Source organism: Physella acuta, unplaced genomic scaffold (assembly GCF_028476545.2).
Source record: "Physella acuta isolate Inbredline_101_S28 unplaced genomic scaffold, ASM2847654v3 ptg000155l, whole genome shotgun sequence".
Lineage (NCBI taxonomy): Eukaryota > Metazoa > Mollusca > Gastropoda > Physidae > Physella > Physella acuta.
The window spans coordinates 1,245,943-1,306,890 of record NW_026731674.1 but is presented as its reverse complement, the minus strand read 5'-3'; the positions used below and the strand labels follow the sequence as shown (position 1 = coordinate 1,306,890).

The 60,948-nt window shown below is 42.8% G+C and overlaps 2 protein-coding genes across 12 annotated transcripts in view; one reads left to right on the top strand and one right to left on the bottom strand.

Moving 5' to 3' along the window:
* Positions 1-332: 332 nt before the first annotated feature.
* LOC131935722 (DNA polymerase alpha subunit B) lies at positions 333-29,575 on the bottom strand. 7 transcript variants are annotated; one of them, XM_059292317.1, is made up of 19 exons: positions 29,510-29,575; positions 27,953-28,092; positions 26,240-26,361; positions 25,723-25,802; positions 25,583-25,637; positions 25,346-25,449; positions 24,414-24,640; positions 24,145-24,233; positions 18,894-19,049; positions 14,828-14,890; positions 13,719-13,761; positions 12,513-12,637; positions 12,279-12,317; positions 9,535-9,608; positions 9,265-9,364; positions 8,744-8,871; positions 6,093-6,155; positions 1,071-1,197; positions 333-984 (listed from the first exon to the last, which is right to left on the bottom strand). In XM_059292317.1, the coding sequence occupies exons 2-19, from the start codon at positions 28,044-28,046 to the stop codon at positions 841-843; spliced, it is 1,833 nt and encodes a 610-aa protein (XP_059148300.1). In that variant the 5' UTR covers positions 28,047-28,092; positions 29,510-29,575; the 3' UTR covers positions 333-840. The 7 variants fall into 7 exon arrangements, with proteins under 7 accessions (XP_059148300.1, XP_059148301.1, XP_059148298.1 ...); XM_059292318.1 differs by having other exon boundaries at positions 29,538-29,571; XM_059292315.1 differs by having other exon boundaries at positions 29,317-29,560.
* A 3,679-nt stretch (positions 29,576-33,254) lies between these two features.
* The window catches only part of LOC131935710 (kinesin-like protein KIF16B), a 69,577-nt gene continuing 41,883 nt past the window's right edge, over positions 33,255-60,948 (top strand). Inside the window, exons 1-14 of one of the 5 annotated variants that reach the window (XM_059292260.1) lie at positions 33,255-33,297; positions 33,829-33,993; positions 40,109-40,178; positions 42,118-42,234; positions 45,982-46,098; positions 46,204-46,236; positions 47,601-47,656; positions 48,446-48,555; positions 51,970-52,112; positions 53,317-53,384; positions 54,747-54,847; positions 55,537-55,656; positions 56,878-56,975; positions 58,450-58,524. In XM_059292260.1, the coding sequence (XP_059148243.1) occupies positions 33,947-33,993; positions 40,109-40,178; positions 42,118-42,234; positions 45,982-46,098; positions 46,204-46,236; positions 47,601-47,656; positions 48,446-48,555; positions 51,970-52,112; positions 53,317-53,384; positions 54,747-54,847; positions 55,537-55,656; positions 56,878-56,975; positions 58,450-58,524 (1,155 nt within the window). In that variant the 5' untranslated portion in view covers positions 33,255-33,297; positions 33,829-33,946. Of the gene's footprint in view, positions 33,510-33,828; positions 33,994-40,108; positions 40,179-42,117; positions 42,235-45,981; positions 46,099-46,203; positions 46,237-47,600; positions 47,657-48,445; positions 48,556-51,969; positions 52,113-53,316; positions 53,385-54,746; positions 54,848-55,536; positions 55,657-56,877; positions 56,976-58,449; positions 58,525-60,948 lie in introns of all 5 variants that reach the window. The other 4 variants (XM_059292259.1, XM_059292264.1, XM_059292262.1 and 1 more) reach the window with 4 other exon arrangements.

Below are 60,948 nucleotides of genomic sequence, written 5' to 3'. Positions count from 1 at the left end.
CATAATTCTTTGTTGGGAAAAATACATTTAAATTTTAAATATTTCAACTTTGGACAACATTTAAAAACAAGTGAAACAATCTACAGGCTTAAATTATTTATTTACAAATTATATATACTAAAAACGTATAATACAATAAAGTTAACAGATGGAGCCCCAGTATCAGACACTAACAGATGGAGCCCTCAGACACTAACAGATGGAGCCCCAGTATCAGACACTAACAGATGGAGCCCCAGTATCAGACACTAACAGATGGAGCCCTCAGACACTAACAGATGGAGCCCCAGTATCAGACACTAACAGATGGAGCCCTCAGACACTAACAGATGGAGCCCTCAGACACTAACAGATGGAGCCCCAGTATCAGACACTAACAGATGGAGCCCTCAGACACTAACAGATGGAGCCCTCAGACACTAACAGATGGAGCCCCAGTATCAGACACTAACAGATGGAGCCCTCAGACACTAACAGATGGAGCCCTCAGACACTAACAGATGGAGCCCCAGTATCAGACACTAACAGATGGAGCCCTCAGACACTAACAGATGGAGCCCTCAGACACTAACAGATGGAGCCCCAGTATCAGACACTAACAGATGGAGCCCCAGTATCAGACACTAACAGATGGAGCCCCAGTATCAGACTTTAACAGATGGAGCCCCAGTATCAGACACTAACAGATGGAGCCCCAGTATCAGACACTAACAGATGGAGCCCCAGTATCAGACTTTAACAGATGGAGCCCCAGTATCAGACACTAACAGATAGAGCCCCAGTATCAGACTTTAACAGATGGAGCCCCAGTATCAGACACTAACAGATGGAGCCCCAGTATCAGACTTTAACAATTCGACCAACACAGGCTGATGCTGGGGATCCCCTGATGTGGTGTGTATTGATGACCAGCTGAGCAAATGTTCCACCAACAGTTCCAGTGGTCAGTCGTCCAGGGTTTACACAGCAGCAGCCATCTATGTCCTGCAAACAGGCAAAGTTACAGGTCAAGCTGAGTAAAGGAAACTGGTAAATACAACTGTATGAAAGACAGGACTTTGAAAACAGACCTTTATGAAAGACTTAAGGTCAGAGGGCAGGATGATCACATGTGGTGTAACCTTGAACTTGGCATACAACTCCCAGAGATGGTGATCTAGGTTGACTTCTTCCACAGGTGGGTACAGAGGGTAATAGCTGGAGAAAAAGTGTAGCAATAACTTACATGTGGAGACACACCTGTCAGTGATATGAGCAGACACACCTGTTTGTGATGTGAGCAGACACACCTGTCAGTGATGTGAGCAGACACACCTGTCTGTGATGTGAGCAGACACACCTGTCAGTGATGTGAGCAGACACACCTGCCTGTGATGTGAGCAGACACACCTGTCTGTGATGTGAGCAGACACACCTGTCAGTGATGTGAGCAGACACACCTGTCAGTGATGTGAGCAGACACACCTGTCAGTGATGTGAGCAGACACACCTGTCAGTGATGTGAGCAGACACACCTGTCTGTGATGTGAGCAGACACACCTGTCTGTGATGTGAGCAGACACACCTGTCAGTGATGTGAGCAGACACACCTGTCAGTGATGTGAGCAGACACACCTGTCAGTGATGTGAGCAGACACACCTGTCACTGATGTGAGCAGACACACCTGTCAGTGATGTGAGCAGACACACCTGTCTGTGATGTGAGCAGACACACCTGTCAGTGATGTGAGCAGACACACCTGTCTGTGAGCAGACACACCTGTCAGTGATGTGAGCAGACACACCTGTCAGTGATGTGAGCAGACACACCTGTCAGTGATGTGAGCAGACACACCTGTCAGTGATGTGAGCAGACACACCTGTCTGTGAGCAGACACACCTGTCAGTGATGTGAGCAGACACACCTGTCAGTGATGTGAGCAGACACACCTGTCAGTGATGTGAGCAGACACACCTGTCAGTGATGTGAGCAGACACACCTGTCTGTGATGTGAGCAGACACACCTGTCAGTGATGTGAGCAGACACACCTGTCTGTGAGCAGACACACCTGTCAGTGATGTGAGCAGACACACCTGTCAGTGATGTGAGCAGACACACCTGTCAGTGATGTGAGCAGACACACCTGTCACTGATGTGAGCAGACACACCTGTCAGTGATGTGAGCAGACACACCTGTCTGTGATGTGAGCAGACACACCTGTCAGTGATGTGAGCAGACACACCTGTCTGTGAGCAGACACACCTGTCAGTGATGTGAGCAGACACACCTGTCAGTGATGTGAGCAGACACACCTGTCTGTGATGTGAGCAGACACACCTGTCAGTGATGTGAGCAGACACACCTGTCTGTGAGCAGACACACCTGTCAGTGATGTGAGCAGACACACCTGTCAGTGATGTGAGCAGACACACCTGTCAGTGATGTGAGCAGACACACCTGTCAGTGATGTGAGCTGACACACCTGCCTGTGATGTGAGCAGACACACCTGTCTGTGATGTGAGCTGACACACCTGCCTGTGATGTGAGCAGACACACCTGTCAGTGATGTGAGCAGACACACCTGTCAGTGATGTGAGCTGACACACCTGCCTGTGATGTGAGCAGACACACCTGTCTGTGATGTGAGCTGACACACCTGCCTGTGATGTGAGCAGACACACCTGTCAGTGATGTGAGCAGACACACCTGTCAGTGATGTGAGCAGACACACCTGTCAGTGATGTGAGCAGACACACCTGTCTGTGATGTGAGCTGACACACCTGCCTGTGATGTGAGCAGACACACCTGTCAGTGATGTGAGCAGACACACCTGTCTGTGATGTGAGCTGACACACCTGCCTGTGATGTGAGCAGACACACCTGCCTGTGATGTGAGCAGACACACCTGCCTTTGATGTGAGCAGACACACCTGTCAGTGATGTGAGCAGACACACCTGTCCGTGATGTGAGCTGACACACCTGCCTGTGATGTGAGCAGACACACCTGTCTGTGATGTGAGCAGACACACCTGTCAGTGATGTGAGCAGACACACCTGTCTGTGATGTGAGCTGACACACCTGCCTGTGATGTGAGCAGACACATACAAGAGACAATGCTAGTTGCTATCCTTCTAAGGTAACAATGGGGTGCGTACAAATAGGGATGATGTGAATTTACAAACGATAAACACATAGGTGATGTTACCACCCTATTTCGCACAGAAATGAAAAACAAAAAACAAACGAAGTTGACAGATCATGTGCCTTGTCCGGACTAAATTTGAATTATATTTCAGTTTTGTCTGTTGCGGATTGCGTAAAACAAATTGTATTTGTTGTATACACTATTTGTTGGATTGATTGATTCAGTTGTGGATGTGATACAAGTGTACCAAGAACAAGGAAGAGTGGAAGTTGAGATGGATGCAATATTATATTGCTTAGTGAGCCATCAGAAGAAGGGAAAAAAAAACCCCAAATATGTACAGAAAGAGGACAGGATAGCAAATATTTTGCAGAACGTGAAAAAAGAAGTAGACTTGAATTTCTACGTGCCATAGCATACAATATATCATACTAGACCCAATTTTTTTCTATGTTGTACTTTAATTTTATCATTATGTAACTGGTTTTTAATAAAAATGAAACATGTCTGTAGTAATTGTAGTTTATTGCTTTATAAAAGTTGTCGGCCTTTTGTCTTGTTGGCCTTTTAGCTGTCTGCCTTTTGTCCTGATCCAATTCTAGAGGGTGGATCTGGCTTTTTGTGACGTGTGACATTGGAGGAGGTAAAAAAATGGACTAAAAGGTAAAAAATCAATTTAGTTTAGTGTGACCTTACAAAAGCTTTATGACTAAAAATAAAAGCCTGGGTGCAGGATGAAAATTGAACATATCTATATTTTTATATACCCAGAGCCGCTATCTTAGCACTTGGCATCTGTTGATTGGGTGTCCTGCATAGCAGGTAAGAGGTACTACTATATTGAGCTATAAAACTGTAACAAGTGCAGCTGCCAGAGATAGTGTGATCCAAATGTTTGTTTAAAAGAGCCTCCTATACTATTGACACGGTGGCAATTGATGTTCTTTTATTAAACAGAGGCAGTATGCTGCACCCCTGCGGTAGCGCGCCCCCCCCCCCGCTACGTCCCTGACACCTGAGTGGTCACTGAAATGTGCTCTACCTCACTACTACGGAGAGTCATTAATCAATGAACACTCAAGGTGTGCTGGACGGTAGTTTGGGTAAACCCATGCCCCAACAAATATGATCCAAGAAATATAGAGTAGGCAAAGTTTACATTTAAATAACTCCGTTTTAGAAAACTGGTTACATGTCTAAGAATATAGGATGGTATCGCATTGATGAAACCCTCTTAAAATATTGCATTCGAATTTTTTCTAAAACCGCTGCAAATGAAAGGGAAAAATATTCTCCGTAAGTGGGCGCCCAGGTTTTATTTTTAATCATACCAGCATATAACTTTTTAATGCATTTTTTCATTTGAGATTGTTTTGTGATTTGTGAATGTAATAAAAGCAATTTTTCTTTAAAAAATCTTTTATATGAGAATCATTTACTACTTTTTAGACATTCGTTCAAAATAAAGTTTACATTACACATAGGCTAGGACTAAGAAGATTTTCTTTAAAATCCATCCAGTAGCTTGTGATCTCTCTATAATTGAGTTTAGCATCCATTACACATAGGCTAGGACTAAGAAGATTTTCTTTAAAATCCATCCAGTAGCTTGTGATCTCTCTATAATTGAGTTTATCATCCATTACACATAGGCTAGGACTAAAAGATTTTCTTTAAAATCCATCCAGTAGCTTGTGATCTCTCTATAATTGAGTTTAGCATCCATTACACATAGGCTAGGACTAAGAAGATTTTCTTTAAAATCCATCCAGTAGCTTGTGATCTCTCTATAATTGAGTTTATCATCCATTACACATAGGCTAGGACTAAGAAGATTTTCTTTAAAATCCATCCAGTAGCTTGTGATCTCTCTATAATTGAGTTTAGCATCCATTACACATAGGCTAGGACTAAGAAGATTTTCTTTAAAATCCATCCAGTAGCTTGTGATCTCTCTATAATTGAGTTTATCATCCATTACACATAGGCTAGGACTAAGTAGATTTTCTTTAAAATCTATCCAGTAGCTTGTGATCTCTCTATAATTGAGTTTATCATCCATTACACATAGGCTAGGACTAAGAAGATTTTCTTTAAAATCTATCCAGTAGCTTGTGATCTCTCTATAATTGAGTTTATTATCAGCAGCATTCCTGTGGACCCCATGTCTAGCAAGGGACACAACCCCACCTCTCCATCCTACTCAGTTCTGGGTGGTTCCTAAAAGTTGGGCCCACAACATTCCCACTGCTTCTGCTCACTGATCTCACAGGATTCGGATGATCCACGTCCCTAATCTGGTTTTTACTGGGGTTGTCAGAAGAATTGTCAGCACGCTAGCTTCCGGAAGGCTTTCACTTGCAGACTGCACAGGCTATACCTTAAAGTTTGTGGTTGACTATAGGGCACAAGAACAGCCAACCGTGAACTGAAAATAATTCACCCTCGATGTCCTCTGGTCAAACTATTGCTAATATTTTTAAGAATCTTGTTATCTCCCCTTTTATTATGGTATTTAGTAAATAAGTATAGTTAGGCCTATTTATAAATTAAATTTCTATCTAATTAGACTAAAAATTAGATGTTCTTGCTACATCAGCCAAGATCTACCTGTGTGCCAAATTTCACTTCAATTGGACAATGGGTTCAATTAATATTATAAGATATGCAGTCACAAACTAAGTGAAGTAAATAAAAGCCCCAGAAAGTGGATTTTTCGCAGACATACAATTTTCTTTTGAAGTGTAGGATTTCTGTAAAAAATTTTTTTTTAGAAGAAAAGTTACGCCTGCTGTTGATCAAATTGCATTCTTTCCAATCTTTTTTCGCTCCAATTGTTGTTTTTTCAATTTACCATCACCTTTTATACAGCTCAACAGCAAAGGTGGTTTAAGACTTTTTAAAACTTAGTGGAACAATACCGTGATGAACGACTGTCGCTCATGTAGACATCAGACTCACCTCTGTTGGTGCAGCACGTGTTGCACTAGACGTCCAAGTCTATCCAACTTGCCCTGAGAGCCCCTGGAAATACAAAAAATCGGTAATCTATCGTTTTAGCGTAATCAATTCGGCTGCAGTAGTAATGTGTGGTAGAGGTAACTGATGAATATATTTGTTTAACAGTATATTTAAGTCAAATTTTACAAAATATAACAGATAATTGATTTAAAATAACAATCAGTGACCAGAACAATTTAAAATATCATGCAACTAACTTTAAACAAGTTATTTGAGATAAATATTAGTAGATAAAAACAGCGGTCATATTTCCAAATAAAATTTAGAGTAGTTTCCCTTGATAAAAATGTCTATTCATATGTATATTGTGTTAACTTTGTAGTTTAATATACATAGATCTAGCTGTCTTGTTTACTATAAGTAGGAAAGAGGGCCGCCTTCTTATCTTTAACTAGCCAACCCGTACCCACTCGTTGCCGCGGGAATAGAAGAAAGTCCGACGAAATATATAAGAAGGGTTTCATCCATGCATTACCAATCCTATATTCTTAGACTCGTGACCTTGTTTTCTTAAAGTGAGTTATTTAAATGTAAACAATGCCTGCGTTTGGATGATAAATATCGGGACACAGGTTTACCTACAATACCGTTTCAAAATCATGAGTGTACATTAATAACTCACCGAAATAATATGGTAGAACAATTCGGTGACTGCCCATGTGTCAGGGACGTAGAGTGGCGCTCTCAGGAGCCCCCCCCCTCACCGATTACACTACCACGTACGGCCCCTGGCTCCCTAAAACTAACAGGCGACATCGTGCGAAATTGCATCCTGATAACAATGATGCAGATTTCGTCATTCACTAAAGTGACACAAATTAACAGGATTTGTTATTTAACACGTAAAAAAACTATTTTAAACATCAATGTGACTGATGCAATATGTTAGCGTTTCTAATGGTCTAATATTTGATGCTCGATCTCAATTTCTGATTGGATTGTCTAAAAATAGATGGCAATTGCATCTTGCGCAAAGTGACGAAACAGTTTGGATTTTTTTATGGACAAAAAGAAAGATCCCAGTTAATAGTTTAACCTTGGACAATTTTTCTGATTATTAAAATAAAACGTATTGCATGGCCACCAGCGGACACACCTGATTCAATTTAGTGAGCGTTTGTAACGCCCCATCCTATCCATTGTCTATCACACTGTTTAGACAGAACATAGTCGCCATAGCGCTCACCGGAAAAACAAGGGCGCCAAATCGCATCCTTCCAGGGGGGGGGGGGGGGGGGGGGGGCGGCGGCAGCCCATGCAAAGTCAAATCCCCCCTTTTCCCACCACCCCCACCCCAGAAACCTTCTTGGGAGTGTTCATCAACACCCTATAGTTTTATGGCACTCTGATAAACTGTGTCGAACCGCAATTGTTTTTATTTTTATATACCGTATATAGAGAAAAATCGCACCATCCCGTGGCGCCGCCCTTGCGAAATTAAAAAAAAAAGATTTTTTTTTACAGAAACCTCACCTGAAGTGTTCTTGTTAACTCCCAAAGTTTGATGGCGATCGGATGAACGATGTCAAACCGCAATCGACTTTTATTTTTTATACCGTATACAGAGAGAAAAAAAATCGCGCCCTGCCGCCCTGCAAATTTGAAATTTTTTTTCCGCTTTCATCAGTTTTTGATTTGTTCAGTAGTCGATGTTTACCCCTTGGTAATTAACAAATACTTTTTATCTATAAAAGCAATCACAATTCCCTCGTGACAAAAGTTGTATTTTTGCATTAACAACAATTACTGAAAATATGGCTGGCATTGTTTAATAAATAAAAAAGTAGTAGGCTTTTTAGTGTTAAAAACCTGCGAACTGAGAAAAACAGCCAAAAGTAACAAAAACTAGGTCAGGAAAGTACCATATCTGTGTAAACTGCAAAGCCGATTGTAAGCTTTGGGTGTTTCCGAGATGTAGGAAATTAAGTTTATTAAATACATGAGAAATCCAGCTTTCCAATGATGTCAAATACAATATAATGACGATTATAAAACTTTTCATAGAGAGCTTGTAAAATTGGGAAAAATTTATTATTTTTTAATTAATAGCGTCTTGAAAATCGTAATTCAAACACAAAAAATATTTTTTCTCTTTAGTTATTATTTCTTTATACAAAAATGGACAAATTATCCGAAAGTGTAAGAAACCCATCATGACGAAAAAAAATTTTGTGATTTTTTTCTGCGCATATACCCTTAATACAACCCACGACTTCTTATTTTTTCTCACATCAAATTCAAAAATTTATAAAATAATTTTTTATCAGAATAAAAAGTGGTACAAAGTACACATCACTATCTTACAAACATAAGTGAAAATTTTCAGTTCTTAAATGTTAATACTTTTTTCATAATGATGCACATAATTGTTACTAATTAGTATTATTTTCAAAGTCATAACAATTTTGAACAATATTTTCTTACTTGTATCCATATGCATAGTACTGATATAAAATATTAGCCTTTTAAGTTTATTAATAAAGAAATTTCACTTTTGGGGCGATACCTATACTGAAGAGACCAAGCCAAATTTCCTAGTGAAGTATCTGGCCACAGGGGGGCATTGAGAGTGTTTGATGCTAGCTACTCACAGAGATATTTCTGATTTTGAAAGGTGTAACAGGATGTCTGTTGAGGTCACACCAATCACAACACCACTGATTGAAAGAGTAACTGGGTCAGACGCAAAGCTCACATGGGAAGCTAGGGAACATTTCTGCTGATAGAAGAAACAACATTGGTGAGGTGCTGGAGTAATTGTGGGGAGAGGCAGGGGACATTTGTGTGGAGAGGCAAGGGACATTTGTGTGGAGGGGCAGGGGACATTTGTGTGGAGGGGCAGGGGACATTTGTGTGGAGAGGCAGGGGACATTTGTGTGGAGAGGCAGGGGACATTTGTGTGGAGAGGCAGGGGACATTTGTGTGGAGAGGCAGGGGACATTTGTGTGGAGAGGCAGGGGACATTTGTGTGGAGAGGCAGGGGACATTTGTGTGGAGAGGCAGGGGACATTTGTGTGGAGAGGCAGGGGACATTTGTGTGGAGGGGCAGGGGACATTTGTGTGGAGGGGCAGGGGACATAAGATGTAGCCCTCCAATTAGAGCCTGAAATACCTGAGTGGAATCAGGCATGTTGTAGGGAGGCTGTGGGTAAACACACCGGTAGTGGTGGACATCACGATAAGAAGATACAATCACAACCTGGCAGCCCAAACTGGGGAGAAATAAAAGTTGTCTAAATATGCATTGACATGTCAAAATATTTCCGTTAGCATATAGAAAGATATAGAATATATTTTAGTTTCAATTATCTTCAGTTTGTCCTTAGAGTCAAGTTGTTTATTTGTCAATGTTTAGAGTTATCTAGTGGGGTGATCAACTCACTTTTGAGTGGCTTGTCCTATCTGCTCCACCTGTTTCAGGAACATTTCCTCGTACGACTCGTGCAAGTCTCCACCCTAGAACAAGATAAAACAGTTGGCTATAAGAGCCACAGAATGAGGAGACATGAGCACATACAGCTGGATGGCAGGAGTAATGCTAGGAGATTTCAAACAAAAATGATTCCAGTTTTTAGAATACAATAATTTTCTTCACATATTTTCCTCACATACATACCCTTGCAGGTGGGGGTTGCTTCTCTGCCAACCCCCAACCAGCCCCCCCCCCCTCTTTTCGAATGGGACAGGTAGAGCTCTCACATCAAGATCTTTAACAAATACACCTGGCATATTGGGTTCATTACCTTTATACACCTGGCATATTGGGTTCATTACCTTAATACACCTGGCATATTGGGTTCATTACCTTAATACACCTGGCATGTTGGGTTCATTACCTTAATACACCTGGCATATTGGGTTCATTACCTTAATACACCTGGCATATTGGGTTCATTACCTTAATACACCTGGCATATTGGGTTCATTACCTTAATACACCTGGCATGTTGGGTTCATTACCTTAATACACCTGGCATATTGGGTTCATTACCTTAATACACCTGGCATATTGGGTTCATTACCTTAATACACCTGGCATATTGGATTCATTACCTTAATACACCTGGCACATTGGGTTTATTACCTTAATACACCTGGCATATTGGGTTCATTACCTTAATACACCTGGCATATTGGGTTCATTACCTTAATACACCTGGCATGTTGGGTTCATTACCTTAATACACCTGGCATATTGGATTCATTACCTTAATACACCTGGCACATTGGGTTTATTACCTTAATACACCTGGCTTATTGGGTTCATTACCTTAATCAGGGATGTGACCAGACCAGGAAAAAAATTTAGGAAATTTTCTTCGGATAATAACTCAATGTTTTATCTATTTTTTATCACAGTTAAGCAGCTTCATATTGTTACTGTACTAATTAATTGTTTAATGAAGTTAATATTTTAAATACAAGAAGTTTATGTTACTCTAAAATAACATTGAAAGTCTTGTCTAATTGCAATTTAATGTTTACCTTATAAACAACTTTTTAAAAATTACAATGTAACAAAAGTAGCAATTAAAGTTTTATTTTATCATTAAGCTAATTAAAACTGTACTAATCTAGTGTAGATTCTAGATGTACTCGTGTTTTCAATTTTTAAATAGGGGGCCTAATGCCTTATATTCTTTTAAAGATTGGATTGGTAAAAATATTTGTCTTCAACTGTAAAGAGCCTAGATTAAGATTAGTTATAATTTGAAAGTTTTAGGTTCATGTGATGGAATAATGAAATGGTCCAGGTTAGCTAAAATTAGAAAGGGTCTGACGTGTGAACCAAAGTTAATCATTATGATAACCAAGCCACATCGATATTTATGTTTTTTTTGGAATAGCTGTAAATTGTTAGGGGTCATCCACGTTTTTTTTTTGTTTGACGATATTTACCTCCCCTCTCTCCTACTAAAGCCAGACTCCCCACACAGTCTGAACATATTTTTTCTTCCACAAACAAGACACGGTCGTAGTCACGTTGAGTTAAGTTTTTTTTAATCTGTAGGCCAGGGGTCTCCAAACTTTTCAGTCCGAGGGCCGCATTAACTATCAAATTTCAGTTCGGGGGCCAGTTAATTCCAAACATGTCTTTGATTTTTCTGGGCAAAGTTCCTCAGCCATCACCAACAAACGTTTTTTCCGTGGACAAAAAGATCGCCGCGGGCCAGATGAGAGGACCTAGCGGGCCGTATCCGTCCCGCTGGCCGTAGTTTGGAGACCCCTGCTGTAGGCCTACGAAGCATACGTATTGCAGGAACAGCTATTTGAGATTGACTGTGACGTCATTTTTTTCCCCACAAGCAGTACCGAACACGTACTTGCGGTCAAGGTGAGGGCACAAGAGCCACAGTTGCTACAAGGTGGGGCGGGTTAGTCTCGTCCTCATAGTCACCTTTTGCAAGGATTTCAATATTAATTTGAGAATCAGAAAATAGAATCAGAAACTCTAGATTTAGGCGGGTTAAAATACTGAAAGGTAAATTAGGCTATATCGATAGCTAGATTACCAAGCTTAAGAGATGTAAGTTTTATTTGAATAACTGCATTATTTTAGATTAAATTTTCCCCATGTTTTTGATAAATAGTTAACTGAAAATATCAGCGGAAAATTTGGACTAAAAAAAGTATGCTTTGAAAAATTCAAAAGTCCGCCGAAATTCCGAATCTACATTTAATCTTGATCTAGCACCGTCAGACCTAGCGCAATCGACCAATCGAAAAGAAATGCGCATATTCGAGTGTCCATTTGTCGATTTAAATTTAAATACATAGAATACGTAGAAGACATTTCCGTTTTTTTTCCTAATTTTTAAAACTTCGTAAAAAATCGAAAAAATTGAAACTCGGTGGAAAAATTCGGCGAAAATTAAATCAGCGGAGAAAAATGCAACTGAAACGGAAAAATCGGATTTCCGCTAAAATTCGGAAAAGTCACATCCCTGCTTAATACACCTAGCATATTGGGTTCATTACCTTAATATACCTGGCATATTGGGTTCATTACCTTAATATACCTGGCATATTGGGTTCATTACCTTAATATACCTGGCATATTGGGTTCATTACCTTAATATACCAGACCCATATAGTATAAGGTGAGAAAGTAATTTATAGACTTACATTGACAATGAGATTTTTGCTGTCTATAAAAGGTCCCATCTGAAAGACAAAATATGTGAATTACATCACCATTAAAATACAACACAGGTTTCATACAAGATCACACATTCCACAAAACACCACATGTTTCATACAACACCACACATTTCAAGCAACACCCCATATTTCACACAATACCACATGTTTCATACAACACCACGTTTCATGTCAGGTGATATCCAATGGGTGACCTACCAGAATACAAACATCAGGTCGGTCTCGCTGAATATATTTTATCAGGTCATGAAGGGGAGAGAAATCTAAGGCATCACTTGGAGAGTACGGACCTACAGCTATGATCAGTCGTAATGTTTCAGCTGCTGAAATTAAACATCAGGTCCTACAGCTATGGTCAATGTCAGGTCCTACAGCTATGGTCAATGTCAGGTCCTACAGCTATGAACAATGTCAGGTCCTACAGCTATGGTCAATGTCAGGTCCTACAGCTATGGACAATGTCAGGTCCTACAGCTATGGTCAATGTCAGGTCCTACAGCTATGGTCAGTCAGGTCCTACAGCTATGGTCAATGTCAGGTCCTACAGCTATGGTCAATGTCAGGTCCTACAGCTATGGTCAGTCAGGTCCTACAGCTATGGTCAGTCAGGTCCTACAGCTATGGACAATGTCAGGTCCTACAGCTATGGTCAATGTCAGGTCCAACAGCTATGGACAATGTCAGGTCCTACAGCTATGGTCAGTCAGGTCCTACAGCTATGGTCAATGTCAAGTCCTACAGCTATGGACAATGTCAGGTCCTACAGCAATGGTCAATGTCAGGTCCTACAGCTATGGTCAGTCAGGTCCTACAGCTATGGTCAATGTCAGGTCCTACAGCTATGGTCAGTGAGGTCCTACAGCTATGGTCAATGTCAGGTCCTACAGCTATGGTCAGTCAGGTCCTACAGCTATGGTCAGTCAGGTCCTACAGCTATGGACAATGTCAGGTCCTACAGCTATGGACAATGTCAGGTCCTACAGCTATGGTCAATGTCAGGTCCTACAGCTATGGTCAGTCAGGTCCTACAGCTATGGACAATGTCAGGTCCTACAGCTATGGTCAGTCAGGTCCTACAGCTATGGTCAGTCAGGTCCTACAGCTATGGACAATGTCAGGTCCTACAGCTATGGACAATGTCAGGTCCTACAGCAATGGTCAATGTCAGGTCCTACAGCTATGGTCAGTCAGGTCCTACAGCTATGGTCAATGTCAGGTCCTACAGCTATGGTCAGTGAGGTCCTACAGCTATGGTCAATGTCAGGTCCTACAGCTATGGTCAGTCAGGTCCTACAGCTATGGTCAGTCAGGTCCTACAGCTATGGTCAGTCAGGTCCTACAGCTATGGTCAGTCAGGTCCTACAGCTATGGACAATGTCAGGTCCTACAGCTAAAGGAAGTTACCCATCTCATCTGGTAATTCTTGGGAAAATGGCAGAGCTGCTGACTGGAATAAAAAGTGGAGTAAAACTTGATTAGTGGTGGCTACACCCGGTACATAGTGGGGCTACATAGTGGTGGCTACACCCGGTACATAGTGGGGCTACATAGTGGTGGCTACACCCGGTACATAGTGGGGCTACATAGTGGTGGCTACACCAGATAGGGGCTACATAGTGGTGGCTACACCAGATAGGGGCTACATAGTGGTGGCTACACCAGATAGGGGCTACACCAAATAGAGGCTACATGGTGGCTACACCAGATAGGGGCTACATGGTGGTGGCTACACCAGATAGGGGCTACACCAAATAGAGGCTACATGGTGGCTACACTAGATAGAGGCTACATGGTGGTGGCTACACCAGATAGGGGCTACATGGTGGTGGCTACACCAGATAGGGGCTACATAGTGGTGGCTACACCAGATAGGGGCTACATAGTGGTGGCTACACCAGATAGAGGCTACATGGTGGTGGCTACACCAAATAGAGGCTACATGGTGGTGGCTACACCAGATAGAGGCTACATAGTGGTGGCTACACCAGATAGAGGCTACATGGTGGTGGCTACACCAGATATGGGCTACATAGTGGTGGCTACACCAAATAGAGGCTACATGGTGGTGGCTACACCAGATAGAGGCTACATGGTGGTGGCTACACCAGATAGAGGCTACACCAAAAAAAGGCTACATGGTGGTGGCTACACCAGATATGGGCTACATAGTGGTGGCTACACCAAATAGAGGCTACATGGTGGTGGCTACACCAGATAGAGGCTACATAGTGGTGGCTACACCAAATAGAGGCTACATGGTGGTGGCTACACCAGATAGAGGCTACATGGTGGTGGCTACACCAGATAGGGGCTACATAGTGGTGGCTACACCAGATAGGGGCTACATAGTGGTGGCTACACCAGATAGAGGCTACATAGTGGTGGCTACACCAGATAGGGGCTACATAGTGGTGGCTACACCAGATAGAGGCTACACCAAATAGAGGCTTCATGGTGGTGGCTACACCAAATAGAGGCTACATAGTGGTGGCTACACCATTCAACAAACTCACTGGTAAGATCTGTGTGGCCACAAACTTTTTCCCTGTACTGTTAACCCCTTGGAGGCCAATCACCTGTAAACAACAAGCTCATTAAATCTAGGATATTAATAGACAACAACAAGTTAAAACACCCCCAGCAACCAGCAGGTCCCTCACTCCCCACTCTATGGTGTCTAACCTCCAGGTCCCCCCCACCCTATGGTGTCTAACCTCCAGGTCCCCCCCACCCTATGGTGTCTAACCTCCAGGTCCCCCCCACCCTATGGTGTCTAACCTCCAGGTCCCCCCACCCTATGGTGTCTAACCTCCAGGTCCCCCCCCCCACCCTATGGTGTCTAACCTCCAGGTTCACAACCCCCCACAGTATGGTGTCTAACCTCCAGGTCCCCCCACCCTATGGTGTCTAACCTCCAGGTCCCCCCACCCTATGGTGTCTAACCTCCAGGTCCCCTCACCCTATGGTGTCTAACCTCCAGGTCCCCCCACCCTATGGTGTCTAACCTCCAGGTCCCCCCCACCCTATGGTGTCTAACCTCCAGGTCCCCCCCACCCTATGGTGTCTAACCTCCAGGTCCCCCCACCCTATGGTGTCTAACCTCCAGGTCCCCCCCACCCTATGGTGTCTAACCTCCAGGTCCCCCACCCCATAGGGTCTAACCTCCAGGTCCCCCCACCCTATGGTGTCTAACCTCCAGGTCCCCCCACACTATGGTGTCTAACCTCCAGGTCCCCCACCCTATGGTGTCTAACCTCTAGGTCCCCCCCACCCTATGGTGTCTAACCTCCAGGTCCCCCACCCTATGGTGTCTAACCTCCAGGTCCCCCATACTATGGTGTCTAACCTCCAGGTCCCCCCACCCTATGGTGTCTAACCTCCAGGTCCCCCCCACCCTATGGTGTCTAACCTCCAGGTCCCCCCACCCTATGGTGTCTAACCTCCAGGTCCCCCCACACTATGGTGTCTAACCTCCAGGTCCCCCCACCCTATGGTGTCTAACCTCCAGGTCCCCCCCACCCTATGGTGTCTAACCTCCAGGTCCCCCCACCCTATGGTGTCTAACCTCTAGGTCCCCCCCACCCTATGGTGTCTAACCTCCAGGTCCCCCACCCTATGGTGTCTAACCTCCAGGTCCCCCATACTATGGTGTCTAACCTCCAGGTCCCCCCACCCTATGGTGTCTAACCTCCAGGTCCCCCCCACCCTATGGTGTCTAACCTCCAGGTCCCCCCACCCTATGGTGTCTAACCTCCAGGTCCCCCCACACTATGGTGTCTAACCTCCAGGTCCCCCCACCCTATGGTGTCTAACCTCCAGGTCCCCCCCCCCCACCCTATGGTGTCTAACCTCCAGGTCCCCCCACCCTATGGTGTCTAACCTCCAGGTCCCCCCCCCCACCCTATGGTGTCTAACCTCCAGGTCCCCCCACCCTATGGTGTCTAACCTCCAGGTCCCCCCACCCTATGGTGTCTAACCTCCAGGTCCCCCCACCCTATGGTGTCTAACCTCCAGGTCCCCTCACCCTATGGTGTCTAACCTCCAGGTCCCCCCCACCCTATGGTGTCTAACCTCCAGGTCCCCCATACTATGGTGTCTAACCTCCAGGTCCCCCCACCCTATGGTGTCTAACCTCCAGGTCCCCTCACCCTATGGTGTCTAACCTCCAGGTCCCCCCATACTATGGTGTCTAACCTCCAGGTCCCCCCACCCTATGGTGTCTAACCTCCAGGTCCCCCCACCCTATGGTGTCTAACCTCCAGGTCCCCTCACCCTATGGTGTCTAACCTCCAGGTCCCCCACCCCATAGGGTCTAACCTCCAGGTCCCCCCACCCTATGGTGTCTAACCTCCAGGTCCCCCCACACTATGGTGTCTAACCTCCAGGTCCCCCACCCTATGGTGTCTAACCTCCAGGTCCCCCACCCTATGGTGTCTAACCTCCAGGTCCCCCCCCCCCACCCTATGGTGTCTAACCTCCAGGTTCACAACCCCCCACAGTATGGTGTCTAACCTCCAGGTCCCCCCACCCTATGGTGTCTAACCTCCAGGTTCACAACCCCCCACAGTATGGTGTCTAACCTCCAGGTCCCCCCACCCTATGGTGTCTAACCTCCAGGTTCACAACCCCCCACAGTATGGTGTCTAACCTCCAGGTCCCCCCCCCCCCACCCTATGGTGTCTAACCTCCAGGTTCACAACCCCCCACAGTATGGTGTCTAACCTCCAGGTCCCCCCACCCTATGGTGTCTAACCTCCAGGTCCCCCCACCCTATGGTGTCTAACCTCCAGGTCCCCTCACCCTATGGTGTCTAACCTCCAGGTCCCCCCACCCTATGGTGTCTAACCTCCAGGTCCCCCCCACCCTATGGTGTCTAACCTCCAGGTCCCCTCACCCTATGGTGTCTAACCTCCAGGTCCCCCCACCCTATGGTGTCTAACCTCCAGGTCCCCCACCCTATGGTGTCTAACCTCCAGGTCCCCCCACACTATGGTGTCTAACCTCCAGGTCCCCCCACCCTATGGTGTCTAACCTCCAGGTCCCCCCCCCCCCCACCCTATGGTGTCTAACCTCCAGGTCCCCCCACCCTATGGTGTCTAACCTCCAGGTCCCCCCCCCCCACCCTATGGTGTCTAACCTCCAGGTCCCCCCACCCTATGGTGTCTAACCTCCAGGTCCCCCCACCCTATGGTGTCTAACCTCCAGGTCCCCCCACCCTATGGTGTCTAACCTCCAGGTCCCCTCACCCTATGGTGTCTAACCTCCAGGTCCCCCCCACCCTATGGTGTCTAACCTCCAGGTCCCCCATACTATGGTGTCTAACCTCCAGGTCCCCCCACCCTATGGTGTCTAACCTCCAGGTCCCCCCACCCTATGGTGTCTAACCTCCAGGTCCCCCCCACCCTATGGTGTCTAACCTCCAGGTCCCCCCACCCTATGGTGTCTAACCTCCAGGTCCCCTCACCCTATGGTGTCTAACCTCCAGGTCCCCCCCACCCTATGGTGTCTAACCTCCAGGTCCCCCCATACTATGGTGTCTAACCTCCAGGTCCCCCCACACTATGGTGTCTAACCTCCAGGTCCCCCACCCTATGGTGTCTAACCTCCAGGTCCCCCATACTATGGTGTCTAACCTCCAGGTCCCCCCACCCTATGGTGTCTAACCTCCAGGTCCCCCCACCCTATGGTGTCTAACCTCCAGGTCCCCTCACCCTATGGTGTCTAACCTCCAGGTCCCCCACCCCATAGGGTCTAACCTCCAGGTCCTCCCACCCTATGGTGTCTAACCTCCAGGTCCCCCCACACTATGGTGTCTAACCTCCAGGTCCCCCACCCTATGGTGTCTAACCTCCAGGTCCCCCACCCTATGGTGTCTAACCTCCAGGTCCCCCCCCCACCCTATGGTGTCTAACCTCCAGGTTCACAACCCCCCACAGTATGGTGTCTAACCTCCAGGTCCCCCCACCCTATGGTGTCTAACCTCCAGGTTCACAACCCCCCACAGTATGGTGTCTAACCTCCAGGTCCCCCCACCCTATGGTGTCTAACCTCCAGGTTCACAACCCCCCACCCTATGGTGTCTAACCTCCAGGTCCCCCCCCCCCCCCACAGTATGGTGTCTAACCTCCAGGTTCACAACCCCCCACAGTATGGTGTCTAACCTCCAGGTCCCCCCACCCTATGGTGTCTAACCTCCAGGTCCCCCCACCCTATGGTGTCTAACCTCCAGGTCCCCTCACCCTATGGTGTCTAACCTCCAGGTCCCCCCACCCTATGGTGTCTAACCTCCAGGTCCCCCCCACCCTATGGTGTCTAACCTCCAGGTCCCCTCACCCTATGGTGTCTAACCTCCAGGTCCCCCCACCCTATGGTGTTTAACCTCTAGGTCCCCCCCACCCTATGGTGTCTAACCTCCAGGTCCCCCCCCACCCTATGGTGTCTAACCTCCAGGTCCCCCACCCTATGGTGTCTAACCTCCAGGTCCCCCCCCACCCTATGGTGTCTAACCTCCAGGTCCCCCACCCCATGGTGTCTAACCTCCAGGTCCCCCCACCAACAGCTTCATCACCCCCAGATCACCTGTCCAGGAAACAGACTGTATTGTTTCAGCTCAGAAAGGTCAAGGCTAATGCTTTTTCCAGCAGAAGATTCCCGTGAGCCCTCAAGTAGAACAGACTGGCAGTTGAGTTTACCCACACTGTCACAGCACACCCGGCCCGCAACATACACAGGGTCCTGACAGAAAGAGGAATCTGGTTATATGCAACATTCTAAAGGCCAGCAACAAACACAGGGTCCTGACAGAAAGAGGAATCTGGTTATATGCAACATTCTATAGGCCAGCAACATACACAGGGTCCTGACAGAAAGAGGAATCTGGTTATATGCAACATTCTATAGGCCAGCAACATACACAGGGTCCTGACAGAAAGAGGAATCTGGTTATATGCAACATTCTATAGGCCAGCAACATACACAGGGTCCTGACAGAAAGAGGAATCTGGTTATATGCAACATTCTATAGGCCAGCAACATACACAGGGTCCTGACAGAAAGAGGAATCTGGTTATATGCAACATTCTATAGGCCCGCAACATACACAGGGTCCTGACAGAAAGAGGAATCTGGTTATATGCAACATTCTATAGGCCAGCAACATACACAGGGTCCTGACAGAAAGAGGAATCTGGTTATATGCAACATTCTATAGGCCAGCAACATACACAGGGTCCTGACAGAAAGAGGAATCTGGTTATATGCAACATTCTATAGGCCAGCAACATACACAGGGTCCTGACAGAAAGAGGAATCTGGTTATATGCAACATTCTATAGGCCAGCAACATACACAGGGTCCTGACAGAAAGAGGAATCTGGTTATATGCAACATTCTATAGGCCAGCAACATACACAGGGTCCTGACAGAAAGAGGAATCTGGTTATATGCAACATTCTATAGGCCAGCAACATACACAGGGTCCTGACAGAAAGAGGAATCTGGTTATATGCAACATTCTATAGGCCAGCAACATACACAGGGTCCTGACAGAAAGAGGAATCTGGTTATATGCAACATTCTATAGGCCAGCAACATACACAGGGTCCTGACAGAAAGAGGAATCTGGTTATATGCAACATTCTATAGGCCAGCAACATACACAGGGTCCTGACAGAAAGAGGAATCTGGTTATATGCAACATTCTATAGGCCAGCAACATACACAGGGTCCTGACAGAAAGAGGAATCTGGTTATATGCAACATTCTATAGGCCAGCAACATACACAGGGTCCTGACAGAAAGAGGAATCTGGTTATATGCAACATTCTATAGGCCAGCAACATACACAGGGTCCTGACAGAAAGAGGAATCTGGTTATATGCAACATTCTATAGGCCAGCAACATACACAGGGTCCTGACAGAAAGAGGAATCTGGTTATATGCAACATTCTATAGGCCAGCAACATACACAGGGTCCTGACAGAAAGAGGAATCTGGTTATATGCAACATTCTATAGGCCAGCAACATACACAGGGTCCTGACAGAAAGAGGAATCTGGTTATATGCAACATTCTATAGGCCAGCAACATACACAGGGTCCTGACAGAAAGAGGAATCTGGTTATATGCAACATTCTATAGGCCAGCAACATACACAGGGTCCTGACAGAAAGAGGAATCTGGTTATATGCAACATTCTACTCACACCTAGAAGCAGTGGAGACCCGCACAATCCTGCTTAGAAATTTCAAGCAAGAACACAAAAACTTACCTTTTGGTTAGTAGGAAAAATACAACCTTTATTGAAATGTTTTACTTACAAAATTAAATTTTTAACCCACGACCTGTGGCCGTATGAAAAAAAAATTGGCCACTAGCCCTGTTCTGTAGTATGGTGGCCGATAAAATTGGTCGATGCAAAACCCTGTACAAAATTCACTTTGATTCCAATATTTTCTCGGAATGACCCTTTAATTTTAAATTATTAAATCTTCTGGTTCATGCTGTTTGTTGTTAATTTTGATGAACGGGAGTTCTCTACATCGCGAATTTATGCGATAAATCTATGCTCCAAAATCTGTCCTAGCACTGCCTTCGAATAGAAATATTTTTATAATATTTTACGCAATTTTAAATATACAGATTTTAGTTCAGACTGATAAATACAATGACATTGATTAATCAGCATTAAATCTAAAATGGCGAAGATCGTTCTTAGGCCCTCAACCCATATGGACATATTGGACTGGTAAATTACTTGATTCCCAAGGGTTCGGCGTGGTCGAGTCGGTAAAAGCTCATGGTAGCTAAACAAAAAAGTCTTGAGTTCAAACCCTTAGGCAATTGAGGCTTGTTAGCTGGGGACAGCCACTCTTCTAGGAGAGACAACTCCAAAATCAAACAACTGCTGCCTTGTAGTTTGTTCTTGGTTGGACAAAGGCTATGGAAGCAAATCCAAAAAGAAAAGCAGGCTGAAATCAGAGTCAATGGCCTCAATGGAGCATAACCAGTTGACACGTATGCTTAATTGTGTTGGAGGCGCGGTTGAGTCGGCAAAAGCTCATGGTTGTTAAATTCGAAAAAGCCTCGAGTTCATACCCTCCGGCAGGGTGCACTGTTAAAATGGCCCGGGACAAATCGGCACGGTTAATATGAACCCGTCAAATCGACCCCCGACCCAGTCAAAATAGCCTCGACTTATTGGCTCCCGTCATATTGACTCGCGACAAATAGTCTCGGACATATTGGCTCAATGAAATTGTTTCTCATGAACCAACATTAATTCACAAACAAATCGAGCCCTTAACAGCTAAATTGCACCTATTCTAAAATTTTGATAATGATTAATAAATAATTTATTTACAACAGTAAATATCTGTTGCTTAAAAGCAAGCACAGAAGTGTAAATGTATAATATACATGCTGTTTACAGGATAACGGCATTTTGTTTTCATAACCTACAAGCATACAGGTAGGAATGTACAACATGGACCCCTCTCCCCACACACTGAGTTAGAACAGCCTATAATCAACTCATTTATGGAAGTCATAGATAGATCACCCTTAAATTAAAACATACTATTTCTTATAATAGGTAAACTATTATAAAAATAAGGTCTGCCGAACAATAGATGCATATGTTGTATTACTTAAGAGTGTTGGATAAGCTAACTCTAAAGAATACTAGGCATGCTGCCCAGCTTTGCTTAGGCTTTCGAAAACATTGAGAATTTGAATGCTTAATTAATTCGCCCGAGGGTCGGTCTACGACCTCAGGAGTTATGAAGAGGTTCCTCCGTGGACATTTTTTTTCGATTTATAGCTCATATAAGGCGCCGGTCAGTCGAGGTCAGTTTTGACCCCATCATCGTAGACTTTTCGGCCAACCGGCCCCCGTGTTCTGTCGCCCCAAGGCAAGATCCTGCCAAATTTGAAGCGCCTGTGGCGCCGGGAAGTGCCCTATCGGGCACCCGACAACTTTGCTTAATATATTATAGAGATTAGCAAATTGCATAGATAAACAAAGATTTCAATAAAGTAATTAAGGCCTGAAATACTTTAGTATCAGAGGCGTAGCGACCCTTCCCGGCGCCCGGGGACATACTTTCAATTTGGCGCCCCCTTGGGAGCAAATTTTCGATTTGCACCCCCCCCCCTCGAACTTTTCATTTGCACCCCCCCTCAAACTTTCAATTCGGCGCCCCCCCCCCCTAAGGTCGGCGCCCGGGGACATATGTCCCCCCCCCCGCTACGCTACTGTTTAGTATAGAAATGTATTTTTTGAATAGATGAATCTAGAATATCTAGATCTAGAATCCAAATAAATAAAATACATTTTATGAGTTTAGGCCGGAAAAATTGTATTGTATACATTTCATAGTGTACGTAGATCTAAATCAAATTTGAATGAAATAGTTCATTTCTTTTTATTCTAAACACGGCAGATGACATCATTAGTTAATGTATAAGCAATAGTGACGTCACAGTTTTATGCGTTCTTTTTCACATCTATTAATGCTTTTCCGGTTGCATAAATAATACTGTTTCTCTACATTCGAATACGCCTTTATTTTTTATTTTTCTTCTTTAAATAAAATTGTGGTTATACATTTAAAACATCTAACATATTATTTTCAACAAAAGCCCGTATAAAGTTCTCCATATATCGCTGCCGTTTCTGACGTGATGTCCGGCGAAAATATTTTGCGGACAGACAGAGAGAGAGAGAGAGAGAGAGAGAAGTGCGCACATGGGGAATTATATATTAGGATTGATGAAGGGATTCTACTAGCAGGTGTCATATTCAATGAGACAGTTTTGCCGGGAGTCTTTACAGACACCGTATTTTCAGTGGTCCTTTTGTCGGGAGCCAAATTGACAGGAGCCAAAATGGCGGGAGCCTATTTGTCGGGAGTCGTAATGATGGGGGCCGTTTTGTTGAGAAACTTTATGACGGGAGCCTATATGTCTGGAGCCTGACGGACGCCTATTTGCCTGGAGCCTTATTGACTGGAGCCTATATAACAGGGTCCATTTGTCGCTGGCCCTTTTGACGGGGACAATTTGATGGGGCTCTTATGTCTGGGTCGTTTTGATGCCGCACGCTCTGGCAGATAAGGCTCGATCCCTTCCAACACCAAAAATAAGAACAAAGAAGAAGAAGACTAGATTCCCATTGTAACTAAATCTGATTTCAGGACAAATTTAATTCAAAATAAGGTACATAAAGCAGAAATATTCTAAAAGGAATCAGAATATTATAAATTAAAATGCAGTATTATTTTAAAATTTATTTCTAAACTATGATTTGCGGCAAACGTTAAGAGGGACTGAGTGACTCGCGTGCGACACCCACCTAATTAGTACTAATAAAAAAATGTTAAATTGTTTTTGTAGGAATATTTATAAATGAAAGGTATACAATCCATATATTTTCTGAAAGAAAAATGAAAGGACTAGCATACTGAATTAATATTACATTATAATGTATAAAATAAATAGAAATAAAATGCATCTGAAAACAAAAATTTTAATCAATTAATTATGACTCAAGCTCTCCAAGGTCAATATCATCCACTAAAAATGTTTTCTACCCCTTAATTAATACCAAACATTATCTACACCCATTTCCATAAAGAAAATGTATAGTTTTAGAGGTCTACCTGTAATTTTTGTATGCCAAATCTAACATTTTCAAAGGTTAACCAAAACTCTCAAAAACTCCCCCACACTACAGAACGGTTAAATACCGCAGTACTTGGGTTAAAAATCTGAAATAATTTTGTTAACTCCAGACTCGTTACAGAATGCCTACAAAAACACTAGTCTCACCTGCGTAGGCTGAGCGAGGTGTGAAAACTCCTGGACCCCATGTAAATTTTTGAAGATAGATGCCATCTCTTCAATCTGATCGTTGAGTACTGAAGCAAACAGTTTGTAACATTAATACCAGGTCAGTTTCTTAACAATAGAGCTTTGTGCTGATGGTAGAGAGGCTTTCAAGACAGTGCAGCCTTACAATATTTAGACAAAAATGCTACAATTATCAAACTAAAATTGACAAATTCTTCTTAAATATTTTAAGAAAAGTTTTTTTTTACCAAAAGCCTTTTGGGAGAGTTTTTGGAACATGTACTTTTGTGTAGCCTGGAGGGTATGAGAGCTCAACTGTTTGACTGGCACCCCCAGGCCCTGGCCTGGCCAGGTTACATTCTGAGAATCACCAAAAGTTAAAACAACATCGCCTGCATTGGACCGGGAAGAAAATTTCGCAGATGGTGTGGTGGATCTGGTGGATGGTGTGGTGGATCTGGTAGATGGTGAGGATCTGATGAAAATTCATGTTCAATTACTGCTCTTGAACGCAATATTTTCAGTACAAAAATCAAAGTTCATCACTAGGGTAGGACAGTTGCAAATGTCATCACAATGACAAACAGTTGCAAATGTCATGACAATGACAAACAGTTGCAAATGTCATCACAATGTCAAACAGTTGCAAATGTCATCACAATGTCAAACAATTGCAAATGTCATCACAATGACAAACAGTTGCAAATGTCATAATTTCAAATATGATAAACATTTAAGCTAGGGTTGTGAAGTCATGTTAAACCAATGGCCAGGAAATGTTGAACCAATGGCCAGGAAATGTTGAAGCAATGGCCAGGAAATGTTAAACCAATGGCCAGGAAATGTTGAAGCAATGGCCAGGAAATGTTGAACCAATGGCCAGGAAATGTTGAAGCAATGGCCAGGAAATGTTGAACCAATGGCCAGGAAATGTTGAACCAATGGCCAGGAAATGTTGAAGCAATGGCCAGGAAATGTTGAAGCAATGGCCAGGAAATGTTGAACCAATGGCCAGGAAATGTTGAACCAATGGCCAGGAAATGTTGAACCAATGGCCAGGAAATGTTGAACCAATGGCCAGGAAATGTTGAAGCAATGGCCAGGAAATGTTGAACCAATGGCCAGGAAATGTTGAACCAATGGCCAGGAAATGTTGAACCAATGGCCAGGAAATATTTACCCTGAAGTAGACAAGATGGCATCTCTGTTGCCAGCAACAAACTTCTTGCGTCCAGCACTCTGATCCTCTGGAGTTAAATGTCTTTTCATCTGCGCTATCTGCTTCTAAAAGCAAGAGAGGAGAAATTGGTTGGGAAAAGTCAAAAGCAATTGACATAAGGGTACAATGTATCAGTAAATATTTGTAGATGCAAGCAATAGGAGTATCAGAGGACATGATAAGGGCTACAGCACTCACTTTCTCCTCTGGTGTGGCATAGGATCCAATCATGTCCAGCTGCTCTTCATTCATGCTAAATCAAGAAATAAAATCATCATACATAGTTGAAGAAGCTAAGATGAGCTAAGACTAGCTGAGCCAGTTGAAACACTACCTACCAGTTGGTGGAATCTACTGCAATTCTTGACATCAGCTTTTGCTTTGGAGTTTTTGGGGTGGAAACCTTTTTGGGCAGCCACTAAACGAAATATAGAATTAAATTTTTTTAAATTGAATATCTGCTGAAATCAGCATCATAGTTGAGACCAGATATATCCTTTAGACCAGAGTTAGAGACATTTTGGACCAGTCCTAGTACAATTTTTTGACACAAAGACCATTTTGCAATAGAAAATATTCAAATAATGAAATAAGGCAAAATTCATATATTAAAAAACTGTAATAATATACTAATAAATATATCATGTAGGCCCTATCTTAAAATTCATTTAATACTGCTAACTTAAATCAAAACTATCTTTTCTATTTAGCTGCACCCTTCTGAAAATATTGACCTGCATAAACTATATTTGGTATAGTGATCATATCACTGGTGTTTAAAATAAAAGATTTTGAAAATAAGGATGATTGTGTAACCAATGAGCAAATGAAATTTGACAAGGAAAACAAATTTACCTCTCTATCAAATAATTGTAGGTTTTCCAAAGTAAGTTCCATTTTCCTGGAGGAAGAAAATGCCATCCAGTTATTGACAATGCAATTAGCATCGATGTGATAACTCAAGGACAGCTCCAGCACTGAAATTAAAGTCTTGATTGTTCATCTAGGCTAGGGGTCTTACTTCAATTTCAAGTTAAAACTGGATTTGATCAGCTAACATAATTCTCTCAACGTCTGACCATGCAAGACACCACCACCACGTATGCACGCCAACCGCCCCCCCCCCCCCTCATTCTCCAGGCATGCACAACAGACCACATCGCTACCACCCCCACCAGTCTGCTGAGCTTTGGTTCACGCTGAGTGTTTACAATCATAGAGCTGGGTCGAAAAAGTGGCGGCTATTAGGGGCAGATAATTTCGTTTTTAAGAGATTTAAAACTAAGGGTAGGTAACAAGTTCTGCTTGATCTTTTCATTTTCGTCTGTAAACTGTCATCACAGATTTCTGCTTTTACAGTGGCGAGGGTGAGGATAATCGTCCTTCATGAGCTACTTTAAAAATGGGGTATTGGTAGTTAACTAAATAGTAAATATTTACCAAAGTGACTACTTGGAAGAAGCTTCTTCCCCTTACGCTAGGGGTCATCCATAAATGACGTCAGGCTTTTTTTGATGATTTTTACCTCCCCCTCCCCTCCGTTACACATCGTCACAAAAAGCAAGACCTCCCCTAAAATGACGTCACACCTCAGCCTACAACCCCCCTCAAAATTGCAGTTGAATTTTTTTTTAAACATGGATATTTTTCCAAAATCTTGTCTGAACTATGTCAAAATATAGTATTTTAATCAATTCCTATTTTAATTAATTGAAACTGTTTTCTAAAACGCTAAATAATGTCTAAAATTTGTTTTCTAACATTTCTTATCTATAAAGCAAAAGTGTGATGTCGCACCATCTGAACCCCCTCATCACACATCGTCACAAAATTACCGACCCCCCCTCCCCCCTACGAGTGTGACATCATTTATGGACAACCCCCTAGTCTGGCCGGAAGAAGATGCTAAACACAAAAATAGTTGCGCAAGAGGCTCCAATTACCCTTAACACTCTTAATAGCTACGCAATGGGTTCAAATTATCCTTTTATAGCTTCGCAGTGGTATCAAATTACGCTTTTAGCATTATTTCTCTGAAAAAACTAGCTGAACAGTGTGGTCGTCACAGGTTAGGGTTGATAGTATGTTTATTTATAGTATGTGTATTAATGAGTTCTAGTCTATAAGTTAAGTATAAAATATTTTTTTTTAAATGGCCTACTTTTTAAAATTACCACTAGTTAAATATTTATTGTGTCCCATCACGACTAAACAACGACCATTTAGATTACAAGGAAAACCAGGTTCATTGTAGCGCTATGCATGCAGTATGCACATCTTCAAGAATTGGCCAATATTTATTATTTAGCCTAATACTCATGACTTGCTAATGTTAAAGCTAGACCTAACCCTATCCCCATTCCTATAGTTAAAGGCCTAACCCTCCTACCAATTACTAATTAGATCCAGAATCTAGTAATTTCTAACCATAAAACTAGAATTGAATAGGCCCTATGCGTCAAACAACCTATTTTTCAAAGAGTCTATCACATTATCAGACATCAGTAAGTAATATGATATACTAATATACCAATATGTCAGTAAATCATATTCAGCAAGCTTGCCTACTTTTTTTTAATTCATCTTCGTTGACCCTTTCACCAAACAAGTCAAATTCATTTGCTAAATCCTCTAAAATAGACTCAGTCTGCTCCAGATTCATTCTCTGCTCGATTTCTACTAGAGTCTAGATCTAGTCTAGATTTAGCCTAGATTTTGAGAGTGTGCACTTAGTTTAGTAAGATCTAGAATTAGATGTGTAGTAGACTGTAGTAGTAGTAGACCTAGAGATTACTGATATAGGCCTATGACCCTATGTACTAGCATGTAGTGTAGTAGTGTACTGTTACTGTAGAATCTCAAGATGATGATCTAGAACTAGAATAGAATCTAGATCTAGCTAGATTCTCTAGATTAGATCTCAGACTGTCACACTTGATCTGTTTATAAATGATGATGATAGTATAGTATTGATAGAACTTTTTATCACTTTATTCACATATTGAATTGAATATTGACTACTGACTATTAATTAAATTAAATCATAAATAATTTTAACCGTTGTCCTTTGATTGTCGACGCTTAAGTCTAAGGATAAAACTCCATTTTAGCGTATTTTATTCTCCGCTTCTTGTTTACCTCCAGTTGAGCGTTATTTTATTATAATTAATAACCGAAACACACCAAAACATTAGGAAAGCAGGATTTATTTACTTGTATTTTATTTTTCGTTTTAACAAATGAATAAAAATGAATAAAAAAAACAAAGACACTGACTTTGTTTTAGATTTTGAGAATTTACTTTTGTCAAAACTTGAGAAAAATCCAAATTTAGAATATTGAATGAATGTACTGTTTGTGTGTCAGAATTTTCATGGCAATGGATGGGTGAAGTACGTAAATGTAACTCACAATTGCAAGGCGGTTAAGTTTGTATAAAAGAAGTAGATCTAGATCTATCTCCCAGGCATGATACTATAGCCTAAATATTAATAAATACTAACTAAATAGGCCTAGGCCTAAATATTTATGAACTTACAATGACCCCAAAACTGAGGTCTGAGGCCAACACAATTTCAAACAGCTGTTGCCCGAGCTATGACGTATGCTGATAATTAAAGTCAAACAATGTGAACTCACGACCGTGTAAGGACTTTTCTCCCGCTGTCGATATTTAATAATTAAATATCGTCATTAAATTAAATGGAACAGTTCTAAATCTAATGCTTTTTTGTTTGTTTTTTTTTTTATTATATTTTCTAATAAAAAATCACATTCGTAAAAAAAATAAGTAGATCTAGATTCTAGTGTTTTCCTAACGTTTTTGTGTGTTTCGGTTGTGTTTATAATAAAATACGCTCAACTGGAGGTAAACCAGAAGCGGAGATTAAAATACGCTAAAATCTAAAATGCCGCCGAATGGAGTTACCAACCAATCTACTAAGTTACTAACTTTGTAGAAAATAGGGGAATATAGATCTCTAGATCTATCTAGTTTTAGATTAGGGCTAGATCTAGTCTAGATTCCAAACTAGATCTAGATCTAGTTGACTCTAGAATTGTAAGGTTTTGTGAAATTAGATCTAGACTAGATCTATTTAGAATCTTAAAAAGTCGAGTCTATACTCTATAACATTAACTAGCTAGCGTAGACCTAGCAGACGGTCTCAAAGGAAGTGTTTTACATTTGGCGCAGTTTTTTGAAGTACTACCGGGGCAAACGGTGTAGATATAAAATAATAAAAAGTGAAAAGGGGGTTGTCTATAAACAAAGTAACACACCAAGAGAGGAAGGGGGTTAGGACGTTTGAGGAGACGAGGGGTGGGCTTTCAGAAAATGTGATGACACACTTTTGCATTTTAAAAATTAGGCTTGATGTTATGTATTGAATTTATATCCTTATATTTAGATCTATATCGCGTTTTTTTAATGCGATTTTTACGGTGCCCCCCTCGAAGAGATGCCTGGAAGAAATTCTGCCCTTAAATGGTGTCACCCGGTGCGGTCCGCACCCCCCCCCCCCCCCCCGCACCCCCTCGCCCTCGCCACGTCTCTGTTACCTTCCCTGTTTTGAGTGATAGATTCGTCAAATACGAGTAAATGAATAGCTTTTGAGGTTCATAAACCGTTCATTTGTAATTTTTGCTACTTGTGTGGCTGAGGGTGAGGGTGGGGGTAACGTAACAAAGCTGATGTAGGCTAACATCAATGGTGCCGACTTGCGAAGATAATTTCACAGCTTTCAATGTATATAGGTCTAATATAACGTTTCTGTTAACAGTTTGGAAAAGCGAAAACAAATATACGCACATACAAAATCGAAATTACTGGTATACATACTATATTCTTTTTGTTATTTTTAAAACAACGGATGGTTGCTCTATCAAAAGAACAAACATTTGTTTTACATTAAATTAAAAATGTTCATTTTGTTTCAAATGAATGTCGGGCTCTCAAAGAAGATTCGTAGACGATGTAGTCTTCTCAACTAAATGTTGCCGACTTCTTGTTGGTCTTTAATTTTCTTTTCAAACAAATTTTCCGACTACGCATCCTTTTTATCATGAGAGAAAAGGAACTCGGCATCCACGACGAGTTCAATTTAAAAATCGAAATAACGAATTTTCCCCTCTCCTCCAATGCGAGGTCATGCAATATAGACTAGTTCCTCCAATGCGAGGTCATGTGGTATAGACTAGTTCCTCCAATGCGAGGTCATGCAATATAGACTAGTTCCTCCAATGCGAGGTCATGCGATATAGACTAGTTCCTCCAATGCGAGGTCATGCAATATAGACTAGTTCCTCCAATGCGAGGTCATGCGGTATAGACTAGTTCCTCCAATGTGAGGTCATGCGGTATAGACTAGTTCCTCCAATGCGAGGTCATGCAATATAGACTAGTTCCTCCAATGCGAGGTCATGCGGTATAGACTAGTTCCTCCAATGCGAGGTCATGCGGTATAGACTAGTTCCTCCAATGTGAGGTCATGCGGTATAGACTAGTTCCTCCAATGCGAGGTCATGCGGTATAGACTAGTTCCTCCAATGTGAGGTCATGTGGTATAGACTAGTTCCTCCAATGCGAGGTCATGCGGTATAGACTAGTTCCTCCAATGTGAGGTCATGCGGTATAGACTAGTTCCTCCAATGCGAGGTCATGCGGTATAGACTAGTTCCTCCAATGTGAGGTCATGTGGTATAGACTAGTTCCTCCAATGCGAGGTCATGCGGTATAGACTAGTTCCTCCAATGTGAGGTCATGTGGTATAGACTAGTTCCTCCAATGTGAGGTCATGCGGTATAGGTATAGACTAGTTCCTCCAATGCGAGGTCATGCGGTATAGACTAGTTCCTCCAATGTGAGGTCATGCGGTATAGACTAGTTCCTCCGATGTGAGGTCATGTGGTATAGACTAGTTCCTCCAATGTGAGGTCATGCGGTATAGACTAGTTCCTCCAATGCGAGGTCATGTGGTATAGGTATAGACTAGTTCCTCCAATGTGAGGTCATGTGGTATAGACTAGTTCCTCCAATGCGAGGTCATGCGGTATAGACTAGTTCCTCCAATGTGAGGTCATGTGGTATAGACTAGTTCCTCCAATGTGAGGTCATGCGGTATAGGTATAGACTAGTTCCTCCAATGCGAGGTCATGCGGTATAGGTATAGACTAGTTCCTCCAATGCGAGGTCATGTGGTATAGGTATAGACTAGTTCCTCCAATGCGAGGTCATGCGGTATAGACTAGTTCCTCCAATGCGAGGTCATGCGGTATAGACTAGTTCCTCCAATGTGAGGTCATGCGGTATAGACTAGTTCCTCCAATGTGAGGTCATGTGGTATAGACTAGTTCCTCCAATGTGAGGTCATGCGGTATAGACTAGTTCCTCCAATGCGAGGTCATGTGGTATAGGTATAGACTAGTTCCTCCAATGCGAGGTCATGCGGTATAGACTAGTTCCTCCAATGCGAGGTCATGCGGTATGGACTAGTTCCTCCAATGCGAGGTCATGCGGTATAGACTAGTTCCTCCAATGCGAGGTCATGCGGTATGGACTAGTTCCTCCAATGTGAGGTCATGTGGTATAGACTAGTTCCTCCAATGCGAGCTCATGCGGTATAGACTAGTAGTTCCACCCCACATGCCGTGACACTCACTGTTAGCCCGTATCCGAATGCAAAAATGGTCACATTTGTCAGCCATGTTGCAGAGAGACGCCTTCATGAATCAACAGTTTAGTTCAAACGCCGACCACAAGTTAGGCGCATCCATTTTAGCTTCATTCTTTTAGTTATTCATCACTTTATGTTCTTGCTTGTTTCAATTATTATTATAATAATTTTTGTTCATTTTCCGAAAAAGGCTCAACTGTCCTAAAAATCCTGGCAAACCAGCGGCCTGAATTCACTGGTAGACATATTCTACTACTCACCTACATATATTTATGGACGACCCCTTTCTCAAAAACCTTGTATTTCTTACAGATGCCAAATCAGTCCTGCAATCCCTACAAAATCCAGAGTCCTATATTCAAACACTTATGACAGCACTAGAGAGGCTAAAAAATACCTGCAGCAGAATTGTGCTGCACTGGATCCCGGGCCACTGCCAGATCCAGGGTAACGAGATCGCAGACCAGCTGGCAAAAATTGGGGGAAAGAAACCACAACCGGAAATTTCGCTACACCCAAAAGAAATAAAAAGAATAATAAAAAACAAACAAACGCAAATGTGGTCTGTCACACACCCTCACTACATTAAAGACGACGGCTATTATAATTTAACACGAAAACAACAATACATAATCTTTCGACTTAGAACAGGCCACAACAGACTAAATCAACACATGCACAGAAAACTGAAGGTTGGGTGTAGCGAAATGTGCCCTTGTGGCAAGGCCCCGGCAAACACGGAGCACGTACTCCAGGAATGTACTTTGTATAGCCAGGCACGAGTCAGACACTGGCCCCAGCCCACCCCACTCAGGGAAAATTATATGGGGCACCTGACAAACTAGAGACCACAGTCCGGTTTGTCCACGAAGTTGGACTTGTTGTCTGAATCCTCCACCATATTCAAAATTAAGAACGAAGAAGAAGAAGAAGCAGATAATTTTATAAAATATATATTCTTAAAAATGTGTCAATATATTATTATATATTTGTTTAATCAAAAGAAGAGCGGTTTCATCACAAATCTACCCACCAATTCTACAGCACGATTCTATTGAAAGTGCGAACGAGTTTCCAATTAAAGACCGTTTTGGGGACCTCACATACCCGCTTTTTATGCCAACTATAACTTCGATATGAATTGTCCGGGTACTTACAGAGTTTAACACCGCATTGTTACTTTTTATAGAATGGTCACATGTCACAACACAACTCTGATGGCGTAAATTTTATACTTTCGTGACTGTCATTTTACTCATTTTTATAGGCTTACTAACTACTAGACTAGACTGTAGCTAGAATACGATCTAGATAGTGTAGATAGACCTAGCGCGAGGTCTGAAAGTCACCAAAATAGTTATATATTAAATATTAGGAATATTATTAGGCAATATTATTATTAGGCCCTATAGTTAAAGTAGGGTAGACTACAACACTGCTACTCACTCACTGTGAGTGACTGTGTACTAGCTCTGAGTGTAACTGTCTCTCTCTAGTCTCTACTCTTGCTAGCCCTAGCCCTAGGCCTAGATTGTAGATTTAGATTTTAAATAGAGTAGAGATCGATCTAGATGTAGCAGTGATTGTGATTTATGTACTATTTTGATCTAGTTTAGTAGTTACGCACACAGCAATTTGAAGTATAAATTAGTAGGCTAGACTAAATAAATAATAACTAAATTAACTAGGCCTAGGCTAAATATTATATTATTATTATGAACGCCTAGCCTAATAAATACTGAATACTAAATAGTAATACTAAATAAATAGGGCTATAGTAAATAATAAATATAGAACTATTACTAGATCTATAGCCTATAGATCTAGAACAGATTTCTAGAAAATCTAACTGCAGTACATTAACCGAAATGTTGTAAATAAAATTGAAATGACTTCTGTGAAAGTAATCGTCAGAGTAAGGCCACTAAATTGTAGGTAAGTGCCAAGTGGAAATTGGGAATTGGAGTTGTAAATTTAAAATGATTAATTAATTTTGATCTCCGCTAGCCTAATAAATTAGTAATAACTATAGAATAAGCATAACTAACTATTGAAGTTTAATTTCAGCCTACATTAATTAATTTAATTATAGAATAAATATTTCACCCCTGGTGTATTTTGACAGTGAATCAAGTTATACCCCTGACCATCAGGAAGCCCAATCATTGGACCCCAGGTGCTAAGATAGCAGCTGGGGAACTCGAAGCACCTTGCCATTGTCCCACTGAAATTAAAATTTTTCAATGACAGAAACCGTAGTGGTAGAAAGGCCATTTAGTGGTAGAGAAAGGCCAACACAATGTTTTAAGAGGATTTCATCAATGCGTTACTATTTGTGTATTTTATTACATGTGACCTTGTTTTATTTATTTAAATGTGAACAAAGCAGGCGCTATATTTCTTTGATCAAACTTGTTGGGACATGGGCTTGTCCACACTACCACCCAGATGCCCCAGGGCATGCTGTTTGAAAGCCTTGAGTGTATGTTAATAGTGAGGTAGAAAAAAACGTGGAGACGTCTCTTAAGCCATCAGTTACTCTACCACAGGGGTGCCAGGTATGGCCCCTACTTTATCATCAGATGTCATGTGCCACTGTGTCAGTATGGTGCTCTTAAAACCAATGTAGGCATCACAGGAAGCCCAGTGTGATGCCGGGGTGCTGTGATTATAGCTGCCCACTGTATCCAGATTTATACATATATATATTACACATATATACATGTGTATCATATATTTATATCTCATATATATTTCTATATATATAAAATATATATTTATATCAATACAAACAAATCTTTATATATATATATATATATATATATATATATATATATATATATATATATATATATATATATATATATATATATATATGTTTGTATTTAGTGAGGAATATAACAAATTGTTTTTTTAGATCATACACATTGTATTACAGGATGGTCATATTTAGAAACTGCATGAGGGAACGATCATGTTTATGAACCACTGTATGAGAGAATGTTGCTGTTTAGAACCACTGTATGAGAAAATGTTGCTGTTTAGAACCACTGTATGAGAGAATGTTGCTGTTTAGAACCACTGTATGAGAGAATGTTGCTGTTTAGAACCACTGTATGAGAGAATGTTGCTGTTTAGAACCACTGTATGAGAGAATGTTGCTGTTTAGAACCACTGTATGAGAGAATGTTGCTGTTTAGAATCACTGTATGAGAGAATGTTGCTGTTTAGAACCACTGTATGAGAGAATGTTGCTGTTTAGAACCACTGTATGAGAGAATGTTGCTGTTTAGAACCACTGTATGAGAGAATGTTGCTGTTTAGAACCACTGTATGAGAGAATGTTGCTGTTTAGAACCACTGTATGAGAGAATGTTGCTGTTTAGAACCACTGTATGAGAGAATGTTGCTGTTTAGAACCACTGTATGAGAGAATGTTGCTGTTTAGAACCACTGTATGAGAGAATGTTGCTGTTTAGAACCACTGTATGAGAGAATGTTGCTGTTTAGAACCACTGTATGAGAGAATGTTGCTGTTTAGAACCACTGTATGAGAGAATGGTGCTGTTTAGAACCACTGTATGAGAGAATGGTGCTGTTTAGAACCACTGTATGAGAGAATGTTGCTGTTTAGAACCACTGTATGAGAGAACGGTGCTGTTTAGAACCACTGTATGAGAGAACGGTGCTGTTTAGAACCACTGTATGAGAGAATGTTGCTGTTTAGAACCACTGTATGAGAGAATGTTGCTGTTTAGAACCACTGTATGAGAGAATGTTGCTGTTTAGAACCACTGTATGAGAGAACGGTGCTGTTTAGAACCACTGTATGAGAGAACGGTGCTGTTTAGAACTACTGTATGAGAGAATGTTGCTGTTTAGAACCACAGTATGAGAGAATGTTGCTGTTTAGAACCACTGTATGAGAGAATGTTGCTGTTTAGAACCACTGTATGAGAGAATGTTGCTGTTTAGAACCACTGTATGAGAGAATGTTGCTGTTTAGAACCACTGTATGAGAGAACGGTGCTGTTTAGAACCACTGTATGAGAGAATGTTGCTGTTTAGAACCACTGTATGAGAGAATGTTGCTGTTTAGAACCACTGTATGAGAGAATGTTGCTGTTTAGAACCACTTTATGAGAGAATGTTGCTGTTTAGAACCACTGTATGAGAGAACGGTGCTGTTTAGAACCACTGTATGAGAGAACGGTGCTGTTTAGAACCACTGTATGAGAGAATGTTGCTGTTTAGAACCACTGTATGAGAGAATGTGAAGTGTGTTTGTGTTGAAGATTTGGTCCAACTGTGAGAGAGAGCTTGGCATACCAACAAGGCAACAGCTGGTGCTAGTGTGTCACTGATCAATGTACCCTCATGTCATACAACCCAATCAATCCATTTCTGCCCTACACAATATTGTAGGCGCACAGATTTCTACAGTTTCTCATTCAGAAGTTCTTGTGTCTAATCTACAGATGACTGAGAGAATGTATGGTCAGATGACTTAGAGAATGTATGGTCAGATGACTGAGAGAATGTATGGTCAGATGACTTCGAGGTTTGGTCAGATGACTGAGAGAATGTATGGTCAGATGACTTCGAGGTTTGGTCAGATGACTGAGAGAATGTATGGTCAGATGACTTCGAGGTTTGGTCAGATGACTGAGAGAATGTATGGTCAGATGACTTCGAGGTTTGGTCAGATGACTTAGAGAATGTATGGTCAGATGACTGAGAGAATGTATGGTCAGATGACTGAGAGAATGTATGGTCAGATGACTGAGAGAATGTATGGTCAGATGACTGAGAGAATGTATGGTCAGATGACTGAGAGAATGTATGGTCTGATGACTTAGAGGTTTGGTCAGATGACTGAGAGAATGTATGGTCAGATGACTGAGAGAATGTATGGTCAGATGACTGAGAGAATGTATGGTCAGATGACTGAGAGAATGTATGGTCAGATGACTGAGAGAATGTATGGTCAGATGACTGAGAGAATGTATGGTCAGATGACTGAGAGAATGTATGGTCAGATGACTTCGAGGTTTGGTCAGATGACTGAGAGAATGTATGGTCAGATGACTGAGAGAATGTATGGTCAGATGACTGAGAGAATGTATGGTCAGATGAGTGAGAGAATGTATGGTCAGATGACTGAGAGAATGTATGGTCTGATGACTGAGAGAATGTATGGCCAGATGACTGAGAGAATGTATGGTCAGATGACTTAGAGAATGTATGGTCAGATGACTGAGAGAATGTATGGTCAGATGACTGAGAGAAGAGAGAATGTATGGTCAGATGAGTGAGAGAATGTATGGTCAGATGACTGAGAGAATGTATGGTCAGATGACTGAGAGAATGTATGGTCAGATGACTGAGAGAATGTATGGTCAGATGACTGAGAGAATGTATGGTCAGATGACTGAGAGAATGTATGGTCAGATGACTGAGAGAATGTATGGTCAGATGACTGAGAGAATGTATGGTCAGATTACTTTGAGGTTTGGTCAGATGACTGAGAAAATTGTATGGTCAGATGACTTTGAGGTTTGGTCAGATGACTGAGAGAATGTATGGTCAGATGACTGAGAGAATGTATGGTCAGATGACTGAGAGAATGTATGGTCAGATGACTGAGAGAATGTATGGTCTGATGACTTAGAGGTTTGGTCAGATGACTGAGAGAATGTATGGTCAGATGACTGAGAGAATGTATGGTCAGATGACTGAGAGAATGTATGGTCAGATGACTTCGAGGTTTGGTCAGATGACTGAGAGAATGTATGGTCAGATGACTTCGAGGTTTGGTCAGATGACTGAGAGAATGTATGGTCAGATGACTGAGAGAATGTATGGTCAGATGACTGAGAGAATGTATGGTCAGGTGACTGAGAGAATGTATGGTCAGATGACTGAGAGAAGGTATGGTCAGATGACTGAGAGAATGTATGGTCAGATGACTGAGAGAATGTATGGTCAGATGACTGAGAGAATGTATGGTCTGATGACTTAGAGTTTTGGTCAGATGACTGAGAGAATGTATGGTCAGATGACTGAGAGAATGTCTGGTCAGATGACTGAGAGAATGTATGGTCAGATGACTGAGAGAATGTATGGACAGATGACTTCGAGGTTTGGTCAGATGACTGAGAGAATGTATGGTCAGATGACTTCGAGGTTTGGTCAGATGACTGAGAGAATGTATGGTCAGATGACTGAGAGAATGTATGGTCAGATGACTGAGAGAATGTATGGTCAGATGACTGAGAGAATGTATGGTCAGATTACTTTGAGGTTTGGTCAGATGACTGAGAAAATTGTATGGTCAGATGACTTTGAGGTTTGGTCAGATGACTGAGAGAATGTATGGTCAGATGACTGAGAGAATGTATGGTCAGATGACTGAGAGAATGTATGGTCAGATGACTGAGAGAATGTATGGTCAGATGACTGAGAGAATGTATGGTCTGATGACTTAGAGGTTTGGTCAGATGACTGAGAGAATGTATGGTCAGATGACTGAGAGAATGTATGGTCAGATGACTGAGAGAATGTATGGTCAGATGACTTCGAGGTTTGGTCAGATGACTGAGAGAATGTATGGTCAGATGACTTCGAGGTTTGGTCAGATGACTGAGAGAATGTATGGTCAGATGACTGAGAGAATGTATGGTCAGATGACTGAGAGAATGTATGGTCAGGTGACTGAGAGAATGTATGGTCAGATGACTGAGAGAAGGTATGGTCAGATGACTTCGAGGTTTGGTCAGATGACTGAGAGAATGTATGGTCAGATGACTGAGAGAATGTCTGGTCAGATGACTGAGAGAATGTATGGTCAGATGACTGAGAGAATGTATGGTCAGATGACTGAGAGAATGTATGGTCTGATGACTGAGAGAATGTATGGTCAGATGACTTCGAGGTTCGGTCAGATGACTGAGAGAATGTATGGTCAGATGACTTCGAGGTTTGGTCAGATGACTGAGAGAATGTATGGTCAGATGACTGAGAGAATGTATGGTCAGATGACTGAGAGAATGTATGGTCAGATGACTGAGAGAATGTATGGTCAGATGACTGAGAGAATGTATGGTCAGATGACTTCGAGGTTTGGTCAGATGACTGAGAGAATGTATGGTCAGATGACTGAGAGAATGTCTGGTCAGATGACTGAGAGAATGTATGGTCAGATGACACAGAGAATGTATGGTCAGATGACTGAGAGAATGTATGGTCTGATGACTGAGAGAATGTATGGTCAGATGACTGAGAGAATGTATGGTCAGATGACTGAGAGAATGTATGGTCAGATGACTGAGAGAATGTATGGTCAGATGACATAGAGAATGTATGGTCAGATGACTTAGAGAATGTATGGTCAGATGACTGAGAGAATGTATGGTCAGATGACTGAGAGAATGTATGGTCAGATGACTGAGAGAATGTATGGTCAGATGACATAGAGAATGTATGGTCAGATGACTTAGAGAATGTATGGTCAGATGACTTAGAGAATGTATGGTCAGATGAGTGAGAGAATGTATGGTCAGATGACTGAGAGAATGTATGGTCAGATGACTGAGAGAATGTATGGTCAGATGAGTGAGAGAATGTATGGTCAGATGACTGAGAGAATGTATGGTCAGATGACTGAGAGAATGTATGGTCAGATGACTGAGAGAATGTATGGTCAGATGACTGAGAGAATGTATGGTCAGATGACTGAGAGAATGTATGGTCAGATGACTTAGAGAATGTATGGTCAGATGAGTGAGAGAATGTATGGTCAGATGACTGAGAGAATGTATGGTCAGATGACTGAGAGAATGTATGGTCAGATGAGTGAGAGAATGTATGGTCAGATGACTGAGAGAATGTATGGTCAGATGACTGAGAGAATGTATGGTCAGATGACTGAGAGAATGTATGGTCAGATGACTGAGAGAATGTATGGTCAGATGACTGAGAGAATGCATGGTCAGATGACTGGAAAAATCAGGGTGGTCCAAAAGGTCACTCAATGCTTGTTTCCTCACAGAGAAGATGGACTGTCCAGTCAGATCATCATCCAGATGGATGGAAACAAAACACGGATCATTAACCCAAAGGTTATATTTATTTTCTTTGATCTCATTCGGTGGATTCAGTTTACAGTGGGAGGTGGTGAAGTTGTTGCCCCTGGTAGAGTTGTTGCCCCTGGTAGAATTGTTGCACCTGGTGTAGATGTTACCCCTGGTGTAGATGTTGCCCCTGGTGTAGATGTTGCCCCTGGTGTAGATGTTGCCCCTGGTGTAGATGTTGCCCCTGGTGTAGATGTTGCCCCTGGTGTAGATGTTTCCCCTGGTGTAGATGTTGCCCCTGGTGTAGATGTTGCCCCTGGTGTAGATGTTGCCCCTGGTGTAGATGTTGCCCCTGGTGTAGATGTTGCCCCTGGTGTAGATGTTGCCCCTGGTGTAGATGTTGCCCCTGGTGTAGATGTTGCCCCTGGTAGTGTTGTTGCCCCTGGTGTAGATGTTGACCCTGGTGTAGATGTTGCCCCTGGTGTAGATGTTGCCCCTGGTGTAGATGTTGCCCCTGATGTTGCCCCTGGTGTAGATGTTGCCCCTGGTGTAGATGTTGCCCCTGGTGTAGATGTTGACCCTGGTGTAGATGTTGACCCTGGTGTAGATGTTGACCCTGGTGTAGATGTTGACCCTGGTGTAGATGTTGCCCCTGGTGTAGATGTTGACCCTGGTGTAGATGTTGACCCTGGTGTAGATGTTGCCCCTGGTGTAGATGTTGACCCTGGTGTAGATGTTGACCCTGGTGTAGATGTTGACCCTGGTGTAGATGTTGACCCTGGTGTAGATGTTGCCCCTGGTGTAGATGTTGCCCCTGGTAGTGTTGTTGCCCCTGGTGTAGATGTTGACCCTGGTGTAGATGTTGCCCCTGGTGAAGATGTTGCCCCTGGTGTAGATGTTGCCCCTGGTGTAGATGTTGCCCCTGGTGTAGATGTTGACCCTGGTGTAGATGTTGACCCTGGTGTAGATGTTGACCCTGGTGTAGATGTTGCCCCTGGTGTAGATGTTGCCCCTGGTAGTGTTGTTGCCCCTGGTGTAGATGTTGCCCCTGGTGAAGATGTTGCCCCTGGTGTAGATGTTGCCCCTGGTGTAGATGTTGACCCTGGTGTAGATGTTGCCCCTGGTGTAGATGTTACCCCTGGTGTAGATGTTGCCCCTGGTGTAGATGTTGCCCCTGTTGTTGCCCCTGGTGTAGATGTTGCCCCTGTTGTTGCCCCTGGTGAAGATGTTGCCCCTGTTGTTGCCCCTGGTGTAGATGTTGCCCCTGTTGTTGCCCCTGGTGTAGATGTTGCCCCTGTTGTTGCCCCTGGTATAGATGTTGCCCCTGTTGTTGCCCCTGGTGTAGATGTTGCCCCTGTTGTTGCCCCTGGTGTAGATGTTGCCCCTGTTGTTGACCCTGGTGTAGATGTTGCCCCTGTTGTTGCCCCTGGTGTAGATGTTGCCCCTGGTGTAGATGTTGCCCCTGATGTTGCCCCTTGTGTAGATGTTGCCCCTGGTGTAGATGTTGCCCCTGGTGAAGATGTTGCCCCTGGTGTAGATGTTGCCCCTGATGTTGCTCCTGGTGTAGATGTTGCCCCTGATGTTGCCCCTGGTGTAGATGTTGCCCCTGGTGTAGATGTTGCCCCTGGTGTAGATGTTGCCCCTGGTGTAGATGTTGCCCCTGGTGTAAATGTTGCCCCTGGTGTAGATGTTGCCCCTGGTGTAGATGTTGCCCCTGGTGTAGATGTTGCCCCTGGTGTAGATGTTGCCCCTGGTGTAGATGTTGCCCCTGGTGTAAATGTTGCCCCTGGTGTAGATGTTGCCCCTGGTGTAGATGTTGCCCCTGGTGTAGATGTTGCCCCTGGTGTAGATGTTGCCCCTGGTGTAGATGTTGCCCCTGGTAGTGTTGTTGCCCCTGGTGTAGATGTTGCCCCTGGTGTAGATGTTGCCCCTGGTGTAGATGTTGCCCCTGGTGTAGATGTTGCCCACATGACTCTGTTGTCCGCAGGCCCCGAGCCATGCAAGTGAGGGAGATGGCAGCCAACTGAAGGTCAGAGAGTTCACATTTGACCACTCCTTCTGGTCAGTGGATGCCAATGATCTTCATTATGTCAACCAAGAGCAGGTCAGGAGAAAACACTACTAGCTTACATACTCAGCTCTCATCCTGTCCACATAAAGAGCCTTACACACCTGAGCTGTCATCTCCCTGTCCACATAATGAGCCTTACACACATGAGCTGTCATCTCCCTGTCCACATAATGAGCTGTCATCTCCCTGTCCACATATGAGCTGTCATCTCCCTGTCCACATAATGAGCCTTACACACATGAGCTGTCATCTCCCTGTCCACATAATGAGCCTTACACACATGAGCTGTCATCTCCCTGTCCACATAATGAGCCTTACACACATGAGCTGTCATCTCCCTGTCCACATAATGAGCCTTACACACATGAGCTGTCATCTCCCTGTCCACATAATGAGCCTTACACACATGAGCTGTCATCTCCCTGTCCACATAATGAGCTGTCATCTCCCTGTCCACACATGAGCTGTCATCTCCCTGTCCACATAATGAGCCTTACACACATGAGCTGTCATCTCCCTGTCCACATAATGAGCTGTCATCTCCCTGTCCACACATGAGCTGTCATCTCCCTGTCCACATAATGAGCCTTACACACATGAGCTGTCATCTCCCTGTCCACATAATAAGCTTAAAACACATGAGCTGTCATCTCCCTGTCCACATAATGAGCCTTACACACATGAGCTGTCATCTCCCTGTCCACATAATAAGCTTAAAACACATGAGCTGTCATCTCCCTGTCCACATAATGAGCCTTACACACATGAGCTGTCATCTCCCTGTCCACATAATGAGCCTTACACACATGAGCTGTCATCTCCCTGTCCACATAATGAGCCTTACACACATGAGCTGTCATCTCCCTGTCCACATAAAGAGCCTTACACACATGAGCTGTCATCTCCCTGTCCACATAAAGAGCCTTACACACATGAGCTGTCATCTCCCTGTCCACACATGAGCTGTCATCTCCCTGTCCACATAATGAGCCTTACACACATGAGCTGTCATCTCCCTGTCCACATAAAGAGCCTTACACACATGAGCTGTCATCTCCCTGTCCACATAAAGAGCCTTACACACATGAGCTGTCATCTCCCTGTCCACATAATGAGCTGTCATCTCCCTGTCCACATAAAGAGCCTTACACACATGAGCTGTCATCTCCCTGTCCACATAAAGAGCCTTACACACATGAGCTGTCATCTCCCTGTCCACATAAAGAGCCTTACACACATGAGCTGTCATCTCCCTGTCCACATAAAGAGCCTTACACACTTGAGCTGTCATCTCCCTGTCCACATAATGAGCTGTCATCTCCCTGTCCACATAAAGAGCCTTACACACATGAGCTGTCATCTCCCTGTCCACATAAAGAGCCTTACACACATGAGCTGTCATCTCCCTGTCCACATAAAGAGCCTTACACACATGAGCTGTCATCTCCCTCTCCACATAATGAGCCTTACACACATAAGCTGTCATCTCCCTGTCCACACATGAGCTGTCATCTCCCTGTCCACATAAAGAGCCTTACACACATGAGCTGTCATCTCCCTGTCCACATAATGAGCCTTACACACATGAGCTGTCATCTCCCTGTCCACATAATGAGCCTTACACACATAAGCTGTCATCTCCCTGTCCACATAAAGAGCCTTACACACATGAGCTGTCATCTCCCTGTCCACATAATGAGCCTTACACACATGAGCTGTCATCTCCCTGTCCACATAATGAGCCTTACACACATGAGCTGTCATCTCCCTGTCCACATAATGAGCCTTACACACATGAGCTGTCATCTCCCTGTCCACATAATGAGCTGTCATCTCCCTGTCCACACATGAGCTGTCATCTCCCTGTCCACACATGAGCTGTCATCTCCCTGTCCACATAATGAGCCTTACACACATGAGCTGTCATCTCCCTGTCCACACATGAGCTGTCATCTCCCTGTCCACATAATGAGCCTTACACACATGAGCTGTCATCTCCCTGTCCACACATGAGCTGTCATCTCCCTGTCCACACATGAGCTGTCATCTCCCTGTCCACACATGAGCTGTCATCTCCCTGTCCACACATAAGCTGTCATCTCCCTGTCCACATAATGAGCCTTACACACATGAGCTGTCATCTCCCTGTCCACATAATGAGCCTTACACACATGAGCTGTCATCTCCCTGTCCACACATGAGCTGTCATCTCCCTGTCCACACATAAGCTGTCATCTCCCTGTCCACATAATGAGCCTTACACACATGAGCTGTCATCTCCCTGTCCACACATGAGCTGTCATCTCCCTGTCCACACATGAGCTGTCATCTCCCTGTCCACACCTGAGCTGTCATCTCCCTGTCCACACATGAGCTGTCATCTCCCTGTCCACATAATGAGCCTTACACACATGAGCTGTCATCTCCCTGTCCACACATGAGCTGTCATCTCCCTGTCCACATAAAGAGCCTTACACACATGAGCTGTCATCTCCCTGTCCACATAAAGAGCCTTACACACATGAGCTGTCATCTCCCTGTCCACACATGAGCTGTCATCTCCCTGTCCACACCTGAGCTGTCATCTCCCTGTCCACATAATGAGCCTTACACACATGAGCTGTCATCTCCCTGTCCACATAAAGAGCCTTACACACCTGAGCTGTCATCTCCCTGTCCACATAAAGAGCCTTACACACATGAGCTGTCATCTCCCTGTCCACACATGAGCTGTCATCTCCCTGTCCACACATGAGCTGTCATCTCCCTGTCCACATAAAGAGCCTTACACACTTGAGCTGTCATCTCCCTGTCCACATAATGAGCTGTCATCTCCCTGTCCACATAAAGAGCCTTACACACTTGAGCTGTCATCTCCCTGTCCACATAAAGAGCCTTACACACCTGAGCTGTCATCTCCCTGTCCACATAATGAGCCTTACACACATGAGCTGTCATCTCCCTGTCCACATAATGAGCTGTCATCTCCCTGTCCACATAAAGAGCCTTACACACATGAGCTGTCATCTCCCTGTCCACATAATGAGCCTTACACACATGAGCTGTCATCTCCCTGTCCACACATGAGCTGTCATCTCCCTGTCCACACCTGAGCTGTCATCTCCCTGTCCACACATGAGCTGTCATCTCCCTGTCCACACATGAGCTGTCATCTCCCTGTCCACACATGAGCTGTCATCTCCCTGTCCACACATGAGCTGTCATCTCCCTGTCCACACATGAGCTGTCATCTCCCTGTCCACACATGAGCTGTCATCTCCCTGTCCACATAATGAGCCTTACACACATGAGCTGTCATCTCCCTGTCCACACCTGAGCTGTCATCTCCCTGTCCACACATGAGCTGTCATCTCCCTGTCCACACATGAGCTGTCATCTCCCTGTCCACACATGAGCTGTCATCTCCCTGTCCACACCTGAGCTGTCATCTCCCTGTCCACACATGAGCTGTCATCTCCCTGTCCACATAATGAGCCTTACACACATGAGCTGTCATCTCCCTGTCCACATAATGAGCTGTCATCTCCCTGTCCACATAATGAGCCTTACACACATGAGCTGTCATCTCCCTGTCCACACATGAGCTGTCATCTCCCTGTCCACATAATGAGCCTTACACACATGAGCTGTCATCTCCCTGTCCACATAATGAGCCTTACACACATAAGCTGTCATCTCCCTGTCCACATAATGAGCCTTACACACATGAGCTGTCATCTCCCTGTCCACACATAAGCTGTCATCTCCCTGTTATTCCAGGTGTTTTCAAGCATTGGAGAGGATGTGGTCCAGTCAGCATTTGATGGCTATAATGTTTGTATCTTTGCCTATGGTCAGACGGGCTCAGGCAAAACCTACACCATGATGGGTTCAGAGGTCAGTGCTCTGTAAATATCAATGCTAGCTATTCTTTCATGGAGTTCAATATTTTTATCTCCTATCTTTTATGTCCTAGTAAATGTTCTATTTTTTTTCTTCCAGGAAGATCCAGGTTTGGTACCCAGATATTGCAATGTAAGGCACCATCTGTCTGTATGTCAGTGTCTGCCTGCCTGTCCACTTGCCTGTCCACTTGCCTGTCCACTTGCCTGTCCACCTGCCTGTCCACCTGCCTGTCCACCTGCCTGTCCACTTGCCTGTCCACCTGCCTGTCCATCTGCCTGTCCACCTGCCTGTCCACCTGCCTGTCCACCTGCCTGTCCACCTGCTTGTCCACCTGCCTGTCCACACCTGTCCACCTGCCTGTCCACTTGCCTGTCCACCTGCCTGTCCACCTGCCTGTCCACCTGCCTGTCCACTTGCCTGTCCACTTGCCTGTCCACTTGCCTGTCCACTTGCCTGTCCACCTGCCTGTCCACCTGCCTGTCCACTTGCCTGTCCACTTGCCTGTCCACTTGCCTGTCCACTTGCCTGTCCACTTGTCTGTCCACCTGCCTGTCCACCTGCCTGTCCACTTGCCTGTCCACTTGCCTGTCCACTTGCCTGTCCACACCTGTCCACCTGCCTGTCCACCTGCCTGTCCATCTGCCTGTCCACTTGCCTGTCCACCTGCCTGTCCACTTGCCTGTCCACCTGCCTGTCCACCTGCCTGTCCACCTGCCTGTCCATCTGCCTGTCCACTTGCCTGTCTACCTGCCTGTCCACCTGCCTGTCCACTTGCCTGTCCACCTGCCTGTCCACCTGCCTGTCCACCTGCCTGTCCATCTGCCTGTCCATTTGCCTGTCCACCTGCCTGTCCACTTGCCTGTCCACCTGCCTGTCCACCTGCCTGTCCACCTGCCTGTCCACTTGCCTGTCCACTTGCCTGTCCACTTGCCTGTCCACCTGCCTGTCCACTTGCCTGTCCACCTGCCTGTCCACCTGCCTGTCCACCTGCCTGTCCACCTGCCTGTCCACTTGCCTGTCCACTTGCCTGTCCACTTGCCTGTCCACCTGCCTGTCCACTTGCCTGTCCACTTGCCTGTCCACTTGCCTGTCCACCTGCCTGTCCACTTGCCTGTCCACTTGCCTGTCCACTTGCCTGTCCACCTGCCTGTCCACCTGCCTGTCCACCTGCCTGTCCACTTGCCTGTCCACTTGCCTGTCCACCTGCCTGTCCACTTGCCTGTCCACCTGCCTGTCCACCTGCCTGTCCACCTGCCTGTCCACCTGCCTGTCCACCTGCCTGTCCATCTGCCTGTCCATCTGCCTGTCCACTTGCCTGTTCACCTGCCTGTCCACACCTGTCCACCTGCCTGTCCACCTGCCTGTCCATCTGCCTGTCCGCCTGCCTGTCCACTTGCCTGTCCGCCTGCCTGTCCACTTGCCTGTCCACCTGCCTGTCCACCTCTGAATGTACTACTACAATAAGCCACTGATTCTCTTGTTTTCTTTCACAGGCCTTGTTTTCCCGCCTTAGAGATAACCATTCAGATTCCTTCCAGATCTATGTCAGGTGAGTCACACATACCAGGTGAGTCACACATACCAGGTGAGTCATTGGGCAGTTGAGTGAGTCACACATACCAGGTGAGTCATTGGGCAGTTGAGTGAGTCACACATACCAGGTGATTCATTGGGCAGTTGAGTGAGTCACACATACCAGGTGATTCATTGGGCAGTTGAGTGAGTCACACATACCAGGTGATTCATTGGGCAGTTGAGTGAGTCACACATACCAGGTGATTCATTGGGCAGTTGAGTGTCACACATACCAGGTGAGTCTCTAATTAAAAAAAACATTTGGATGCATCAGGTGTAGACATGATCTGTCTATTTGTACCTCCAGATATCTAGAATACATGATCCGTCTATTTGTACCTCCAGATATCTAGAATACATGATCCGTCTATTTGTACCTCCAGATATCTAGAATACATGATCCATCTATTTGTACCTCCAGATATCTAGAATACATGATCCATCTATTTGTACCTCCAGCTATCTAGAATACATGATCCATCTATTTGTACCTCCAGATATCTAGAATACATGATCTGTCTATTTGTACCTCCAGATATCTAGAATACATGATCCATCTATTTGTACCTCCAGATATCTAGAATACATGATCTGTCTATTTGTACCTCCAGCTATCTAGAATACATGATCTGTCTATTTGTACCTCCAGCTATCTAGAATACATGATCCGTCTATTTGTACCTCCAGATATCTAGAATACATGATCCGTCTATTTGTACCTCCAGCTATCTAGAATACATGATCCATCTATTTGTACCTCCAGCTATCTAGAAATCTACAATGAAAAAGTGCGGGACCTGCTGAAAAGTGCCAGCTCCAGCAAGCACAACCTACGGGTCAGGGAGCACCCACGAGATGGACCTTATGTACAAGGTCAGTCACAGCACACTGCCCCCCCCCACAATTTGTGATCAGTCACAGCACACTGCCCCCCCACAATTTATGATCAGTCACAGCACACTGCCCCCCCCCACAATTTGTGATCAGTCACAGCACACTGCCCCCCTCCACAATTTGTGATCAGTCACAGCACACTGCCCCCCTCCACAATTTGTGATCAGTCACAGCACACTGCCCCCCTCCACAATTTGTGATCAGTCACAGCACACTGCCCCCCCCCCCCCCACAATTTGTGATCAGTGACAGCACACTGCCCCCACAATTTGTGATCAGTCATAGCACACTCCCCCCCCCCCCCCCACAATTTGTGATCAGTCACAGCACACTGCCCCCCTCCACAATTTGTGATCAGTCACAGCACACTGCCCCCCCCCCCCCCCCCCCACAATTTGTGATCAGTGACAGCACACTGCCCCCACAATTTGTGATCAGTCATAGCACACTCCCCCCCCCCACAATTTGTGATCAGTCACAACACACTGCCCCCCCCCACAATTTGTGATCAGTCACAGCACACTGCCTGCCCCCCTCCACAATTTGTGATCAGTCACAACACACTGCCCCCCCCCCCACAATTTGTGATCAGTCACAGCACACTGCCTGCCCCCCTCCACAATTTGTGATCAGTCACAGCACACTGCCCCCCCCCCCACAATTTGTGATCAGTCACAACACACTCCCTGCCCCCCCCCCCCCCCCTTCAACAATTTGTGATCAGTCACAGCACACTGCCCCCCCCCCCCCGCTCCACATTTTGTGATCAGTCACAACACACTGCCCCCCCCCCCCAATTTGTGATCAGTCACAGCACACTGCATGGCCCCCCCCCCCACCACCACCCACAATTTGTGATCAGTCACAGCACACTGCCCCCCCACAATTTATGATCAGTCACAGCACACTGCCCCCCCCACAATTTGTGATCAGTCACAGCACACTGCCCCCCCCCCCACAATTTGTGATCAGTCACAGCACACTGCCCCCCTCCACAATTTGTGATCAGTCACAGCACACTGCCCCCCTCCACAATTTGTGATCAGTCACAACACACTACCCCCCCCCCCCCCCCACAATTTGTGATCAGTCACAGCACACTGCCCCCCCCCCCCCAAACATTCTGTGGCATCATTATCCCTATCTATCCTAGACTTATCCAAACATTCTTTGGCATCATATGATTATCCCTATCTATCCTAGACTTATCCAAACATTCTGTGGCATCATTATCCCTATATATCTTAGACTTATCCAAACATTCTGTGGCATCATTATCCCTATCTATCCTAGACTTATCCAAACATTCTGTGGCATCATTATCCCTATATATCTTAGACTTATCCAAACATTCTGTGGCATCATTATCCCTATCTATCCTAGACTTATCCAAACATTCTGTGGCATCATATGATTATCCCTATCTATCCTAGACTTATCCAAACATTCTGTGGCATCATATGATTATCCCTATCTATCCTAGACTTATCCAAACATTCTGTGGCATCATATGATTATCCCTATCTATCCTAGACTTATCCAAACATTCTGTGGCATCATTATCCCTATCTATCCTAGACTTATCCAAACATTATGTGGCATCATATGATTATCCCTATCTATCCTAGACTTATCCAAACATTCTGTGGCATCATATGATTATCCCTATCTATCCTAGACTTATCCAAACATTCTGTGGCATCATATGATTATCCCTATCTATCCTAGACTTATCCAAACATTCTGTGGCATCATATGATTATCCCTATCTATCCTAGACTTATCCAAACATTCTGTGGCATCATATGATTATCCCTATCTATCCTAGACTTATCCAAACATTCTGTGGCATCATATGATTATCCCTATCTATCCTAGACTTATCCAAACATTCTGTGGCATCATTATCCCTATATATCTTAGACTTATCCAAACATTCTGTGGCATCATTATCCCTATCTATCCTAGACTTAACCAAACATTCTGTGGCATCATATGATTATCCCTATCTATCCTAGACTTATCCAAACATTCTGTGGCATCATTATCCCTATATATCTTAGACTTATCCAAACATTCTGTGGCATCATTATCCCTATCTATCCTAGACTTATCCAAACATTCTGTGGCATCATATGATTATCCCTATCTATCCTAGACTTATCCAAACATTCTGTGGCATCATATGATTATCCCTATCTATCCTAGACTTATCCAAACATTCTGTGGCATCATATGATTATCCCTATCTATCCTAGACTTATCCAAACATTCTGTGGCATCATTATCCCTATCTATCCTAGACTTATCCAAACATTCTGTGGCATCATATGATTATCCCTATCTATCCTAGACTTATCCAAACATTCTGTGGCATCATTATCCCTATATATCTTAGACTTATCCAAACATTCTTTGGCATCATTATCCCTATCTATCCTAGACTTATCCAAACATTCTGTGGCATCATATGATTATCCCTATCTATCCTAGACTTATCCAAACATTCTGTGGCATCATATGATTATCCCTATCTATCCTAGACTTATCCAAACATTCTTTGGCATCATTATCCCTATCTATCCTAGACTTATCCAAACATTCTGTGGCATCATATGATTATCCCTATCTATCCTAGACTTATCCAAACATTCTGTGGCATCATATGATTATCCCTATCTATCCTAGACTTATCCAAACATTCTGTGGCATCATTATCCCTATATATCTTAGACTTATCCAAACATTCTGTGGCATCATATGATTATCCCTATCTATCCTAGACTTATCCAAACATTCTGTGGCATCATATGATTATCCCTATCTATCCTAGACTTATCCAAACATTCTGTGGCATCATATGATTATCCTTATCTATCCTAGACTTATCCAAACATTCTGTGGCATCATGTGATTATCCCTATCTATCCTAGACTTATCCAAACATTCTGTGGCATCATTATCCCTATATATCTTAGACTTATCCAAACATTCTTTGGCATCATTATCCCTATCTATCCTAGACTTATCCAAACATTCTGTGGCATCATTATCCCTATCTATCCTAGACTTATCCAAACATTCTGTGGCATCATTATCCCTATCTATCCTAGACTTATCCAAACATTCTGTGGCATCATATGATTATCCCTATCTATCCTAGACTTATCCAAACATTCTGTGGCATCATTATCCCTATCTATCCTAGACTTATCCAAACATTCTGTGGCATCATTATCCCTATCTATCCTAGACTTATCCAAACATTCTGTGGCATCATTATCCCTATCTATCCTAGACTTATCCAAACATTCTGTGGCATCATATGATTATCCCTATCTATCCTAGACTTATCCAAACATTCTGTGGCATCATTATCCCTATCTATCCTAGACTTATCCAAACATTCTGTGGCATCATATGACGTTCTAATGAACTTAATGAAGAGAGGGAACTTGAACAGAACAACAGCATCAACCAACATGAATGATGTCAGCAGCAGATCTCATGCCATTTTTACCATCACATTCACTCAGGTCAGTCACACAACACAGCCACACAACACAGCCACACAACACAGCCACACAACACAGCCACACAACACAGCCACACAACACAGCCACACAACACAGCCACACAACACAGCCACACAACACAGCCACACAACACAGCCACACAACACAGCCACACAACACAGCCACACAACACAGCCACACAACACAGCCACACAACACAGCCACACAACACAGCCACACAACACAGCCACACAACACAGCCACACAACACAGCCACACAACACAGCCACACAACACAACACAGCCACACAACACAGCCACACAACACAGCCACACAACACAGCCACACAACACAACACAGCCACACAACACAGCCACACAACACAGCCACACAACACAGCCACACAACACAGCCACACAACACAGCCACACAACACAGCCACACAACACAGCCACACAACACAACACAGCCACACAACACAGCCACACAACACAACACAGCCACACAACACAGCCACACAACACAGCCACACAACACAACACAGCCACACAACACAGCCACACAACACAGCCACACAACACAGCCACACAACACAACACAGCCACACAACACAGTCACACCTCAAAGCAACACAACACTATGTGAATATTTCTGTTGTTCTAGGCTTGTAATGTGAATATTTCTGTTGGTTTAGGCTTGTAATGTGAATATTTCTGTTGGTCTAGGCTTGTAATGTGAATATTTCTGTTGGTTTAGGCTTGTAATGTGAATATTTCTGTTGGTCTAGGCTTGTAATGTGAATATTTCTGTTGGTCTAGGCTTGTAATGTGAATATTTCTGTTGGTCTAGTCTTGTAATGTGAATATTTCTGTTGGTCTAGGCTTGTAATGTGAATATTTCTGTTGGTCTAGGCTTGTAATGTGAATATTTCTGTTGGTCTAGGCTTGTAATGTGAATATTTCTGTTGGTCTAGGCTTGTAATGTGAATATTTCTGTTGGTCTAGGCTTGTTGTAATGTGAATATTTCTGTTGGTTTAGGCTTGTAATGTGAATATTTCTGTTGTTCTAGGCTTGTAATGTGAATATTTCTGTTGGTTTAGGCTTGTAATGTGAATATTTCTGTTGTTCTAGGCTTGTAATGTGAATATTTCTGTTGGTCTAGGCTTGTAATGTGAATATTTCTGTTGGTCTAGGCTTGTAATGTGAATATTTCTGTTGTTCTAGGCCAGATTCCTGGATGGGTTGCCCAGTGAGAGACAAAGTAAAATCAACTTGGTCGACCTGGCTGGAAGGTTAGTTCCTCTTGTCTAATCAAAGCTAAATAGTGGGCTCTTGATTTTATGGCAAGCTGTATGTCAGATGTCAGGCTGTATGTCAGATGTCAGGCTATATGTCAGATGTCATGCTGTATGTCAGATGTCAGGCTGTATATAAGATGTCAGGCTGTATATTAGATGTCAGGCTGTATGTCAGATGTCAGGCTGAATGTCATATGTCATGCCCTACTGCCAGATGTCAGGCTGTATGTCAGATGTCAGGCTGTATGTCAGATGTCAGGCTGTATGTCAGATGTCAGGCTGTATGTCAGATGTCAGGCTGTATGTCAGATGTCAGGCTGTATGTCAGATGTCAGGCTGAATGTCATATGTCATGCCCTACTGCCAGATGTCAGGCTGTATGTCAGATGTCAGGCTGTATGTCAGATGTCAGGCTGTATATTAGATGTCAGGCTGTATGTCAGATGTCAGGCTGAATGTCATATGTCATGCCCTACTGCCAGATGTCAGGCTGTATGTCAGATGTCAGGCTGTATGTCAGATGTCAGGCTGTATGTCAGATGTCAGGCTGTATGTCAGATGTCAGGCTGTATGTCAGATGTCAGACTGTATGTCAGATGTCAGGCTGAATGTCATATGTCATGCCCTACTGCCAGATGTCAGGCTGTATGTCAGATGTCAGGCTGTATGTCAGATGTCAGGCTGTATATTAGATGTCAGGCTGTATGTCAGATGTCAGGCTGAATGTCATATGTCATGCCCTACTGCCAGATGTCAGGCTGTATATTAGATGTCAGGCTGTATGTCAAATGTCAGGCTGTATGTCAGATGTCAGGCTGTATGTCAGATGTCAGGCTGTATGTCAGATGTCAGGCTGTATGTCAGATGTCAGGCTGTATGTCAGATGTCAGGCTGTATGTCAGATGACTGGATGTATGTCAGATGACAGGATGTATGTCAGATGTCAGGCTGTATGTTAGATGTCATAGCACACTGCCAGATGTCAGGTTGTTTGTCAAATGTCAGGCTGTATGTCAGATGTCAGGCTGTATGTCAGATGTTATGCTGAATGTCAGATGTCATGCTGTATATCATGCTGAATGTCAGATGTCAGACTGTATGTCAGATGTCATACTAAATATCAGATGTCATACTAAATATCAGGTGTCATGCTGAATGTCAGATGTCATAGCCTACTGCCAGATGTCAGGCTGTTTGTCAAATGTCAGGCTGTATGTCAGATGTCAGGCTGTATGTCAGATGACAGGATGTATGTCAGATGACAGGATGTATGTCAGATGTCAGGCTGTATGTTAGATGTCATAGCACACTGCCAGATGTCAGGATGTATGTCAGATGACAGGATGTATGTTTCAGTGAAAGAGCCGACAGCTCTGGTGCCACTGGTCTTAGACTGAAAGAAGGAGGAAGCATCAACAAGTCACTTGTTAGCTTAGGCAATGTCATCTCATTATTGGGTGAGTTAAAGTCATCTCATTATTGGGTGAGTAAATGTCATCTCACTATTAGGTGAGTTAATGTCATCTCATTATTGGGTGAGTTAAAGTCATCTCATTATTGGGTGAGTAAATGTCATCTCACTATTAGGTGAGTTAATGTCATCTCATTATTGGGTGAGTAAATGTCATCTCATTATTGGGTGAGTAAATGTCATCTCATTATTAGGTGAGTTAATGTCATCTCATTATTGGGTGAGTAAATGTCATCTCATTATTAGGTGAGTTAATGTCATCTCATTATTAGGTGAGTTAATGTCATCTCATTATTGGGTGAGTAAATGTCATCTCATTATTAGGTGAGTTAATGTCATCTCATTATTGGGTGAGTAAATGTCATCTCATTATTGGGTGAGTTAATGTCATCTCATTATTAGGTGAGTTAATGTCATCTCATTATTAGGTGAGTTAATGTCATCTCATTATTGGGTGAGTAAATGTCATCTCATTATTAGGTGAGTTAATGTCATCTCATTATTAGGTGAGTTAATGTCATCTCATTATTGGGTGAGTAAATGTCATCTCATTATTGGGTGAGTAAATGTCATCTCATTATTGGGTGAGTAAATGTCATCTCATTATTGTGTGAGGGAGTAATGGGATCTAGTTACAGGTGAGCTAATGACACAACTTTTCCCTCTCTGTTCCAGCGGAGCGCTCAGAAAATGGGGTGAAGAGTAAACCAATGTTCATCCCCTACAGGGACTCAGTCCTAACTTGGCTTTTAAAGGACAGTCTCGGTGGCAACGCCAAGACAGTCATGATCGCAAGTGTGTCTTTTGTTCCATGATTGTTGTCTCTTGTTCCATGATTGTTGTCACTTGTTCTATGATTGTCACCATTGTTCCATGATTGTCACCATTGTTCTATGATTGTCACCATTGTTCCATGATTGTCACCATTGTTCTATGATTGTCACCATTGTTCCATGATTGTCACCATTGTTCCATGATTGTCACCATTGTTCTATGATTGTCACCATTGTTCCATGATTGTCACCATTGTTCTATGATTGTCACCATTGTTCCATGATTGTCACCATTGTTCCATGATTGTCACCATTGTTCTATGATTGTCACCATTGTTCCATGATTGTCACCATTGTTCTATGATTGTCACCATTGTTCTATGATTGTCACCATTGTTCTATGATTGTCACCATTGTTCTATGATTGTCACCATTGTTCCATGATTGTCACTATTGTTCCATGATTGTCACCATTGTTCCATGATTGTCACCATTGTTCCATGATTGTCACCATTGTTCCATGATTGTCACCATTGTTCCATGATTGTCACCATTGTTCCATGATTGTCACCATTGTTCCATGATTGTCACCATTGTTCCATGATTGTCACCATTGTTTCCATGATTGTCACCATTGTTCCATGATTGTCACCATTGTTCCATGATTGTCACCATTGTTCCATGATTGTCACCATTGTTCCATGATTGTCACCATTGTTCCATGATTGTCACCATTGTTACATGATTGTCACCATTGTTCCATGATTGTCACCATTGTTCCATGATTGTCACCATTGTTCCATGATTGTCACCATTGTTCCATGATTGTCACCATTGTTCCATGATTGTCACCATTGTTCCATGATTGTCACCATTGTTCCATGATTGTCACCATTGTTCCATGATTGTCACCATTGTTCCATGATTGTCACCATTGTTCCATGATTGTCACCATTGTTCCATGATTGTCACCATTGTTCCATGATTGTCACCATTGTTCCATGATTGTCACCATTGTTCCATGATTGTCACCATTGTTCCATGATTGTCACCATTGTTCCATGATTGTCACCATTGTTCCATGATTGTCACCATTGTTCCATGATTGTCACCATTGTTCCATGATTGTCACCATTGTTCCATGATTGTCACCATTGTTCCATGATTGTCACCATTGTTCCATGATTGTCACCATTGTTCCATGATTGTCACCATTGTTCCATGATTGTCACCCTTGTTACAGCGGTGTCCCCAGCTGATGTCAACTATGGAGAGACACTGAGCACCCTGCGCTATGCCAATAGGGCCAAAAACATTATCAATAGGCCAACTGTTAATGAGGTAGGTAGTCAACAAATGTGCACACAAAAACATTATCAATAGGCCAACTGTTAATGAGGTAGGTAGTCAACAAGTGTGGACACAAAAACATTATCAATAGGCCAACTGTTAATGAGGTAGGTAGTCAACAAATGTGCACACAAAAACATTATCAATAGGCCAACTGTTAATGAGGTAGGTAGTCAACAAATGTGGACACAAAAACATTATCAATAGGCCAACTGTTAATGAGGTAGGTAGTCAACAAATGTGCACACAAAAACATTATCAATAGGCCAACTGTTAATGAGGTAGGTAGTCAACAAATGTGGACACAAAAACATTATCAATAGGCCAACTGTTAATGAGGTAGGTAGTCAACAAATGTGCACACAAAAACATTATCAATAGGCCAACTGTTAATGAGGTAGGTAGTCAACAAATGTGCACACAAAAACATTATCAATAGGCCAACTGTTAATGAGGTAGGTAGTCAACAAATGTGGACACAAAAACATTATCAATAGGCCAACTGTTAATGAGGTAGGTAGTCAACAAATGTGCACACAAAAACATTATCAATAGGCCAACTGTTAATGAGGTAGGTAGTCAACAAATGTGGACACAAAAACATTATCAATAGGCCAACTGTTAATGAGGTAGGTAGTCAACAAATGTGCACACAAAAACATTATCAATAGGCCAACTGTTAATGAGGTAGGTAGTCAACAAATGTGGACACAAAAACATTATCAATAGGCCAACTGTTAATGAGGTAGGTAGTCAACAAATGTGCACACAAAAACATTATCAATAGGCCAACTGTTAATGAGGTAGGTAGTCAACAAATGTGCACACAAAAACATTATCAATAGGCCAACTGTTAATGAGGTAGGTAGTCAACAAATGTGGACACAAAAACATTATCAATAGGCCAACTGTTAATGAGGTAGGTAGTCAACAAATGTGCACACAAAAACATTATCAATAGGCCAACTGTTAATGAGGTAGGTAGTCAACAAATGTGCACACAAAAACATTATCAATAGGCCAACTGTTAATGAGGTAGGTAGTCAACAAATGTGCACACAAAAACATTATCAATAGGCCAACTGTTAATGAGGTAGGTAGTCAACAAATGTGCACACAAAAACATTATCAATAGGCCAACTGTTAATGAGGTAGGTAGTCAACAAATGTGGACACAAAAACATTATCAATAGGCCAACTGTTAATGAGGTAGGTAGTCAACAAATGTGCACACAAAAACATTATCAATAGGCCAACTGTTAATGAGGTAGGTAGTCAACAAATGTGCACACAAAAACATTATCAATAGGCCAACTGTTAATGAGGTAGGTAGTCAACAAATGTGCACACCAATGATTGTGGCAGTGATTGAGCGGTCACACCAATGATTGTGGGAATGATTGAGTAGTCTCACCAATGATTGTGGCAGTGATGAGCACATTTTACTCTTTGAAATCTTTTGAAGGATCCCAATGTTAAGCTGATCAGAGAGTTGAGGGAAGAGATTGCACGCCTCAGAGCTTTGTTGGAAGGTAGTGGGGTAAGTCAGCACCTCCATTAGTTTGATTTTTTTTTTACATTTCTATGCTTAATTAATTATCAGTTTTTTATGTTTTATAAACCTGAGGAATTTTAAACTTTAGGATTCATCCAGTCCATTTTTTTAAATCTTTAGGATTCATCCAGTCCATTTTTTAAATCTTTAGGATTCATCCAGTCCATTTTTTAAATCTTTAGGATTCATCCAGTCCATATTTTAAATCTTTAGGATTCATCCAGTCCATATTTTAAATCTTTAGGATTCATCCAGTCCATATTTTAAATCTTTAGGATTCATCCAGTCCATTTTTTAAATCTTTAGGATTCATCCAGTCCATTTTTTAAATCTTTAGGATTCATCCAGTCCATTTTTTAAATCTTTAGGATTCATCCAGTCCATATTTTAAATCTTTAGGATTCATCCAGTCCATTTTTTAAATCTTTAGGATTCATCCAGTCCATTTTTTAAATCTTTAGGATTCATCCAGTCCATTTTTTAAATCTTTAGGATTCATCCAGTCCATTTTTTAAATCTTTAGGATTCATCCAGTCCATATTTTAAATCTTTAGGATTCATCCAGTCCATATTTTAAATCTTTAGGATTCATCCAGTCCATATTTTAAATCTTTAGGATTCATCCAGTCCATATTTTAAATCTTTAGGATTCATCCAGTCCATATTTTAAATCTTTAGGATTCATCCAGTCCATTTTTTAAATCTTTAGGATTCATCCAGTCCATATTTTAAATCTTTAGGATTCATCCAGTCCATATTTTAAATCTTTAGGATTCATCCAGTCCATATTTTAAATCTTTAGGATTCATCCAGTCCATATTTTAAATCTTTAGGATTCATCCAGTCCATTTTTTAAATCTTTAGGATTCATCCAGTCCATTTTTTAAATCTTTAGGATTCATCCAGTCCATATTTTAAATCTTTAGGATTCATCCAGTCCATATTTTAAATCTTTAGGATTCATCCAGTCCATATTTTAAATCTTTAGGATTCATCCAGTCCATATTTTAAATCTTTAGGATTCATCCAGTCCATATTTTAAATCTTTAGGATTCATCCAGTCCATATTTTAAATCTTTAGGATTCATCCAGTCCATATTTTAAATCTTTAGGATTCATCCAGTCCATATTTTAAATCTTTAGGATTCATCCAGTCCATTTTTTAAATCTTTAGGATTCATCCAGTCCATTTTTTAAATCTTTAGGATTCATCCAGTCCATATTTTAAATCTTTAGGATTCATCCAGTCCATATTTTAAATCTTTAGGATTCATCCAGTCCATATTTTAAATCTTTAGGATTCATCCAGTCCATTTTTTAAATCTTTAGGATTCATCCAGTCCATTTTTTAAATCTTTAGGATTCATCCAGTCCATTTTTTAAATCTTTAGGATTCATCCAGTCCATTTTTTAAATCTTTAGGATTCATCCAGTCCATATTTTAAATCTTTAGGATTCATCCAGTCCATATTTTAAATCTTTAGGATTCATCCAGTCCATTTTTTAAATCTTTAGGATTCATCCAGTCCATATTTTAAATCTTTAGGATTCATCCAGTCCATTTTTTAAATCTTTAGGATTCATCCAGTCCATATTTTAAATCTTTAGGATTCATCCAGTCCATATTTTAAATCTTAAGAATTCATCCAGTCCATTTTTTAAATCTTTAGGATTCATCCAGTCCATTTTTTAAATCTTTAGGATTCATCCAGTCCATTTTTTAAATCTTTAGGATTCATCCAGTCCATTTTTTAAATCTTTAGGATTCATCCAGTCCATTTTTTAAATCTTTAGGATTCATCCAGTCCATATTTTAAATCTTTAGGATTCATCCAGTCCATTTTTTAAATCTTTAGGATTCATCCAGTCCATATTTTAAATCTTTAGGATTCATCCAGTCCATATTTTAAATCTTTAGGATTCATCCAGTCCATTTTTTAAATCTTTAGGATTCATCCAGTCCATTTTTTAAATCTTTAGGATTCATCCAGTCCATTTTTTAAATCTTTAGGATTCATCCAGTCCATTTTTTAAATCTTTAGGATTCATCCAGTCCATTTTTTAAATCTTTAGGATTCATCCAGTCCATTTTTTAAATCTTTAGGATTCATCCAGTCCATATTTTAAATCTTTAGGATTCATCCAGTCCATATTTTAAATCTTTAGGATTCATCCAGTCCATTTTTTAAATCTTTAGGATTCATCCAGTCCATTTTTTAAATCTTTAGGATTCATCCAGTCCATTTTTTAAATCTTTAGGATTCATCCAGTCCATTTTTTAAATCTTTAGGATTCATCCAGTCCATTTTTTAAATCTTTAGGATTCATCCAGTCCATTTTTTAAATCTTTAGGATTCATCCAGTCCATATTTTAAATCTTTAGGATTCATCCAGTCCATATTTTAAATC

Bases quoted from the DNA above. Each gene is read 5' to 3' on its own strand.
- LOC131935722 (XM_059292317.1), bottom strand. From the start codon at position 28,046: ATGAATCTGGAGCAGACTGAGTCTATTTTAGAGGATTTAGCAAATGAA. The intron at 25,638-25,722 runs GTAGGTAGTGTT...TTCTTGATTTAG, and splicing joins GCAGTAGATTCCACCAACTG to CATGAATGAAGAGCAGCTGG. The intron at 12,318-12,512 runs GTAGGTCACCCA...TTTGTCTTTCAG, and splicing joins GACCTGATGTTTGTATTCTG to ATGGGACCTTTTATAGACAG.